This window comes from Ptiloglossa arizonensis, unplaced genomic scaffold (genome assembly GCF_051014685.1).
Source record: "Ptiloglossa arizonensis isolate GNS036 unplaced genomic scaffold, iyPtiAriz1_principal scaffold0738, whole genome shotgun sequence".
Classification (NCBI taxonomy): domain Eukaryota; kingdom Metazoa; phylum Arthropoda; class Insecta; order Hymenoptera; family Colletidae; genus Ptiloglossa; species Ptiloglossa arizonensis.
In genome coordinates, this window is record NW_027479108.1 from 5,940 (window position 1) to 78,028 (window position 72,089).

A 72,089-nucleotide genomic window follows, 5' to 3' on the forward strand; every position below is an offset into this window, starting at 1 on the left:
TAACGTATAGCGTATAACGTATAACGTTACTATAACGATAACGTATAACGATTAACGTAAAAACGTATGACGTATTACATATTACGTATTACGTATAACGTATAACGTATAACGTATAACGTATAACGTATAAACGTATAAACGTATAACGTATAACGTATAACGTATAACGTATACGTATAACGTATAACGTATAACATATAACGTATAACGTATAACGTATAACGTATAACGTATAACGTATAACGTACAATGTTTAACGTATAACGTATAACGTAGAACGTATACGTATAACGTATTTCGTATAACGTATGACGTATAACGTATAACGTATAACGTATAACGCATAACGTATAACGTATAACGGTATAACGTATAACGTATACTAACGTATAACGTGTAACGTGTAACGTATAACGTATAACGTATAACGTATAACGTATAACGTATAACGTATAACGTTACTAACCGTATAAAACGTTACAACGTATAACCCGTAATAACGTTATAACGTATAACTTATATCCTATTACGCATAACGTATAACGTATAACGTATACGTATAACGTGTAACGTATAACGTATAACGTTAACGTATAACGTATAACGTATAACGTATAACGTATAACGTATGACGTATAGACGTTATAACGTATAACGTATAACGTATAACGTATAACGTAATAAAGTATAACGTATAACGCATAACGTATAACGTATAACGTATAACGTATAACGTATAACGTATAACGTATAACGTACAACGTTTACGTATAACGTATAACGTAGAACGTGTAACGTATAACGTATAACGTATAAACGGATGAACGTATAACGTATAACGTACAACGTTTAACGTATAACCGTATAACGTAGAACGTATAACGTACAACGTATAACGTATAACGTACAACGTATAACGTATAACGTATATCCTATAACGCATAACGTATAACGTATAACGTATACGTATACGTATAACGTATAACGTATAACGTATAACGTTATAACGTATAACGTATAACGTATAACGTATGTAGTATATAGTATAACGTATAACGTATAACGTATAACGTATAACGTATAACGTATGTCGTATACCGTATAACGTATAACGTATAACGTATAACGTATAACGTATAACGTATAATGTATAACGTATAACGTATAACGTATAACGTATAACGTATAACGTATAACGTTATACGTACAAACGTATAACGTATAACGTACAACGTATAGACGTATAACGTATAACGTAGAACGATATAACGTTATAGCGTATAACGTATAAGAATAACGTATAACGTCCAAAGTATACGTATAACGTATAACGTATAAAGTATAGCGTACAACGTATAACGTATAAACGTATATCCTATAACGCATAACGTATAACGTATAACGTTATAACGTATAACGTATAAAGTATAACGTATAAAGTATGACGTAAACGCCAGTAACGTATAACGTATAACGTTATAAGTATAACGTATAACGTAACGTAACGTATAACGTATAACGTATGTCGTATAACCGTATAACGTATAACGTATAACGTATAACGTATAACGTATAACGTATAACGTATAGCGTATAACGTATAACGTATAACGATTAACGTAAACGTATTGACGTATTACATATTACGTATTACGTATAACGTATAACGTATAACGTATAACGTATAACGTATAACGTATAACGTATAACGTATAACGTAATAACGTATAACGTATAACGTATAACGTATAACATTATAACGTATAACGTATAACGTATAACGTATAACGTATAACGTATAACGTACAAAGTTTAACGTATAACGTATACGTAAGAACGTATAACGTATAACGTATTTCGTTATAACGTATGACCGTATAACGTATAACGTATAACGTATAACGTATAACGTATAACGTATAACGTATAACGTATAACGTATAACGTATAACGTACAACGTATACGTATAACGTATAACGTATAACTTATATCCTATAACGCATAACGTATAACGTATAACGTATAACGTATAACGTATAACGTATACGTACTACGTATAACGTATAACGTATAACGTATAACGTATAACGTATATCCTATAACGCATAACGTATACGTATAACGTATAACGTATAACGTATAACGTATAACGTACGTATACGTATAACGTATAACATATAAAGTATAACGTATAACGTATAACGTATAAACGTACTATAACGTACAATGTTTAACGTATAACGTAAAACGTAGAACGTAGAACGTATAACGTATATCGTATAACGTATTACGTATAACGTATACGTATAACGTAAACGTATAACGTATAACGTAAACGATAACGTATACGTATAACGTATACGTATAACGTAAAACGTATAACGTTATAACGTATAACGTATAACTTATATCCTATAACGCATAACGTATAACGTATAACGTATAACGAATAACGTGTAACGTATAACGTATAACGTATAACGTATAACGTATAACGTATATAACGTATACGTATAACGTACAACGTATAACGTATAACGTATAACGTATAACGTATATCCTATAACGCATAACCTATAACGTATCACGTATAACGTATACCGTAAACGTATAACGTATAACGTAGAACGTATAACGTATAACGTATATCGTATAACGTATGGACGTTTACTAACCGCTAAACGTCTAACAGTTATAACGCTATCAACGTATCACAGTATACGTATCTAACGTCATCAACGTATCAACGTATAACGTATAACGTTTAACGCTAAACGTATAAGCTATAACGTCATAACGTATACTTATATCCTATAACGCATAACGAATCAACGTATAAAGTATAACGTATAACCGTCTGTAAACGTCTAACGTTCTAACGTATAACGTATAACGTATAAAGTATAACGTATCACCGTATACGTATAACGTATAGCCGCTATAGGCTGATAACGTATACACGATTAACGCAAAACGTATGACGTAATTAACATATTACGTATAACGTACTAACGTATAACCGTATAACGCTACTAAACAGTATAACGCATAACGTATATCGTACTACGTATAAAGCATAAACCGTCTAACGTATAACGTACTAACGTATAACGATATAACGTATAACGTATAACGTGTAAGGTATAACGTATAAAGTATAACGTTATAACGTATAACCGTACTAACGTATAACGTCTAACGTATAACGCTATTAACGTATAACGCATAACGTATACGCATAACGTATAACGCATAACGTATACGTAAGTCTAAACGTATACGTATCAACCGTATAACGTAAAGTATACGTTTAACGTATAAGTTTACGTACTAACGTACTAACCGTATAACGTATAAGTAACGTATAAACCGTTACTAACGTTATAACGTATAACGTATAGCGTATAACGGTATAACGCTTACAACGTATAACGATATCACGTACTAACCGTAAACGTATCTTCCTATAACGCACTAACGATATAACGTATAACGTTTAACGTATAACTGTATAACGTTATAACGTATGAGCTATCAACGTATCACGTACAACGTTTAACGTTTAATGTACTAACGTTAGATCGTACTAACGGTAACCAACGTCTAAAGTAATAACGTACAACGTATAACGTATAACGTATATCCATATAACGCATACACGTATAAGTATAACGTATAAGTATAACCGTGACACACGTATAACGTATATGTATAACGTATGTCGTATAACGTATAACGTATAACGTATAACGTATAACCGTATAACGTATAAGTATAAGTATAACGTATAAGTCATAACGCTATAAGTATAAACGTATAACGGCTAAACGTTATAACGTATACGTATAACGTATAACGTATAACGTATAACGTACAACGTCATCACTTATAAACGTTTAACGTATAACGTATATCCTATAACGCATAACGTATAACGTCTAACGTATAACGTATACGTATAAAGTATAAAACGTTATAACGTATAACGTATAACGTATAACGTATAACGTACTGACGATTTAAGTATAACGTATAACGTTATAACAGTATTAACGTATAACGTATAACGTATATACGTATCTAGCGTATAGGTATAACGATAAACGTATAACGATTACGTAAAACGTAGAGTATTAATGATTACCGTATAACGTATAAGTATCAACCGTATAACCTATAACGTATAACGTATAACGATATACGTATAACGTATAAACGTATAACGTATAACTGTATAAAAAATCGTATAAAGTATAACGTATAAGTCTAACCATATAACGTACAGTATACGTATACGTATACCACGTTATAACGCTTAAGTACAATGTTTACGTATACGTATAACGTAGAACGTATAACGTATAACGGTATATCGGTATAACGTATGACGTATAACGTCTAACTATAACGTTATAACGTATTACGTTATAACGTACTAACGTATATACGTATAAGTATAAGGTATACGTTATAACGTACAACGTATAACGATGATAACGGTATTACGTATAAGTATTATTCCTATAACGCATAACGTATATCGTATAACGTATAACGTATAACGTGTAACGTATAACGTATAACGTATAACGTTCTAACGTATACGTAAACGTATAACGTATAACGTCATAAAGTATAACGTCATTAACGTATAAGTATAACGTACAACAGTATAACGTATAACGTACAACGTATAACGTATACGTATATCCCTATACGCATAACGTATACGTATTAACGTATAACGTATAACGTATAACGTTTATACGTTTTAAGTATGACGTATAAGAATAGATACGTATAACGTATAACGTATAACGTATAACGTTATAAGTATAACGTATACGGTATCACGTATAAGTATATGTATAACGTATAACGTATACGTATAACGTATAAACGATAACAACGTATAAACGTATAACGTATAACGTATAAAGCGTATAGCGTAATAACGTACAAACGAACAACGTATACGTTATACCGTATAACGTATTAAGTAATCCTATAAGCATAACGTATAACGTTATAACGTATAACGTATAAACGTTAAGCTATGACGTATAACGTATAACGTACAACGTTAACGTCTAATGCTATAAACGTAGAACGTATAACGTACAACGTATAAAGTATAAAGTACAACGTAATCCTAACGTATAACGTATAACGTATAACGTATAAGTATAACGTATAACGTATAACGTATAACGTATAACGTATAAGTTAACGTATGACGTATAACGTATAACGTATGTCGTATAACGTTATAGTATAACGTAGAACGTTTATAAACGTATACGAACGTATAAGTATAAGTATAACGTAAAGTATTCAACGTATAACGTAAAACGTATAGTGTACGTATAACGTATGAATACGTATACGTTATAACGTTCAACGTTACGTATGACGTATAACGTATAAGTACTAAACGTTAATATCCTATAAGCATAACGTATAAAGTATAACGTATAACGTAAAAGTATAACGTATTTATCGTATAAACGTATTAACGTATAACGTATTAACGTATACACGTATGTCGTTATAACGTATAACGTATAACAGTACAAACGTATCACGTATAACGTATAACGTATATACGTATGCGTTATAACGTATATACGTATAACGATTAAGTAAAAGCTATGACGTATTACATTATTACGTATAACGTGATAACGTATAACGTATAACCTATAACGTATAACGTAGACGTATAACGTATACGTATAGTATAAAGTATAACGTATAACGTATAACGTATAACGTATAACGTATAACGTATAACATATACGTACACGTATAACGTATAAACGTATACACGTATATAACGTGTAACGTCACACTTGTTTAAAGTATAAGTATAACGTAGAACGTATAAGTATAACGTATATCGTAAGCACGTATGACGTATACGTATAACGTATAAGTATAACGTATAACGTAACGTATAACGTATAACGTATAAAGTCTAAACGTATAAACGTACAACGACTAACGTATAACGGATAACGTATAATTAATCCTATAACGCATAACGTATAACGTTTAACGTATAACGTATAACGTGTAACGTATAACGTATAACGTATAACGTATAACGTATAACGTATAACGTATAACGTATAACGTATAACGTCATAACGTATAACGTATAACGTATAACGTAAAACGTATAACGTATAACGTACAACGTATAACGTATAACGTATATCCTATACGCATAACGTATACGTATAACGTATAACGTATAACGTATAACTATAACGTATAAAGTATGACGTATAACGCATAAAGTATAACGTATACGTCTATACGTATAACGTAATAACGTATAACGTATAACGTATAACGCTATATCCTAAACGCATAACGTATACGTGTAACGTACAATGTTTTAACGTATAACGCTATCAACGTAGAAACGTATAACCGTATACGTATATCGTATACGTATGACGTATAACGTATAACGTATAACGTATAACGTATAACGTATAACGTATAACGTATAAACGTATAACGTATAACGTATAACCGTACAACGTATAACGTATAACGTATAACGTATAACGTACAATGTTTAAACGTATAACGTATAACGTAGAACGTATAACGTATAACGTATTTCGTATAACGTATGACGTATAACGTATAACGTATAACGTATAACGATATAACGTATAACGATTCTAACGTATAAACGTATAACGTATAACGTACATACGTATAACGTATAACGTATAAACGTATAACTTATATCCTATAACGCATAACGTATTAACGTATAACGCTATAACCGTATAACGTATAACGTATAACGTATAAACGTATAACGTATAACGGTATAACGTATAACGTATAACGTATAACGTATAACGTATATCGTACAACGTATAACGTATAACGTATAACGTATAACGTATATCCTATAACGCATAACGTATAACGTATAAGTATAACGTATAACGTATAACGTATAACGTATAACGTATAACAATAACGTATAACGTATAAACGTATAACGTATAACGTATAACGTATAACGTACAATGTTTAACGTATAACGTATAACGTAACTTATAACGTATAAAAGTATAACGTATATCGTATAACGTATGACCGTCATAACGTACTAACGTATAACGTATAACGTATAACGTATAACGTTAACTCTAACGTATAACGTATAACGTAAACGTATAAGTATAACGATAACGTATAACTTATACTCCTATAACGCATAACGTATAACCGTATAACGTATAACGAATCAACGCTGTAACGTATAACGTATAAGTATAACGTGTAACGTATAACGTATAACGTATAACGTATAACGTATAACGTATAACGTAAACGTATACGTATAACGTATAACGCTAAAACGTATACGTATAACGTATAACGTATATCTCGTATACTATAACGACATAACGTTTAACGTAAAACGTATAACGTATAACGTATAACGCTATAACGTATAACGTATACACGTAGAACGTATAACGTATAACGTATCATCGTATAACGTATGACCGTATAACGTATAACGTATAACGTATAACGTATAACGTATCACGTATAACGTATAACGTATAACGTATAACGTATAACGTATAACGTATAACGTAAAACGTATAACCGCTATAAACGTACAACGTATAACGTATAACGTATATCCTATAACGCAAAACGTATAACGTATAACGTATAACGTATAACGTATAACGTATAACGTATATAAGTAAGACGTATAACGCATAACGTATAACGTATAACGTATAACGTATAACGATATAACGTATAACGTATAACGTATAACGTATACGTTATACGTATGTCGTATAACGTATAACGTATAACGTATAACGTATAACGTATAAACGTATAAACGTATAACCGTATGTCGTATAACGTATAACGTATAACGTATAACGTATAACGTATAACGTATAAGACGTATAACGTATAACGTATGTCGTACTAACGTATAACCGTATACGTATAAAATAACGTATAACGTATAACGTATAACGTATAGCGTACTAACGATAACGTATAACGATTAACGTAAAACACGTACTGACGTATTACATATAACGTATAACGTATAACGTATAAAGTATACACGTATAACGCTATACGTATTACGTATAACGTATAACGTACAACGTATAACGTATAACGTATAACGTATAACGCTTATAACATATAACAGTATAACGTATAACGTATAACGTATAACGTATAAACGTATAACGTACATTGTTTAACGTATAACGTATAACGTAGAACGTATAACGTATAAACGTATTTCGTTTAACGTATGACGTATACGTATAACGTATAACGTATAACGTATAACGTATAACGTATAACGTATAACGTATAACGTATAACGTACAACGTATACGTATAACGTATAACGTATAACTTATATCCTATAACGCATAATGTATAACGTATAACTTATAACGTATAACGTATAACGTATAACGTATAACGTATAACGTATAACGTATAACCGTATAACGTATAACGTATAACGTATAACGTATAACGTACAACGTATAACGTATAACGTATAACGTATAACGTATATCCTATAACGCATAACGTATAAACCGTATAACCGTATAACGTATAACGTATAACGTATAACGTATAACGTATAACATATAACGTATAACCGTATAAACGTATAACGTATAACGCTATAACGTATAACGTACAATGTTTAACGTATACCGTATAACGTAGAACGTATAACCGTATTACGTATATCGTATAACGTATGACGTATAACGTATAACGTCTAACGTATAACCGTATACACGTATAACGTATAACGTATAACGTATAACGTATAACGTATAACGTACAACGTATAACGTATAACGTATAACGTATAACTTATATCCTATAACGCATACGTATAACGTATAACGTATAACGAAATAACGTGTAACGTATACCTTAACGTATAACGTGTAACGTATACACGTATAACGTATAACGTATAACGTATAACGTATAACGTATACGTATACGTATAACGTTATAACGTATAACGAACACGTATAACGTATAACGTATAACGTATAACGTATATCCTATAACGCATAACGTACCTAGAATAACGTATAACGTATACGTATAACGTATAACGTATAACGTATAACGTATAACGTAGAACGTATAACGTATAACGTATATCGTATAACGTATGACGTATAACCGCTATAACGTATAACGTATAACGTATAACAGTATAACGTATAACGGATAACGTATAACGTATAACGTACAACGTATAACGTATAACGTATAACGTATAACGTATATCATATAACGCATAACGTATGACGTATAACGTATAAACGTACAATGTTTAACGTATAACGTATAACGTAGAACGTATAACGTATAACGTATATTCGTATAACGTATGACGTATAACGTATAACGTATAACGTATAAACGTATAACGTATAACATATAACGTATACGTATAACGGTATAACGTACAACGTATAACGTATAACGTATAACGTATACACTTATATCCTATAACGCATAACGTATAACGTTATAACGTACAAAAAATCGTATAAACGTGTAAACGTATAACGTATAACGTATAACGTATAACGTCAAAACGTATAACGTATAACGTATAACGTATAACGCATAACGTATAACGCATAACGTATAACGTATAACGTATAACGTATAACCGTATAACGTATACGTATAAACGTAATAACGTATAACGTATAACGTATAACGTATAACGTATAACGTATAACGTATAACGTATAACGTAATAACGTATAACGTATGTCGTATAACGTATAACGTATAACGTATAACGTACTTCGTATAAACGTATAACGTATAACGTATACGTATAACGTATAGCGTATAACGTATAACGTATAACGTCTAACGTCCAACGTATAACGTTATAACTTACAACGTATAACGTATAACGTACAACGTTTAACGTATACCGTATAACGAATAACGTATAACGTATATCGCATGACGTATAACATATAACCCGTATAAACGCTATAGCGTATAACGTATAACGTATAACGTATACGTATAACGTACAAGTCTAACGTATACGTATAACGTATAACGTATAACGTACAACGTGTAACGTATAACGTTACAAACGTATAACGTTATAACGTATAACGTATAACGTACTAACGTATACCGTATGACGTATAACGTATAACGAATAACGCAAACGTATAACAGTATAACGTACAACGTTTAACGTATAACGTATAACGTATACGTATACGTATAACTTATAACGTATAACGTACAAACGTATAACGTATAAACGTATATCCTATAACGCATAACGTATAACGTATAACGTATAACCGTATAACGTATAACCGTATAACGTATAACGTATAACGATACGTATAAACGTATAACGTATACGTATAACGTATAACGTATAACGCTATAACGATAAACGTATAACGTATAACGTATAACGTATTGCGTATAAACGTATAACGTATAACGTATAACGTATAACGTATAACGTATAACGTATGACGTATCAACGTATACACGTGTAGCGTTATAACGTATAACGTTATAACGATTAACGTAAACCGTATGACGTATTACATATTACGTATAACGTATAACGTATAACGTATAACGTACTAACGTATAACGTATAACGCATAACGTATAACGTATAACGTATAACGTATAACGTATAACGTATAACGTTATAACGTAAAACGTATAACGTATACACGTACAACGTTTAACGTATAACGTATAAACGGTAGAACGTATACGTCATCAACGTATAACGTATAACGTATGACGTATAACGTATAACGTACAACGTTTAACGTTATAACGTATAACGTACAACGTATAACGTACAACGTATAAAGTATTAACGTACAACGTATACGTATAACGTATATCCTATACGCATAACGTATAACGTATAAACGTATAACGTATAACGTATAACGTATAACGTATAACGTATAACGTATAACGTATAACGCATAACGTATAACGCATAACGTATAACCGTATAACGTATATAACGTATAGTAAACGTATAACGGTCTTACGCTATAACGTATACGTTATACGTTATACGTATACGTTATACGTTATACGTTTATGCGTTATACGTTATGCGTTATACGTTATACGTTATACGTTATACGTTCTATACGTTATACGTTATTACGTTATACGTTATACGTTATACGTTATGCGTTATAGGATATACGTTATACGTTATACGTTGTACGTTAGTACGTTATAACGTTGTACGTTATACCGTTATACGTTATACGTTATCGTTCTACGGTTATACGTTATACGTTTAAGTACGTTTACGTTCTACGTTATACGTTTTACGTTAAAGTTGTACGTTATACGTTATACGTTATTACGTTATACGTTAGTTAGTTATACGTTATACGTTATACGTTATACGTTATGCGTTATACGTTATACGTTATACGTTATACGTTATACGTTATACGTTATACGTAATATGTAATACGTCATACGTTTTACGTTAATCGTTATACGTTATACGTTATACGCTACACGTTATACGTTATACGTCATACGTTATACGTTATACGTTATACGTTATACGTTATACGTTATACGTTATACGCAATACGTTATACGTTATACGTTATACGTTATACGTTATACGTTATACGTTATACGTTATACGTTATACGTTATACGTTATACGTATACGTTATACGTTATACGTTATACGTTATACGTTATACGTTATACGTTATACGTTATACGTTATGCGTTATAGGATATACGTTATACGTTATACGTTGTACGTTATACGTTATACGTTATACGTTATACGTTATACGTTATACGTTATACGTTAAACGTTGTACGTTATACGTTATACGTTTGCGTTATACGTTATACGTTATACGTCATACGTTATACGTTATACGTTATACGTTATACGTTATACGTTATACGTTGTACGTTATACGTTACACGTTGTACGTTATACGTTATACGTTATACGTTATACGTTAGACGTTGTACGTTATACGTTATACGTTATACGTTATACGTTATACGCTATACGTTATACGTTATATGTTATACGTCATGCGATATACGTTATACGTTATTCGTTATACGGTATACGTTAAACGTTGTACGTTATACGTTATACGTTGTAAGTTATACGTTATACGTTGGACGTTAGACGTTATACGTTATACGTTATACGCTATACGTTATACGTTATACGTTATACGTTATACGTTATACGTAGTACGTTATACGTTATACGTTATACGTTATACGACATACGTTATACGTTATACGTTATACGTTATACGTTATACGTTATACGTTATACGTTATACGTTATACGTTATACGTTATACGTTATACGTATACGTTATACGTTATACGTTATACGTTATACGTTATACGTTATGCGTTATACGTTATGCGTTATACGTTATACGTTATACGTTATACGTTATACGTTATACGTTATACGTTATACGTTATACGTTACACGTTATACGTTATACGTTATACGTTATACGTTATGCGTTATAGGATATAAGTTATACGTTATACGTTATACGTTATACGTTGTACGTTATACGTTATACGTTATACGTTATATGTTATACGTTATACGTTATACGTTATACGTTATACGTTATACGTCATACGTTATACGATATACGTTATACGTTATACGTTCTACGTTATACGTTATACGTTAAACATTGTACGTTATACGTTATACGTCATACGTTATGCGTTATATGATATACGTTATACGTTATACGTTATACGTTATACGTTGTACGTTATACGTTATACGTTATCCGTTATACGTTATACGTTATACGTTATACGTTATACGTTATACGTTATACGTCATACGTTATACGATATACGTTATACGTTATACGTTCTACGTTATACGTTATACGTTATACGTTATACGTTATACGTTATACGTTATACGTTATACGTTATACGTTATGCGTTATAGGATATACGTTATACGTTATACGTTATACGTTATACGTTGTACGTTATACGTTATACGTTATACGTTATACGTTATACGTTATACGTTATACGTTATACGTTATACGTTATACGTTATACGTTACACGTTATACGTTATACGTTATACGTTACACGTTATTCGTTATACGTTATACGTTATACGTTATGCGTTATAGGATATAAGTTATACGTTATACGTTATACGTTATACGTTGTACGTTATACGTTATACGTTATACGTTATACGTTATACGTTATACGTTATACGTTATACGTTATACGTTATACGTTATACGTCATACGTTATACGATATACGTTATACGTTATACGTTCTACGTTATACGTTATACGTTAAACATTGTACGTTATACGTTATACGTTATACGTTATACGTTATACGTTATACGTTATATGTTATACGTTATACGTTATACGTTATACGTTATACGTTATACGTTATACGTTATACGTTATGCGTTATAGGATATACGTTATACGTTATACGTTATACGTTATACGTTGTACGTTATACGTTATACGTTATACGTTATACGTTATACGTTATACGTTATACGTTATACGTTATACGTTATACGTTATACGTTATACGTTATAAGTTATACGTTATACGTTATGCGTTATAGGATATAAGTTATACGTTATACGTTATACGTTATACGTTGTACGTTATACGTTATACGTTATACGTTATACGTTATACGTTATACGTTATACGTTATACGTTATACGTTATACGTCATACGTTATACGAAATACGTTATACGTTATACGTTCTACGTTATACGTTATACGTTAAACATTGTACGTTATACGTTATACGTTATACGTTATACGTTATACGTTATACGTTATATGTTATACGTTATACGTTATACGTTATACGTTATACGTTGTACGTTATACGTTATACGTTATACGTTATACGTTATACGTTATACGTTATACGTTATACGTTATACGTAATATGTAATACGTCATACGTTTTACGTTAATCGTTATACGTTATACGTTATACGCTATACGTTATACGTTATACGTTATACGTTATACGTTATACGTTATACGTTATACGTTATACGACATACGTTATACGTTATACGTTATACGTTATACGTTATACGTTATACGTTATACGTTATACGTTATACGACATACGTTATACGTTATACGTTATACGTTATACGTTATACGTTATACGTTATACGTTATACGACATACGTTATACGTTATACGTTATACGTTATACGTTATACGTTATACGTTATACGTTATACGTTATACGTTATACGTTATGCGTTATACGTCATACTTTATACGTTATACGTTATACGTTATACGTTATACGTTATACGTTATACGTTATGCGTTATAGGATATACGTTATACGTTATACGTTGTACGTTATACGTTATACGTTTTACGTTATACGTTATACGTTATACGTTATACGTTATACGTTATACGTTATACGTTATACGTTATACGTTATACGTTATACGTTATACGTTATACGTCATACGTTATACGATATACGTTATACGTTATACGTTCTACGTTATACGTTATACGTTATACGTTATACGTTATACGTTATACGTTATACGTTATACGTTATGCGTTATAGGATATACGTTATACGTTATACGTTATACGTTATACGTTGTACGTTATACGTTATACGTTATACGTTATACGTTATACGTTATACGTTATACGTTATACGTTATACGTTATACGTTACACGTTATACGTTATACGTTATACGTTACACGTTATTCGTTATACGTTATACGTTATACGTTATGCGTTATAGGATATAAGTTATACGTTATACGTTATACGTTATACGTTGTACGTTATACGTTATACGTTATACGTTATACGTTATACGTTATACGTTATACGTTATACGTTATACGTTATACGTCATACGTTATACGATATACGTTATACGTTATACGTTCTACGTTATACGTTATACGTTAAACATTGTACGTTATACGTTATACGTTATACGTTATACGTTATACGTTATACGTTATATGTTATACGTTATACGTTATACGTTATACGTTATACGTTATACGTTATACGTTATACGTTATGCGTTATAGGATATACGTTATACGTTATACGTTATACGTTATACGTTGTACGATATACGTTATACGTTATACGTTATACGTTATACGTTATACGTTATACGTTATACGTTATACGTTATACGTTATACGTTATACGTTATACGTTATACGTTATACGTTATGCGTTATAGGATATAAGTTATACGTTATACGTTATACGTTATACGTTGTACGTTATACGTTATACGTTATACGTTATACGTTATACGTTATACGTTATACGTTATACGTTATACGTTATACGTCATACGTTATACGAAATACGTTATACGTTATACGTTCTACGTTATACGTTATACGTTAAACATTGTACGTTATACGTTATACGTTATACGTTATACGTTGTACGTTATACGTTATACGTTATACGTTATACGTTATACGTTATACGTTATACGTTATACGTTATACGTTATACGTTATACGTCATACGTTATACGATATACGTTATACGTTATACGTTCTACGTTATACGTTATACGTTAAACATTGTACGTTACACGTTATACGTTATGCGTTATAGGATATACGTTATACGTTATACGTTATACGTTATACGTTATACGTTATACGTTATACGTTATACGTTATGCGTTATACGTCATACTTTATACGTTATACGTTATACGTTATACGTTATACGTTATACGTTATACGTTATGCGTTATAGGATATACGTTATACGTTATACGTTGTACGTTATACGTTATACGTTTTACGTTATACGTTATACGTTATACGTTATACGTTATACGTTATACGTTATACGTTATACGTTATACGTTATACGTTATACGTTATACGTTATACGTTACACGTTATACGTTATACGTTATACGTTATACGTTATGCGTTATAGGATATAAGTTATACGTTATACGTTATACGTTATACGTTGTACGTTATACGTTATACGTTATACGTTATACGTTATACGTTATACGTTATACGTTATACGTTATACGTTATACGTTATACGTCATACGTTATACGATATACGTTATACGTTATACGTTCTACGTTATACGTTATACGTTAAACATTGTACGTTACACGTTATACGTTATACGTTATACGTTATACGTTGTACGTTATATGTTATACGTTATACGTTATACGTTATACGTTATACGTTATACGTTATACGTTATACGTTATACGTTATACGTTATACGTTATACGTTATACGTTATAGGTTATACGTTATACGTTATACGTTATACGTAATATGTAATACGTCATACGTTTTACGTTAATCGTTATACGTTATACGTTATACGCTATACGTTATACGTTATACGTTATACGTTATACGTTATACGTTATACGTTATACGTTATACGACATACGTTATACGTTATACGTTATACGTTATACGTTATACGTTATACGTTATACGTTATACGTTATACGTTATACGTTATACGTTATGCGTTATAGGATATACGTTATACGTTATACGTTATACGTTATACGTTGTACGTTATACGTTATACGTTATACGTTATACGTCATACGTTATACGTTATACGTTATACGTTTACGTTATACGTTATACGTTATACGTTATACGTTATACGTTATACGTTATACGTTATACGTTATACGTTATACGTTATACGTTATACGACATACGTTATACGTTATACGTTATACGTTATACGTTATACGTTATACGTTATACGTTATACGTTATACGTTATACGTTATGCGTTATAGGATATACGTTATACGTTATACGTTGTACGTTATACGTTATACGTTGTACGTTATATGTTCTACGTTATACATTATACGTTAAACGTTGTACGTTATACGTTATACGTCATACGTTATACGTTATACGTTATACGTTATACGTTATACGTTATGCGTTATAGGATATACGTTATACGTTATACGTTATACGTTATACGTTGTACGTTATACGTTATACGCTATACGTTATACGTTATACGTTATACGTTATACGTTATACGTTATACGTTATACGTTATACGTTATACGTTATACGTTATACGTTATACGTATACGTTATACGTTATACGTTATACGTTATACGTTATACGTTATACGTTATACGTTATGCGTTATACGTCATACTTTAAACGTTATACGTTATACGTTATACGTTATACGTTATACGTTATACGTTATGCGTTATAGGATATACGTTATACGTTATACGTTGTACGTTATACGTTATACGTTGTACGTTATACGTTATACGTTATACGTTATACGTTATACGTTATACGTTATACGTTATACGTTATACGTTATACGTTATACGTTATACGTTATACGTTACACGTTATACGTTATACGTTATACGTTATACGTTATGCGTTATAGGATATAAGTTATACGTTATACGTTATACGTTATACGTTGTACGTTATACGTTATACCTTATACGTTATACGTTATACGTTATACGTTATACGTTATACGTTATACGTTATACGTTATACGTTATACGTCATACGTTATACGATATACGTTATACGTTATACGTTCTACGTTATACGTTATACGTTAAACATTGTACGTTACACGTTATACGTTATACGTTATACGTTATACGTTGTACGTTATATGTTATACGTTATACGTTATACGTTATACGTTATACGTTATACGTTATACGTTATACGTTATACGTTATACGTTATACGTTATACGTTATAGGTTATACGTTATACGTTATACGTTATACGTAATATGTAATACGTCATACGTTTTACGTTAATCGTTATACGTTATACGTTATACGCTATACGTTATACGTTATACGTTATACGTTATACGTTATACGTTATACGTTATACGTTATACGACATACGTTATACGTTATACGTTATACGTTATACGTTATACGTTATACGTTATACGTTATACGTTATACGTTATACGTTATACGTTATGCGTTATAGGATATACGTTATACGTTATACGTTATACGTTATACGTTGTACGTTATACGTTATACGTTATACGTTATACGTTATACGTTATACGTTATACGTTATACGTTATACGTTATACGTTATACGTTATACGTTATACGTTATACGTTATACGTTATACGTTATACGTTATACGTTATACGTTATACGTTATACGACATACGTTATACGTTATACGTTATACGTTATACGTTATACGTTATACGTTATACGTTATACGTTATGCGTTATAGGATATACGTTATACGTTATACGTTGTACGTTATACGTTATACGTTGTACGTTATACGTTCTACGTTATACATTATACGTTAAACGTTGTACGTTATACGTTATACGTCATACGTTATACGTTATACGTTATACGTTATACGTTATACGTTATACGTTATGCGTTATAGGATATACGTTATACGTTATACGTTATACGTTATACGTTGTACGTTATACGTTATACGCTATACGTTATACGTTATACGTTATACGTTATACGTTATACGTTATACGTTATACGTTATACGTTATACGTTATACGTTATACGTTATACGTATACGTTATACGTTATACGTTATACGTTATACGTTATACGTTATACGTTATGCGTTATACGTTATGCGTTATACGTTATGCGTTATACGTTATACGTTATACGTTATACGTTATACGTTATACGTTATACGTTATACGTTATACGTTATACGTTATACCTTACACGTTATACGTTATACGTTATACGTTATACGTTATACGTTATACGTTATACGTTATGCGTTATACGTTATACGTTATACGTTATGCGTTATACGTTATACGTTATACGTTATACGTTATACGTTATACGTAATATGTAATACGTCATACGTTTTACGTTAATCGTTATACGTTATACGTTATACGCTATACGTTATACGTTATACGTTATACGTTATACGTTATACGTTATACGTTATACGTTATACGTTATACGTTACACGTTATACGTTATACGTTATACGTTATACGTTATGCGTTATAGGATATAAGTTATACGTTATACGTTATACGTTATACGTTGTACGTTATACGTTATACGTTATACGTTATACGTTATACGTTATACGTTATACGTTATACGTTATACGTTATACGTTATACGTTATACGTTATACGTCATACGTTATACGATATACGTTATACGTTATACGTTCTACGTTATACGTTATACGTTATACGGTATACGTTATACGTGATACGTTATAGGTTATGCGTTATAGGATATACGTTATACGTTATACGTTATACGTTATACGTTGTACGTTATACGTTATACGTTATACGTTATACGTTATACGTTATACGTTATACGTTATACGTTACACGTTATTCGTTATACGTTATACGTTATACGTTATGCGTTATAGGATATAAGTTATACGTTATACGTTATACGTTATACGTTGTACGTTATACGTTATACGTTATACGTTATACGTTATACGTTATACGTTATACGTTATACGTTATACGTTATACGTTATACGTTATACGTCATACGTTATACGATATACGTTATACGTTCTACGTTCTACGTTATACGTTATACGTTAAACATTGTACGTTATACGTTATACGTTATACGTTATACGTTATACGTTATACGTTATATGTTATACGTTATACGTTATACGTTATACGTTATACGTTATACGTTATACGTTATACGTTATACGTTATGCGTTATAGGATATACGTTATACGTTATACGTTATACGTTATACGTTATACGTTATACGTTATACGTTATACGTTATACGTTATACGTTATACGTTATACGTTATGCGTTATAGGATATAAGTTATACGTTATACGTTATACGTTATACGTTGTACGTTATACGTTATACGTTATACGTTATACGTTATACGTTATACGTTATACGTTATACGTTATACGTTATACGTTATACGTCATACGTTATACGAAATACGTTATACGTTATACGTTCTACGTTATACGTTATACGTTAAACATTGTACGTTATACGTTATACGTTATACGTTATACGTTATACGTTATACGTTATATGTTATACGTTATACGTTATACGTTATACGTTATACGTTATACGTTATACGTTATACGTTATACGTTATACGTTATACGTTATACGTTATACGTTATACGTAATACGTAATATGTAATACGTCATACGTTTTACGTTAATCGTTATACGTTATACGTTATACGCTATACGTTATACGTTATACGTTATACGTTATACGTTATACGTTATACGTTATACGTTATACGACATACGTTATACGTTATACGTTATACGTTATACGTTATACGTTATACGTTATACGTTATACGTTATACGTTATGCGTTATACGTCATACTTTATACGTTATACGTTATACGTTATACGTTATACGTTATACGTTATACGTTATGCGTTATAGGATATACGTTATACGTTATACGTTGTACGCTATACTTTATACGTTATACGTTATACGTTATACTTTGGACGTTATACGTTATACGTTATACGTTATACGCTATACGTTATACGTTATACGTTATACGTTATACGTTATACGTTGTACGTTATACGTTATACGTTGTACGTTATACGTTATACGTTATACGTTATACGTTATACGTTATACGTTATACGTTATACATTATACGTTATACGTTATACGTTATACGTTATACGTTATACGTTATACGTTATACGACATACGTTATACGTTATACGTTATACGTTATACGTTATACGTTATACTATATACGACATACGTTATACGTTATACGTTATACGTTATACGTTATACGTTATACGTTATACGTTATACGTTATACGTTATACGTTATACGTTATACGTTATGCGTTATAGGATATACGTTATACGTTATACGTTGTACGTTATACGTTATACGTTGTACGTTATACGTTCTACGTTATACGTTATACGTTAAACGTTGTACGTTATACGTTATACGTCATCCGTTATACGTTATACGTTATACGTTACACGTTCTACGTTATACGTTATACGTTAAACGTTGTACGTTATACGTTATACGTTATACGTTATACGTTATACGTTATACGTTATACGTTATGCGTTATACGTTATACGTTATACGTTATACGTTATACGTTATACGTTATACGTTATACGTTATACGTCATACGTTATACGTTATACGTTATACGTTATACGTTATACGTTATACGTTATACGTTATACGTTACACGTTATACGTTATACGTTATACGTTATACGTTATGCGTAATAGGATATAAGTTATACGTTATACGTTATACGTTATACGTTGTACGTTATACGTTATACGTTATACGTTATACGTTATACGTTATACGTTATACGTTATACGTTATACGTTACACGTTATACGTTATACGTTATACGTTATACGTTATACGTTATACGTTATACGTTATGCGTTATACGTTATACGTTATACGTTATACGTCATACGTTATACGAAATACGTTATACGTTATACGTTCTACGTTATACGTTATACGTTAAACATTGTACGTTATACGTTATACGTTATACGTTATACGTTATACGTTATACGTTATATGTTATACGTTATACGTTATACGTTATACGTTATACGTTATACGTTATACGTTATACGTTATACGTTATACGTTATACGTTATACGTTATACGTTATACGTTATACGTAATACGTAATATGTAATACGTCATACGTTTTACGTTAATCGTTATACGTTATACGTTATACGCTATACGTTATACGTTATACGCTATACGTTATACGTTATACGTTATACGTTATACGTTATACGACATACGTTATACGTTATACGTTATACGTTATACGTTATACGTTATACGTTATACGTTATACGTTATACGTTATGCGTTATACGTCATACTTCATACGTTATACGTTATACGTTATACGTTATACGTTATACGTTATACGTTATGCGTTATAGGATATACGTTATACGTTATACGTTGTACGCTATACTTTATACGTTATACGTTATACGTTATACTTTGGACGTTATACGTTATACGTTATACGTTATACGCTATACGTTATACGTTATACGTTATACGTTATACGTTATACGTTGTACGTTATACGTTATACGTTATACGTTATACGTTATACGTTATACGTTATACGTTATACGTTATACGTTATACGTTATACATTATACGTTATACGTTATACGTTATACGTTATACGTTATACGTTATACGTTATACGACATACGTTATACGTTATACGTTATACGTTATACGTTATACGTTATACTATATACGACATACGTTATACGTTATACGTTATACGTTATACGTTATACGTTATACGTTATACGTTATACGTTATACGTTATACGTTATACGTTATACGTTATGCGTTATAGGATATACGTTATACGTTATACGTTGTACGTTATACGTTATACGTTGTACGTTATACGTTCTACGTTATACGTTATACGTTAAACGTTGTACGTTATACGTTATACGTCATCCGTTATACGTTATACGTTATACGTTACACGTTCTACGTTATACGTTATACGTTAAACGTTGTACGTTATACGTTATACGTTATACGTTATACGTTATACGTTATACGTTATACGTTATGCGTTATACGTTATACGTTATACGTTATACGTTATACGTTATACGTTATACGTTATACGTTATACGTCATACGTTATACGTTATACGTTATACGTTATACGTTATACGTTATACGTTATACGTTATACGTTACACGTTATACGTTATACGTTATACGTTATACGTTATGCGTAATAGGATATAAGTTATACGTTATACGTTATACGTTATACGTTGTACGTTATACGTTATACGTTATACGTTATACGTTATACGTTATACGTTATACGTTATACGTTATACGTTATACGTTACACGTTATACGTTATACGTTATACGTTATACGTTATACGTTATACGTTATACGTTATGCGTTATACGTTATACGTTACACGTTATACGTTATACGTTATACGTTATACGTTATGCGTTATAGGATATAAGTTATACGTTATACGTTATACGTTATACGTTGTACGTTATACGTTATACGTTATACGTTATACGTTATACGTTATACGTTATACGTTATACGTTATACGTTATATGTTATACGTTATACGTTATACGTTATACGTTATACGTTATACGTTATACGTTATACGTTATACGTTATACGTTATACGTTATACGTTATACGTTATACGTTATACGTTATACGTTATACGTAATATGTAATACGTCATACGTTTTACGTTAATCGTTATACGTTATACGTTATACGCTATACGTTATACGTTATACGTTATACGTTATACGTTATACGTTATACGTTATACGTTATACGACATACGTTATACGTTATACGTTATACGTTATACGTTATACGTTATACGTTATACGTTATACGTTATACGTTATACGTTATGCGTTATACGTTATACGTTATACGTTATACGTTATACGTTATACGTTATACGTTATACGTTATACGTCATACGTTATACGTTATACGTTATACGTTATACGTTATACGTTATACGTTATACGTTATACGTTACACGTTATACGTTATACGTTATACGTTATACGTTATGCGTTATAGGATATAAGTTATACGTTATACGTTATACGTTATACGTTGTACGTTATACGTTATACGTTATACGTTATACGTTATACGTTATACGTTATACGTTATACGTTATATGTTATACGTTATACGTTATACGTTATACGTTATACGTTATACGTTATACGTTATACGTTATACGTTATACGTTATACGTTATACGTTATACGTTATACGTTATACGTTATACGTTATACGTAATATGTAATACGTCATACGTTTTACGTTAATCGTTATACGTTATACGTTATACGCTATACGTTATACGTTATACGTTATACGTTATACGTTATACGTTATACGTTATACGTTATACGACATACGTTATACGTTATACGTTATACGTTATACGTTATACGTTATACGTTATACGTTATACGTTATACGTTATGCGTTATACGTCATACTTTATACGTTATACGTTATACGTTATACGTTATACGTTATACGTTATACGTTATGCGTTATAGGATATACGTTATACGTTATACGTTGTACGTTATACGTTATACGTTTTACGTTATACGTTATACGTTATACGTTATACGTTATACGTTATACGTTATACGTTATACGTTATACGTTATACGTTATACGTTATACGTTATACGTTATACGTTACACGTTATACGTTATACGTTATACGTTATACGTTATGCGTTATAGGATATAAGTTATACGTTATACGTTATACGTTATACGTTGTACGTTATACGTTATACGTTATACGTTATACGTTATACGTTATACGTTATACGTTATACGTTATACGTCATACGTTATACGATATACGTTATACGTTATACGTTCTACGTTATACGTTATACGTTAAACATTGTACGTTACACGTTATACGTTATACGTTATACGTTATACGTTGTACGTTATATGTTATACGTTATACGTTATACGTTATACGTTATACGTTATACGTTATACGTTATACGTTATACGTTATACGTTATACGTTATACGTTATAGGTTATACGTTATACGTTATACGTTATACGTTACACGTTATTCGTTATACGTTATACGTTATACGTTATGCGTTATAGGATATAAGTTATACGTTATACGTTATACGTTATACGTTGTACGTTATACGTTATACGTTATACGTTATACGTCATACGTTATACGATATACGTTATACGTTCTACGTTCTACGTTATACGTTATACGTTAAACATTGTACGTTATACGTTATACGTTATACGTTATACGTTATACGTTATACGTTATACGTTATACGTTATACGTTATGCGTTATAGGATATACGTTATACGTTATACGTTATACGTTATACGTTATACGTTATACGTTATATGTTATACGTTATGCGTTATACGTTATACGTTATACGTTATACGTTATACGTTATACGTTATACGTTATACGTTATACGTCATACGTTATACGTTATACGTTATACGTTATACGTTATACGTTATACGTTATACGTTATACGTTATACGTTATACGTTATACGTCATACGTTATACGATATACGTTATACGTTCTACGTTCTACGTTATACGTTATACGTTAAACATTGTACGTTATACGTTATACGTTATACGTCATACGTTATACGATATACGTTATACGTTATACGTTCTACGTTATACGTTATACGTTATACGTTATACGTTATACGTGATACGTTATAGGTTATGCGTTATAGGATATACGTTATACGTTATACGTTATACGTTATACGTTGTACGTTATACGTTATACGTTATACGTTATACGTTATACGTTATACGTTATACGTTATACGTTATACGTCATACGTTATACGATATACGTTATACGTTCTACGTTCTACGTTATACGTTATACGTTAAACATTGTACGTTATACGTTATACGTTATACGTTATACGTTATACGTTATACGTTATACGTTATACGTTATACGTTATACGTTATACGTTATGCGTTATAGGATATACGTTATACGTTATACGTTATACGTTATACGTTATACGTTATACGTTATATGTTATACGTTATACGTTATACGTTATACGTTATACGTTATACGTTATACGTTATACGTTATACGTTATACGTTATACGTTATACGTTATACGTTATACGTTATACGTAATACGTAATATGTAATACGTCATACGTTTTACGTTAATCGTTATACGTTATACGTTATACGCTATACGTTATACGTTATACGTTATACGTTATACGTTATACGACATACGTTATACGTTATACGTTATACGTTATACGTTATACGTTATACGTTATACGTTATACGTTATACGTTATGCGTTATACGTCATACTTTATACGTTATACGTTATACGTTATACGTTATACGTTATACGTTATACGTTATGCGTTATAGGATATACGTTATACGTTATACGTTGTACGCTATACTTTATACGTTATACGTTATACGTTATACTTTGGACGTTATACGTTATACGTTATACGTTATACGCTATACGTTATACGTTATACGTTATACGTTATACGTTATACGTTGTACGTTATACGTTATACGTTATACGTTATACGTTATACGTTATACGTTATACGTTATACGTTATACGTTATACGTTATACATTATACGTTATACGTTATACGTTATACGTTATACGTTATACGTTATACGTTATACGACATACGTTATACGTTATACGTTATACGTTATACGTTATACGTTATACTATATACGACATACGTTATACGTTATACGTTATACGTTATACGTTATACGTTATACGTTATACGACATACGTTATACGTTATACGTTATACGTTATACGTTATACGTTATACTATATACGACATACGTTATACGTTATACGTTATACGTTATACGTTATACGTTATACGTTATACGTTATACGTTATACGTTATACGTTATACGTTATACGTTATGCGTTATAGGATATACGTTATACGTTATACGTTGTACGTTATACGTTATACGTTGTACGTTATACGTTCTACGTTATACGTTATACGTTAAACGTTGTACGTTATACGTTATACGTCATCCGTTATACGTTATACGTTATACGTTACACGTTCTACGTTATACGTTATACGTTAAACGTTGTACGTTATACGTTATACGTTATACGTTATACGTTATACGTTATACGTTATACGTTATACGTTATACGTTATACGTTATACGTTATACGTTACACGTTATACGTTATACGTTATACGTTATACGTTATGCGTTATAGGATATAAGTTATACGTTATACGTTATACGTTATACGTTGTACGTTATACGTTATACGTTATACGTTATACGTTATACGTTATACGTTATACGTTATACGTTATACGTTATACGTTATACGTTATACGTTACACGTTATACGTTATACGTTATACGTTATACGTTATGCGTTATAGGATATACGTTATACGTTATACGTTATACGTTATACGTTATACGTTATACGTTATATGTTATACGTTATACGTTATACGTTATACGTTATACGTTATACGTTATACGTTATACGTTATACGTTATACGTTATACGTTATACGTTATACGTTATACGTTATACGTAATACGTAATATGTAATACGTTATACGTTATACGTTATACGTTATACGTTATACGTTATACGTTATACGTTATACGTTATGCGTTATACGTCATACTTTATACGTTATACGTTATACGTTATACGTTATACGTTATACGTTATACGTTATGCGTTATAGGATATACGTTATACGTTATACGTTGTACGTTATACGTTATACGTTTTACGTTATACGTTATACGTTATACGTTATACGTTATACGTTATACGTTATACGTTATACGTTATACGTTATACGTTATACGTTATACGTTATACGTTATACGTTACACGTTATACGTTATACGTTATACGTTATACGTTATGCGTTATAGGATATAAGTTATACGTTATACGTTATACGTTATACGTTGTACGTTATACGTTATACGTTATACGTTATACGTTATACGTTATACGTTATACGTTATACGTTATACGTTATACGTTATATGTTATACGTTATACGTTATACGTTATACGTTATACGTTATACGTTATACGTTATACGTTATACGTTATACGTTATACGTTATACGTTATACGTTATACGTTATACGTTATACGTTATACGTAATATGTAATACGTCATACGTTTTACGTTAATCGTTATACGTTATACGTTATACGCTATACGTTATACGTTATACGTTATACGTTATACGTTATACGTTATACGTTATACGTTATACGACATACGTTATACGTTATACGTTATACGTTATACGTTATACGTTATACGTTATACGTTATACGTTATACGTTATACGTTATGCGTTATACGTTATACGTTATACGTTATACGTTATACGTTATACGTTATACGTTATACGTTATACGTCATACGTTATACGTTATACGTTATACGTTATACGTTATACGTTATACGTTATACGTTATACGTTATACGTTACACGTTATACGTTATACGTTATACGTTATACGTTATGCGTTATAGGATATAAGTTATACGTTATACGTTATACGTTATACGTTGTACGTTATACGTTATACGTTATACGTTATACGTTATACGTTATACGTTATACGTTATACGTTATACGTTATACGTTATACGTTATACGTTACACGTTATACGTTATACGTTATACGTTATACGTTATGCGTTATAGGATATACGTTATACGTTATACGTTATACGTTATACGTTATACGTTATACGTTATATGTTATACGTTATACGTTATACGTTATACGTTATACGTTATACGTTATACGTTATACGTTATACGTTATACGTTATACGTTATACGTTATACGTTATACGTTATACGTAATACGTAATATGTAATACGTTATACGTTATACGTTATACGTTATACGTTATACGTTATACGTTATACGTTATACGTTATGCGTTATGCGTCATACTTTATACGTTATACGTTATACGTTATACGTTATACGTTATACGTTATACGTTATGCGTTATAGGATATACGTTATACGTTATACGTTGTACGTTATACGTTATACGTTTTACGTTATACGTTATACGTTATACGTTATACGTTATACGTTATACGTTATACGTTATACGTTATACGTTATACGTTATACGTTATACGTTATACGTTATACGTTATACGTTACACGTTATACGTTATACGTTATACGTTATGCGTTATAGGATATAAGTTATACGTTATACGTTATACGTTATACGTTGTACGTTATACGTTATACGTTATACGTTATACGTTATACGTTATACGTTATACGTTATACGTTATACGTCATACGTTATACGATATACGTTATACGTTATACGTTCTACGTTATACGTTATACGTTAAACATTGTACGTTACACGTTATACGTTATACGTTATACGTTATACGTTGTACGTTATATGTTATACGTTATACGTTATACGTTATACGTTATACGTTATACGTTATACGTTATACGTTATACGTTATACGTTATACGTTATAGGTTATACGTTATACGTTATACGTTATACGTAATATGTAATACGTCATACGTTTTACGTTAATCGTTATACGTTATACGTTATACGCTATACGTTATACGTTATACGTTATACGTTATACGTTATACGTTATACGTTATACGTTATACGTTATACGACATACGTTATACGTTATACGTTATACGTTATACGTTATACGTTATACGTTATACGTTATACGTTATACGTTATACGTTATACGTTATGCGTTATAGGATATACGTTATACGTTATACGTTATACGTTATACGTTGTACGTTATACGTTATACGTTATACGTTATACGTTATACGTTATACGTTATACGTTATACGTTATACGTTATACGTTATACGTTATACGTTATACGTTATACGTTATACGTTATACGTTATACGTTATACGTTATACGTTATACGTTATACGACATACGTTATACGTTATACGTTATACGTTATACGTTATACGTTATACGTTATACGTTATACGTTATACGTTATACGTTATGCGTTATAGGATATACGTTATACGTTATACGTTGTACGTTATACGTTATACGTTGTACGTTATACGTTCTACGTTATACATTATACGTTAAACGTTGTACGTTATACGTTATACGTCATACGTTATACGTTATACGTTATACGTTATACGTTATACGTTATGCGTTATAGGATATACGTTATACGTTATACGTTATACGTTATACGTTATACGTTGTACGTTATACGTTATACGCTATACGTTATACGTTATACGTTATACGTTATACGTTATACGTTATACGTTATACGTTATACGTTATACGTTATACGTTATACGTTATACGTATACGTTATACGTTATACGTTATACGTTATACGTTATACGTTATACGTTATGCGTTATACGTCATACTTTATACGTTATACGTTATACGTTATACGTTATACGTTATACGTTATACGTTATGCGTTATAGGATATACGTTATACGTTATACGTTGTACGTTATACGTTATACGTTGTACGTTATACGTTATACGTTATACGTTATACGTTATACGTTATACGTTATACGTTATACGTTATACGTTATACGTTATACGTTATACGTTATACGTTACACGTTATACGTTATACGTTATACGTTATACGTTATGCGTTATAGGATATAAGTTATACGTTATACGTTATACGTTATACGTTGTACGTTATACGTTATACGTTATACGTTATACGTTATACGTTATACGTTATACGTTATACGTTATACGTTATACGTTATACGTTATACGTTATACGTCATACGTTATACGATATACGTTATACGTTATACGTTCTACGTTATACGTTATACGTTAAACATTGTACGTTACACGTTATACGTTATACGTTATACGTTATACGTTGTACGTTATATGTTATACGTTATACGTTATACGTTATACGTTATACGTTATACGTTATACGTTATACGTTATACGTTATACGTTATACGTTATAGGTTATACGTTATACGTTATACGTTATACGTAATATGTAATACGTCATACGTTTTACGTTAATCGTTATACGTTATACGTTATACGCTATACGTTATACGTTATACGTTATACGTTATACGTTATACGTTATACGTTATACGTTATACGACATACGTTATACGTTATACGTTATACGTTATACGTTATACGTTATACGTTATACGTTATACGTTATACGTTATACGTTATACGTTATGCGTTATAGGATATACGTTATACGTTATACGTTATACGTTATACGTTGTACGTTATACGTTATACGTTATACGTTATACGTTATACGTTATGCGTTATAGGATATACGTTATACGTTATACGTTGTACGTTATACGTTATACGTTGTACGTTATACGTTCTACGTTATACATTATACGTTAAACGTTGTACGTTATACGTTATACGTCATACGTTATACGTTATACGTTATACGTTATACGTTATACGTTATACGTTATGCGTTATAGGATATACGTTATACGTTATACGTTATACGTTATACGTTGTACGTTATACGTTATACGCTATACGTTATACGTTATACGTTATACGTTATACGTTATACGTTATACGTTATACGTTATACGTTATACGTTATACGTTATACGTTATACGTATACGTTATACGTTATACGTTATACGTTATACGTTATACGTTATACGTTATGCGTTATACGTTATGCGTTATACGTTATGCGTTATACGTTATACGTTATACGTTATACGTTATACGTTATACGTTATACGTTATACGTTATACGTTATACCTTACACGTTATACGTTATACGTTATACGTTATACGTTATACGTTATACGTTATACGTTATGCGTTATACGTTATACGTTATACGTTATGCGTTATACGTTATACGTTATACGTTATACGTTATACGTTATACGTAATATGTAATACGTCATACGTTTTACGTTAATCGTTATACGTTATACGTTATACGCTATACGTTATACGTTATACGTTATACGTTATACGTTATACGTTATACGTTATACGTTATACGTTATACGTTATACGTTATACGTTATACGTTATACGTTATACGTTATACGTTATGCGTTATAGGATATAAGTTATACGTTATACGTTATACGTTATACGTTGTACGTTATACGTTATACGTTATACGTTATACGTTATACGTTATACGTTATACGTTATACGTTATACGTTATACGTTATACGTTATACGTCATACGTTATACGATATACGTTATACGTTATACGTTCTACGTTATACGTTATACGTTATACGTTATACGTTATACGTGATACGTTATAGGTTATGCGTTATAGGATATACGTTATACGTTATACGTTATACGTTATACGTTGTACGTTATACGTTATACGTTATACGTTATACGTTATACGTTATACGTTATACGTTATACGTTACACGTTATTCGTTATACGTTATACGTTATACGTTATGCGTTATAGGATATAAGTTATACGTTATACGTTATACGTTATACGTTGTACGTTATACGTTATACGTTATACGTTATACGTTATACGTTATACGTTATACGTTATACGTTATACGTTATACGTTATACGTCATACGTTATACGATATACGTTATACGTTCTACGTTCTACGTTATACGTTATACGTTAAACATTGTACGTTATACGTTATACGTTATACGTTATACGTTATACGTTATACGTTATATGTTATACGTTATACGTTATACGTTATACGTTATACGTTATACGTTATACGTTATACGTTATGCGTTATAGGATATACGTTATACGTTATACGTTATACGTTATACGTTATACGTTATACGTTATACGTTATACGTTATACGTTATACGTTATACGTTATACGTTATGCGTTATAGGATATAAGTTATACGTTATACGTTATACGTTATACGTTGTACGTTATACGTTATACGTTATACGTTATACGTTATACGTTATACGTTATACGTTATACGTTATACGTTATACGTTATACGTCATACGTTATACGAAATACGTTATACGTTATACGTTCTACGTTATACGTTATACGTTAAACATTGTACGTTATACGTTATACGTTATACGTTATACGTTATACGTTATACGTTATATGTTATACGTTATACGTTATACGTTATACGTTATACGTTATACGTTATACGTTATACGTTATACGTTATACGTTATACGTTATACGTTATACGTTATACGTTATGCGTTATAGGATATAAGTTATACGTTATACGTTATACGTTATACGTTGTACGTTATACGTTATACGTTATACGTTATACGTTATACGTATACGTTATACGTTATACGTTATACGTTATACGTTATACGTCATACGTTATACGAAATACGTTATACGTTATACGTTCTACGTTATACGTTATACGTTAAACATTGTACGTTATACGTTATACGTTATACGTTATACGTTATACGTTATACGTTATATGTTATACGTTATACGTTATACGTTATACGTTATACGTTATACGTTATACGTTATACGTTATACGTTATACGTTATACGTTATACGTTATACGTTATACGTTATACGTTATACGTTATACATTATACGTTATACGTTATACGTTATACGTTATACGTTATACGTTATACGTTATACGACATACGTTATACGTTATACGTTATACGTTATACGTTATACGTTATACTATATACGACATACGTTATACGTTATACGTTATACGTTATACGTTATACGTTATACGTTATACGTTATACGTTATACGTTATACGTTATACGTTATACGTTATACGTTATGCGTTATAGGATATACGTTATACGTTATACGTTGTACGTTATACGTTATACGTTGTACGTTATACGTTCTACGTTATACGTTATACGTTAAACGTTGTACGTTATACGTTATACGTCATCCGTTATACGTTATACGTTATACGTTACACGTTCTACGTTATACGTTATACGTTAAACGTTGTACGTTATACGTTATACGTTATACGTTATACGTTATACGTTATACGTTATACGTTATGCGTTATACGTTATACGTTATACGTTATACGTTATACGTTATACGTTATACGTTATACGTTATACGTCATACGTTATACGTTATACGTTATACGTTATACGTTATACGTTATACGTTATACGTTATGCGTTAAACGTTGTACGTTATACGTTCTACGTTATACGTTATACGTTAAACGTTGTACGTTATACGTTATACGTTATACGTTATACGTTATACGTTATACGTTATACGTTATACGTTATGCGTTATAGGATATACGTTATACGTTATACGTTGTACGTTATACGTTATACGTTGTACGTTATACGTTCTACGTTATACGTTATGCGTTATAGGATATACGTTATACGTTATACGTTGTACGTTATACGTTATACGTTGTACGTTATACGTTCTACGTTATACGTTATACGTTAAACGTTGTACGTTATACGTTCTACGTTATATGTTATACGTTAAACGTTGTACGTTATACGTTATACGTTATACGTTATACGTTATACGTTATACGTTATACGTTATACGTTATGCGTTATAGGATATACGTTATACGTTATACGTTGTACGTTCTACGTTATACGTTGTACGTTATACGTTCTACGTTATACGTTATACGTTAAACGTTGTACGTTATACGTTATACGTTATACGTTATACGTTATACGTTATACGTTATACGACATACGTTATACGTTATACGTTATACGTTATACGTTATACGTTATACGTTATACGTTATACGTTATACGTTATACGTTATACGACATACGTTATACGTAATACGTTATACGTTATACTATATACGACATACGTTATACGTTATACGTTATACGTTATACGTTATACGTTATACGTTATACGTTATACGTTATACGTTATATGTTATGCGTTATACGTTATACGTTATGCGTTATAGGATATACGTTATACGTTATACGTTGTACGTTATACGTTATACGTTGTACGTTATACGTTCTACGTTATACGTTATACGTTAAACGATGTACGTTATACGTTATACGTGATCCGTTATACGTTATACGTTATACGTTATACGTTCTACGTTATACGTTATACGTTAAACGTTGTACGTTATACGTTATACGTTATACGTTATACGTTATACGTTATACGTTATGCGTAATACGTTATACGTTATACGTTATACGTTATACGTTATACGTTATACGTTATACGTTATACGTTATACGTTATACGTTATACGTTATACGTTATACGTTATACGTTATACGTTATACGTCACACGTAATATGTAATACGTCATACGTTTTACGTTAATCGTTATACGTTATACGTTACACGCTATACGTTATACGTTAAACGTTATACGATATACGTTATGCGTTATAGGATATACGTTATACGTTATAAGCTATACGTTATACGTTATACGTTATACGCTATACGTTATACGTTATACGTTACACGTTACACGTTATACGTTATACGTTATACGTTATACGTTATACGTTATACGTTATGCGTTATACGTTATACGTTATACGTTATGCGTTATACGTTATACGTTATACGTTATACGTTATACGTTATACGTAATATGTAATACGTCATACGTTTTACGTTAATCGTTATACGTTATACGTTATACGCTATACGTTATACGTTATACGTTATACGTTATACGTTATACGTTATACGTTACACGTTATTCGTTATACGTTATACGTTATACGTTATGCGTTATAGGATATAAGTTATACGTTATACGTTATACGTTATACGTTGTACGTTATACGTTATACGTTATACGTTATACGTTATACGTTATACGTTATACGTTATACGTTATACGTTATACGTTATACGTCATACGTTATACGATATACGTTATACGTTCTACGTTCTACGTTATACGTTATACGTTAAACATTGTACGTTATACGTTATACGTTATACGTTATACGTTATACGTTATACGTTATATGTTATACGTTATACGTTATACGTTATACGTTATACGTTATACGTTATACGTTATACGTTATGCGTTATAGGATATACGTTATACGTTATACGTTATACGTTATACGTTATACGTTATACGTTATACGTTATACGTTATACGTTATACGTTATACGTTATACGTTATGCGTTATAGGATATAAGTTATACGTTATACGTTATACGTTATACGTTGTACGTTATACGTTATACGTTATACGTTATACGTTATACGTTATACGTTATACGTTATACGTTATACGTTATACGTTATACGTCATACGTTATACGAAATACGTTATACGTTATACGTTCTACGTTATACGTTATACGTTAAACATTGTACGTTATACGTTATACGTTATACGTTATACGTTATACGTTATACGTTATATGTTATACGTTATACGTTATACGTTATACGTTATACGTTATACGTTATACGTTATACGTTATACGTTATACGTTATACGTTATACGTTATACGTTATACGTTATGCGTTATAGGATATAAGTTATACGTTATACGTTATACGTTATACGTTGTACGTTATACGTTATACGTTATACGTTATACGTTATACGTTATACGTTATACGTTATACGTTATACGTTATACGTTATACGTCATACGTTATACGAAATACGTTATACGTTATACGTTCTACGTTATACGTTATACGTTAAACATTGTACGTTATACGTTATACGTTATACGTTATACGTTATACGTTATACGTTATATGTTATACGTTATACGTTATACGTTATACGTTATACGTTATACGTTATACGTTATACGTTATACGTTATACGTTATACGTTATACGTTATACGTTATACGTTATACGTTATACGTTATACATTATACGTTATACGTTATACGTTATACGTTATACGTTATACGTTATACGTTATACGACATACGTTATACGTTATACGTTATACGTTATACGTTATACGTTATACTATATACGACATACGTTATACGTTATACGTTATACGTTATACGTTATACGTTATACGTTATACGTTATACGTTATACGTTATACGTTATACGTTATACGTTATACGTTATGCGTTATAGGATATACGTTATACGTTATACGTTGTACGTTATACGTTATACGTTGTACGTTATACGTTCTACGTTATACGTTATACGTTAAACGTTGTACGTTATACGTTATACGTCATCCGTTATACGTTATACGTTATACGTTACACGTTCTACGTTATACGTTATACGTTAAACGTTGTACGTTATACGTTATACGTTATACGTTATACGTTATACGTTATACGTTATACGTTATACGTTATACGTTATGCGTTATACGTTATACGTTATACGTTATACGTTATACGTTATACGTTATACGTTATACGTTATACGTCATACGTTATACGTTATACGTTATACGTTATACGTTATACGTTATACGTTATACGTTATGCGTTAAACGTTGTACGTTATACGTTCTACGTTATACGTTATACGTTAAACGTTGTACGTTATACGTTATACGTTATACGTTATACGTTATACGTTATACGTTATACGTTATACGTTATGCGTTATAGGATATACGTTATACGTTATACGTTGTACGTTATACGTTATACGTTGTACGTTATACGTTCTACGTTATACGTTATGCGTTATAGGATATACGTTATACGTTATACGTTGTACGTTATACGTTATACGTTGTACGTTATACGTTCTACGTTATACGTTATACGTTAAACGTTGTACGTTATACGTTCTACGTTATATGTTATACGTTAAACGTTGTACGTTATACGTTATACGTTATACGTTATACGTTATACGTTATACGTTATACGTTATACGTTATGCGTTATAGGATATACGTTATACGTTATACGTTGTACGTTCTACGTTATACGTTGTACGTTATACGTTCTACGTTATACGTTATACGTTAAACGTTGTACGTTATACGTTATACGTTATACGTTATACGTTATACGTTATACGTTATACGACATACGTTATACGTTATACGTTATACGTTATACGTTATACGTTATACGTTATACGTTATACGTTATACGTTATACGTTATACGACATACGTTATACGTAATACGTTATACGTTATACTATATACGACATACGTTATACGTTATACGTTATACGTTATACGTTATACGTTATACGTTATACGTTATACGTTATACGTTATATGTTATGCGTTATACGTTATACGTTATGCGTTATAGGATATACGTTATACGTTATACGTTGTACGTTATACGTTATACGTTGTACGTTATACGTTCTACGTTATACGTTATACGTTAAACGATGTACGTTATACGTTATACGTGATCCGTTATACGTTATACGTTATACGTTATACGTTCTACGTTATACGTTATACGTTAAACGTTGTACGTTATACGTTATACGTTATACGTTATACGTTATACGTTATACGTTATGCGTAATACGTTATACGTTATACGTTATACGTTATACGTTATACGTTATACGTTATACGTTATACGTTATACGTTATACGTTATACGTTATACGTTATACGTTATACGTTATACGTTATACGTCACACGTAATATGTAATACGTCATACGTTTTACGTTAATCGTTATACGTTATACGTTACACGCTATACGTTATACGTTAAACGTTATACGATATACGTTATGCGTTATAGGATATACGTTATACGTTATAAGCTATACGTTATACGTTATACGTTATACGCTATACGTTATACGTTATACGTTACACGTTACACGTTATACGTTATACGTTATACGTTATACGTTATACGTTATACGTTATACGTTATACGTTATACGTTATACGTTATACGTTATACGTTATACGTTATACGTTATACGTTATACGTTATACGTTATACGTATACGTTGTACGTTATACGTTATACGTTATACGTTATACGTTATACGTTATACGTTATACGTTATGCGTTATAGGATATACGTTATACGTTATACGTTGTACGTTATACGTTATACGTTATACGTTATACGTTATACGTTATACGTTATACGTTAAACGTTGTACGTTATACGTTATACGTTATGCGTTATACGTTATACGTCATACGTCATACGTTATACGTTATACGTTATACGTTATACGTTATACGTTATACGTTATACGTTGTACGTTATACGTTATACGTTGTACGTTATACGTTATACGTTATACGTTATACGTTAGACGTTGTACGTTATACGTTATACGTTATACGTTATACGTTGGACGTTAGACGTTATACGTTATACGTTATACGCTATACGTTATACGTTATACGTTATACGTTATACGTTATACGTAGTACGTTATACGTTATACGTTATACGTTATACATTATACATTATACGTTATACGTTATACGTTATACGTTATGCGTTATAGGATATACGTTATACGTTATACGTTGTACGTTATACGTTATACGTTGTACGTTATACGTTCTACGTTATACATTATACGTTAAACGTTGTACGTTATACGTTATACGTCATACGTTATACGTTATACGTTATACGTTATACGTTCTACGTTATACGTTATACGTTAAACGTTGTACGTTATACGTTATACGTTATACGTTATACGTTATACGTTATACGTTATGCGTTATACGTTATACGTTATACGTTATACGTTATACGTTATACGTTATACGTTATACGTTATACGTTATACGTTATACGTTATACGTTATACGTTATACGTTATACGTTATACGTTATACGTAATATGTAATACGTCATACGTTTTACGTTAATCGTTATACGTTATACGTTATACGCTATACGTTATACGTTATACGTTATACGTTATACGTTATACGTTATACGTTATACGTTATACGTTATACGTTATACGTTATACGTTATACGTTATACGTTATACGTCATACTTTATACGTTATACGTTATACGTTATACGTTATACGTTATACGTTATACGTTATACTTTATACGTTATGCGTTATAGGATATACGTTATACGTTTTACGTTGTACGTTATACTTTATAAGTTATACGTTATACGTTATACGTTGGACGTTATACGTTATACGTTATACGTTATACGCTGTACGTTATACGTTATACGTTATACGTTATACGTTATACGTTGTACGTTATACGTTATACGTTATACGTTATACGTTATACGTTATACGTTATACGTTATACGCTATACGTTATACGTTATACATTATACGTTATACGTTATACGTTATACGTTATACGTTATACGTTATACGTTATACGACATACGTTATACGTTATACGTTATACGTTATACGTTATACGTTATACGTTATACGTTATACGTTATACGTTATACGTTATACGTTATACGTTATACGTTATACGTTATACGTTATACGTTATACGTTATACGTTATGCGTTATAGGATATACGTTATACGTTATACGTTATACGTTATACGTTGTACGTTATACGTTATACGTTATACGTTATACGTTATACGTTATACGTTATACGTTATACGTTATACGTTATACGTTATACGTTATACGACATACGTTATACGTTATACGTTATACGTTATACGTTATACGTTATACGTTATACGTTATACGTTATACGTTATACGTTATACGTTATACGTTATACGTTATACGTTATACGTTATACGTTATACGTTATACGTTATACGTTATACGTTATACGTTATATGTAGCTGCTCGTGGTAGATCTCGAGGATCTTTCGAGCATTGAATGTGTTTGCACGATGGGTGCCGACTATAGATGACTCGAAGGACCACCTTCCCGTTGGAAGGACTAACTGTTGTTGATCGTTGTCCACTAGGCTGGACCGATGGAGGTTGTAATGCCGCCTTCGAGGTCTCCGCCGCTTGCTGCTCTCACGTCCAGAGGGGTGTTGAGCGTTGTCCTCACACACGGCGCCTCACTGGATGCACAAGTCGGCTGCCGAACTTCCTCGAAGGTCCAAGATTCCGTGGAGGCTCGAGGGATTGCTGGTAATTCCCTCGAGGAGTGCAAGTTCTTTGTGGGAACTAACGCCGGAAGCTTCACACGTCAATCCGTGCGTTCAGGCCAAAACTCTAACCGTGATCTCTTAGCTGTACTCTGTGCGCCTTGGTTGTAAGCCCTTGGCGATACTCTGTACACTCTAGTCGTCGACCCTTGGTTCTATTGTCTTGGTGGTATTCTGTGCAACTAATCTAAGATTTCTTGGGTCAGTGCAAACGTCGCCTCGGTTCGCCCTACTCCCTTGAATTAAGGGTGGGTGGCGACGAATGCCTGACCAATTACGACGGGTCCTAGTCCCGCCGAATCTAGGACATGCCCATCGCTATGGGGCTTAGGTGGGGGCGTCGCGACGTAGACAGGGTGTCCAAACCCCTGCAGGCCTGGGCTGGAATTTTCCAGCATCTTGAATGATGCAACAAAGGGCGCTAGGGCCTCGCGTGCCAGGCGATGCGGAGGGTCCCTGTCTAAGTGCCTGCAGTGGTTTATGACGGGAAATAGCTATCACTTGCTCCGTGCCTCGAGTCGAACAACAAATAAACTGACCTTCGGTGACAGGCCCGTGCCGTAGCGATGTGGACAATTTCTCTAACAAACTCGAAGCACGGTCCCGCCATAAACCGCAGCTGCAAGCCTCTACATTATACGTTATACGTTATACGTTATACGTTATACGTTATACGTTATACGTTATACGTTATACGTTATACGTTATACGTTATACGTTATACGTTATACGTTACACGTAATATGTAATACGTCATACGTTTTACGTTAATCGTTATACGTTATACGTTATACGCTATACGTTATACGTTATACGTTATACGATATACGTTATACGTTATACGTTATACGCTATACGTTATACGTTATACGTTATACGTTATACGCTATACGTTATACGTTATACGTTATACGTTACACGTTATACGTTACACGTTATACGTTATACGTTATAATGTATACGTTATGCGTTATACGCTATACGTTATGCGTTATAGGATATACGTTATGCGTTATAGGATGTAGGTTATACTTTATACGTTATACGTTATGCGTTATACGTTATACGTTATACGTTATACGTTATACGTTATACGTTATACGTTATACGTTATACGTTATACGTTATACGTTATACGTTATACGTTATACGTTATACGTTATACGTAATATGTAATACGTCATACGTTTTACGTTAATCGTTATACGTTATACGTTATACGCTATACGTTATACGTTATACGTTATACGTTATACGTTATACGTTATACGTTATACGTTATACGTTATACGTTATACGTTATACGTTATACGTTATACGTTATACGTCATACTTTATACGTTATACGTTATACGTTATACGTTATACGTTATACGTTATACGTTATACGTTATACGTTATGCGTTATAGGATATACGTTATACGTTTTACGTTGTACGTTATACTTTATAAGTTATACGTTATACGTTATACGTTGGACGTTATACGTTATACGTTATACGTTATACGCTGTACGTTATACGTTATACGTTATACGTTATACGTTATACGTTATACGTTATACGTTATACGTTATACGTTATACGTTATACGTTATGCGTTATAGGATATACGTTATACGTTATACGTTATACGTTATACGTTGTACGTTATACGTTATACGTTATACGTTATACGTTATACGTTATACGTTATACGTTATACGTTATACGTTATACGTTATACGTTATACGTTATACGTTATACGACATACGTTACACGTTATACGTTATACGTTATACGTTATACGTTATACGTTATACGTTATACGTTATACGTTATACGTTATACGACATACGTTACACGTTATACGTTATACGTTATACGTTATACGTTATACGTTATACGTTATACGTTATACGTTATACGTTATACGTTATACGTTATACGTTATACGTTATACGTTATACGTTATACGTTATACGTTATACGTTATACGACATACGTTATACGTTATACGTTATACGTTATACGTTATACGTTATACGTTATACGTTATACGTTATACGTTATACGTAATATGTAATACGTCATACGTTTTACGTTAATCGTTATACGTTATACGTTATACGCTATACGTTATACGTTATACGTTATACGTTATACGTTATACGTTATACGTTATACGTTATACGTTATACGTTATACGTTATACGTTATACGACATACGTTATACGTTATACGTTATACGTTATACGTTATACGTTATACGTTATACGTTATACGTTATACGTTATACGTTATACGTTGTACGTTATACGTTATACGTTATACGTTATACGTTATACGTTATACGTTATACGTTATACGCTATACGTTATACGTTATACATTATACGTTATACGTTATACGTTATACGTTATACGTTATACGTTATACGTTATACGACATACGTTATACGTTATACGTTATACGTTATACGTTATACGTTATACGTTATACGTTATACGTTATACGTTATACGTTATACGTTATACGTTATACGTTATACGTTATACGTTATACGTTATGCGTTATAGGATATACGTTATACGTTATACGTTATACGTTATACGTTGTACGTTATACGTTATACGTTATACGTTGTACGTTATACGTTATACGCTATACGTTATACGTTATACGTTATACGTTATACGTTATACGTTATACGTTATACGACATACGTTACACGTTATACGTTATACGTTATACGTTATACGTTATACGTTATACGTTATACGTTATACGTTATACGTTATACGTTATACGTTATACGTTATACGTTATACGTTATACGTTATACGTTATACGTTATACGTTATACGTTATACGTTATACGTTATACGTTATACGTTATACGTTATACGTTATACGTTATACGTTATACGTTATACGTTATACGTTACACGTAATATGTAATACGTCATACGTTTTACGTTAATCGTTATACGTTATACGTTATACGCTATACGTTATACGTTATACGTTATACGATATACGTTATACGTTATACGTTATACGCTATACGTTATACGTTATACGTTATACGTTATACGCTATACGTTATACGTTATACGTTATACGTTACACGTTATACGTTACACGTTATACGTTATACGTTATAATGTATACGTTATGCGTTATACGCTATACGTTATGCGTTATAGGATATACGTTATGCGTTATAGGATGTAGGTTATACTTTATACGTTATACGTTATGCGTTATAGGATATACGTTATAGGATATACGTTGTACGCTATACGTTATACGTTGTACGTTATACGTTATACGTTATACGTTATACGTTATACGTTATACGTTATACGTTATACGTTATACGTTATACGTTATACGTTATACGTTATACGTTATACGTTATACGTTATACGTTATGCGTTATAGGATATACGTTATACGTTATACGTTGTACGTTATACGTTATACGTTGTACGTTATACGTTCTACGTTATACGTTATACGTTAAACGTTGTACGTTATACGTTATACGTCATACGTTATACGTTATACGTTATACGTTATACGTTCTACGTTATACGTTATACGTTAAACGTTGTACGTTATACGTTATACGTTATACGTTATACGTTATACGTTATACGTTATGCGTTATACGTTATACGTTATACGTTATACGTTATACGTTATACGTTATACGTTATACGTTATACGTTATACGTTGTACGTTATACGTTATACGTTGTACGTTATACGTTCTACGTTATACGTCATACGTTACACGTTATACGTTATACGTTATACGTTATACGTTATAAGTTATACGTTATACGTTATACGTTATAGGTTATACGTTATACGTTATACGTTAGACGCTATACGTTATACGTTATACGTTATACATTATACGTTATACGTTATACGTTATATGTTATACGTTATACGTTATACGTTATACATTATACGTTATACGTTATACGTTATGCGTTATAGGATATACGTTATACGTTATACGTTGTACGTTATACGTTATACGTTATGCGTTATACGTCATGCGATATACGCTATACGTTATACGTTATACGTTATACGTTATACATTATACGTTATACGTTATACGTCATACGTCATACGTTATACGTTATACGTTATACGTTATACGTTATACGTTATACGTTGTACGTTATACGTTATCCGTTGTACGTTATACGTTATACGTTATACGTTATACGTTAGACGTTGTACGTTATACGTTATACGTTATACGTTATACGTTGGACGTTAGACGTTATACGTTATACGTTATACGCTATACGTTATACGTTATACGTTATACGTTATACGTTATACGTAGTACGTTATACGTTATACGTTATACGTTATACATTATACATTATACGTTATACGTTATACGTTATACGTTATGCGTTATAGGATATACGTTATACGTTATACGTTGTACGTTATACGTTATACGTTGTACGTTATACGTTCTACGTTATACGTTATGCGTTATACGTTATACGTTATACGTTATACGTTATACGTTATACGTTATACCTTATACGTTATACGTTATACGACATACGTTATACGTTATACGTTATACGTTATACGTTATACGTTATACGTTATACGTTATACGTTATACGTTATACGTTATACGTTATACGTTATACGTTATACGTTATGCGTTATAGGATATACGTTATAGGATATACGTTGTACGCTATACGTTATACGTTGTACGTTATACGTTCTACGTTATACGTTATACGTTATACGTTATACGTTATACGTTATACGTTAGACGCTATACGTTATACGTTATACGTTATACGTTATACGTTATACGTTATACGTTATACGTTATACGTTATACGTTATACGTTATACGTTATACGTTATACGTTATACATTATACGTTATACGTTATACGTTATGCGTTATAGGATATACGTTATACGTTATACGTTGTACGTTATACGTTGTACGTTATGCGTTATACGTCATGCGATATACGTTATACGTTATACGTTATACGTTATACGTTATACGTTATACGTTATACGTTATACGTTATACGTTATACGTTATACGTTACACGTTATACGTTATACGTTATACGTTATACGTTATACGTTATGCGTTATAGGATATACGTTATACGTTATACGTTGTACGTTATACGTTATCCGTTCTACGTTATACGTTATACGTTAAACGCTGTACGTTATACGTCATCCGTTATACGTTATACGTTATACGTTACACGTTCTACGTTATACGTTATACGTTAAACGTTGTACGTTATACGTTATACGTTATACGTTATACGTTATACGTTATACGTTATACGTTATGCGTTATACGTTATACGTTATACGTTATACGTTATACGTTATACGTTATACGTTATACGTTATACGTCATACGTTATACGTTATACGTTATACGTTATACGTTATACGTTATACGTTATACGTTATACGTTATACGTTATACGTTATGCCTTATAGGATATACGTTATACGTTATACGTTGTACGTTATACGTTATACGTTGTACGTTATACGTTCTACGTTATACGTTATGCGTTATAGGATATACGTTATACGTTATACGTTGTACGTTATACGTTATACGTTGTACGTTATACGTTCTACGTTATACGTTAAACGTTAAACGTTGTACGTTATACGTTCTACGTTATATGTTATACGTTAAACGTTGTACGTTATACGTTATACGTTATACGTTATACGTTATACGTTATACGTTATACGTTATACGTTATGCGTTATAGGATATACGTTATACGTTATACGTTGTACGTTATACGTTATACGTTGTACGTTATACGTTCTACGTTATACGTTATACGTTAAACGTTGTACGTTATACGTTATACGTTATACGTTATACGTTATACGTTATACGTTATACGACATACGTTATACGTTATACGTTATACGTTATACGTTATACGTTATACGTTATACGTTATACGTTATACGTTATACGTTATACGACATACGTTATACGTAATACGTTATACGTTATACTATATACGACATACGTTATACGTTATACGTTATACGTTATACGTTATACGTTATACGTTATACGTTATACGTTATACGTTATATGTTATACGTTATACGTTATACGTTATGCGTTATAGGATATACGTTATACGTTATACGTTGTACGTTATACGTTATACGTTGTACGTTATACGTTCTACGTTATACGTTATACGTTAAACGATGTACGTTATACGTTATACGTGATCCGTTATACGTTATACGTTATACGTTATACGTTCTACGTTATACGTTATACGTTAAACGTTGTACGTTATACGTTATACGTTATACGTTATACGTTATACGTTATACGTTATGCGTAATACGTTATACGTTATACGTTATACGTTATACGTTATACGTTATACGTTATACGTTATACGTTATACGTTATACGTTATACGTTATACGTTATACGTTATACGTTATACGTTATACGTCACACGTAATATGTAATACGTCATACGTTTTACGTTAATCGTTATACGTTATACGTTACACGCTATACGTTATACGTTAAACGTTATACGATATACGTTATGCGTTATAGGATATACGTTATACGTTATAAGCTATACGTTATACGTTATACGTTATACGCTATACGTTATACGTTATACGTTATACGTTACACGTTATACGTTATACGTTATACGTTATACGTTATACGCTATACGTTATACGTTATACGTTATACGTTATACGTTATACGTAGTACGTTATACGTTATACGTTATACGTTATACATTATACATTATACGTTATACGTTATACGTTATACGTTATGCGTTATAGGATATACGTTATACGTTATACGTTGTACGTTATACGTTATACGTTGTACGTTATACGTTCTACGTTATACGTTATGCGTTATACGTTATACGTTATACGTTATACGTTATACGTTATACGTTATACCTTATACGTTATACGTTATACGACATACGTTATACGTTATACGTTATACGTTATACGTTATACGTTATACGTTATACGTTATACGTTATACGTTATACGTTATACGTTATACGTTATACGTTATACGTTATGCGTTATAGGATATACGTTATAGGATATACGTTGTACGCTATACGTTATACGTTGTACGTTATACGTTCTACGTTATACGTTATACGTTATACGTTATACGTTATACGTTATACGTTAGACGCTATACGTTATACGTTATACGTTATACGTTATACGTTATACGTTATACGTTATACGTTATACGTTATACGTTATACGTTATACGTTATACGTTATACGTTATACGTTATACATTATACGTTATACGTTATACGTTATGCGTTATAGGATATACGTTATACGTTATACGTTGTACGTTATACGTTGTACGTTATGCGTTATACGTCATGCGATATACGTTATACGTTATACGTTATACGTTATACGTTATACGTTATACGTTATACGTTATACGTTATACGTTATACGTTATACGTTACACGTTATACGTTATACGTTATACGTTATACGTTATACGTTATGCGTTATAGGATATACGTTATACGTTATACGTTGTACGTTATACGTTATCCGTTCTACGTTATACGTTATACGTTAAACGCTGTACGTTATACGTCATCCGTTATACGTTATACGTTATACGTTACACGTTCTACGTTATACGTTATACGTTAAACGTTGTACGTTATACGTTATACGTTATACGTTATACGTTATACGTTATACGTTATACGTTATGCGTTATACGTTATACGTTATACGTTATACGTTATACGTTATACGTTATACGTTATACGTTATACGTCATACGTTATACGTTATACGTTATACGTTATACGTTATACGTTATACGTTATACGTTATACGTTATACGTTATACGTTATGCCTTATAGGATATACGTTATACGTTATACGTTGTACGTTATACGTTATACGTTGTACGTTATACGTTCTACGTTATACGTTATGCGTTATAGGATATACGTTATACGTTATACGTTGTACGTTATACGTTATACGTTGTACGTTATACGTTCTACGTTATACGTTAAACGTTAAACGTTGTACGTTATACGTTCTACGTTATATGTTATACGTTAAACGTTGTACGTTATACGTTATACGTTATACGTTATACGTTATACGTTATACGTTATACGTTATACGTTATGCGTTATAGGATATACGTTATACGTTATACGTTGTACGTTATACGTTATACGTTGTACGTTATACGTTCTACGTTATACGTTATACGTTAAACGTTGTACGTTATACGTTATACGTTATACGTTATACGTTATACGTTATACGTTATACGACATACGTTATACGTTATACGTTATACGTTATACGTTATACGTTATACGTTATACGTTATACGTTATACGTTATACGTTATACGACATACGTTATACGTAATACGTTATACGTTATACTATATACGACATACGTTATACGTTATACGTTATACGTTATACGTTATACGTTATACGTTATACGTTATACGTTATACGTTATATGTTATACGTTATACGTTATACGTTATGCGTTATAGGATATACGTTATACGTTATACGTTGTACGTTATACGTTATACGTTGTACGTTATACGTTCTACGTTATACGTTATACGTTAAACGATGTACGTTATACGTTATACGTGATCCGTTATACGTTATACGTTATACGTTATACGTTCTACGTTATACGTTATACGTTAAACGTTGTACGTTATACGTTATACGTTATACGTTATACGTTATACGTTATACGTTATGCGTAATACGTTATACGTTATACGTTATACGTTATACGTTATACGTTATACGTTATACGTTATACGTTATACGTTATACGTTATACGTTATACGTTATACGTTATACGTTATACGTCACACGTAATATGTAATACGTCATACGTTTTACGTTAATCGTTATACGTTATACGTTACACGCTATACGTTATACGTTAAACGTTATACGATATACGTTATGCGTTATAGGATATACGTTATACGTTATAAGCTATACGTTATACGTTATACGTTATACGCTATACGTTATACGTTATACGTTATACGTTACACGTTATACGTTATACGTTATACGTTATACGTTATACGTTATACGTTATACGTTATACGTTATACGTTATACGTTATACGTTATACGTTATACGTTATACGTTATACGTTATACGTTATACGTTATACGTTATACGTATACGTTGTACGTTATACGTTATACGTTATACGTTATACGTTATACGTTATACGTTATACGTTATACGTTATGCGTTATAGGATATACGTTATACGTTATACGTTGTACGTTATACGTTATACGTTATACGTTATACGTTATACGTTATACGTTATACGTTAAACGTTGTACGTTATACGTTATACGTTATACATTATACGTTATACGTTATACGTCATACGTCATACGTTATACGTTATACGTTATACGTTATACGTTATACGTTATACGTTGTACGTTATACGTTATACGTTGTACGTTATACGTTATACGTTATACGTTATACGTTAGACGTTGTACGTTATACGTTATACGTTATACGTTATACGTTGGACGTTAGACGTTATACGTTATACGTTATACGCTATACGTTATACGTTATACGTTATACGTTATACGTTATACGTAGTACGTTATACGTTATACGTTATACGTTATACATTATACGTTATACGTTATACGTTATACATTATACGTTATACGTTATACGTTATGCGTTATAGGATATACGTTATACGTTATACGTTGTACGTTATACGTTATACGTTGTACGTTATACGTTCTACGTTATACGTTATACGTTATACGTTATACGTTATACGTTATACGTTATACGTTATACGTAATATGTAATACGTCATACGTTTTACGTTAATCGTTATACGTTATACGTTATACGCTATAGGTTATACGTTATACGTTATACGTTATACGTTATACGTTATACGTTATACGTTATACGTTATACGTTACACGTTATACGTTATACGTTATACGTTATACGTTATACGTTATGCGTTATAGGATATACGTTATACGTTATACGTTGTACGTTATACGTTATCCGTTCTACGTTATACGTTATACGTTAAACGCTGTACGTTATACGTCATCCGTTATACGTTATACGTTATACGTTACACGTTCTACGTTATACGTTATACGTTAAACGTTGTACGTTATACGTTATACGTGATCCGTTATACGTTATACGTTATACGTTATACGTTCTACGTTATACGTTATACGTTAAACGTTGTACGTTATACGTTATACGTTATACGTTATACGTTATACGTTATACGTTATGCGTAATACGTTATACGTTATACGTTATACGTTATACGTTATACGTTATACGTTATACGTTATACGTTATACGTTATACGTTATACGTTATACGTTATACGTTATACGTTATACGTCACACGTAATATGTAATACGTCATACGTTTTACGTTAATCGTTATACGTTATACGTTACACGCTATACGTTATACGTTAAACGTTATACGATATACGTTATGCGTTATAGGATATACGTTATACGTTATAAGCTATACGTTATACGTTATACGTTATACGCTATACGTTATACGTTATACGTTATACGTTACACGTTATACGTTATACGTTATACGTTATACGTTATACGCTATACGTTATACGTTATACGTTATACGTTATACGTTATACGTAGTACGTTATACGTTATACGTTATACGTTATACATTATACATTATACGTTATACGTTATACGTTATACGTTATGCGTTATAGGATATACGTTATACGTTATACGTTGTACGTTATACGTTATACGTTGTACGTTATACGTTCTACGTTATACGTTATGCGTTATACGTTATACGTTATACGTTATACGTTATACGTTATACGTTATACCTTATACGTTATACGTTATACGACATACGTTATACGTTATACGTTATACGTTATACGTTATACGTTATACGTTATACGTTATACGTTATACGTTATACGTTATACGTTATACGTTATACGTTATACGTTATGCGTTATAGGATATACGTTATAGGATATACGTTGTACGCTATACGTTATACGTTGTACGTTATACGTTCTACGTTATACGTTATACGTTATACGTTATACGTTATACGTTATACGTTAGACGCTATACGTTATACGTTATACGTTATACGTTATACGTTATACGTTATACGTTATACGTTATACGTTATACGTTATACGTTATACGTTATACGTTATACGTTATACATTATACGTTATACGTTATACGTTATGCGTTATAGGATATACGTTATACGTTATACGTTGTACGTTATACGTTGTACGTTATGCGTTATACGTCATGCGATATACGTTATACGTTATACGTTATACGTTATACGTTATACGTTATACGTTATACGTTATACGTTATACGTTATACGTTATACGTTACACGTTATACGTTATACGTTATACGTTATACGTTATACGTTATGCGTTATAGGATATACGTTATACGTTATACGTTGTACGTTATACGTTATCCGTTCTACGTTATACGTTATACGTTAAACGCTGTACGTTATACGTCATCCGTTATACGTTATACGTTATACGTTACACGTTCTACGTTATACGTTATACGTTAAACGTTGTACGTTATACGTTATACGTTATACGTTATACGTTATACGTTATACGTTATACGTTATGCGTTATACGTTATACGTTATACGTTATACGTTATACGTTATACGTTATACGTTATACGTTATACGTCATACGTTATACGTTATACGTTATACGTTATACGTTATACGTTATACGTTATACGTTATACGTTATACGTTATACGTTATGCCTTATAGGATATACGTTATACGTTATACGTTGTACGTTATACGTTATACGTTGTACGTTATACGTTCTACGTTATACGTTATGCGTTATAGGATATACGTTATACGTTATACGTTGTACGTTATACGTTATACGTTGTACGTTATACGTTCTACGTTATACGTTAAACGTTAAACGTTGTACGTTATACGTTCTACGTTATATGTTATACGTTAAACGTTGTACGTTATACGTTATACGTTATACGTTATACGTTATACGTTATACGTTATACGTTATACGTTATGCGTTATAGGATATACGTTATACGTTATACGTTGTACGTTATACGTTATACGTTGTACGTTATACGTTCTACGTTATACGTTATACGTTAAACGTTGTACGTTATACGTTATACGTTATACGTTATACGTTATACGTTATACGTTATACGACATACGTTATACGTTATACGTTATACGTTATACGTTATACGTTATACGTTATACGTTATACGTTATACGTTATACGTTATACGACATACGTTATACGTAATACGTTATACGTTATACTATATACGACATACGTTATACGTTATACGTTATACGTTATACGTTATACGTTATACGTTATACGTTATACGTTATACGTTATATGTTATACGTTATACGTTATACGTTATGCGTTATAGGATATACGTTATACGTTATACGTTGTACGTTATACGTTATACGTTGTACGTTATACGTTCTACGTTATACGTTATACGTTAAACGATGTACGTTATACGTTATACGTGATCCGTTATACGTTATACGTTATACGTTATACGTTCTACGTTATACGTTATACGTTAAACGTTGTACGTTATACGTTATACGTTATACGTTATACGTTATACGTTATACGTTATGCGTAATACGTTATACGTTATACGTTATACGTTATACGTTATACGTTATACGTTATACGTTATACGTTATACGTTATACGTTATACGTTATACGTTATACGTTATACGTTATACGTCACACGTAATATGTAATACGTCATACGTTTTACGTTAATCGTTATACGTTATACGTTACACGCTATACGTTATACGTTAAACGTTATACGATATACGTTATGCGTTATAGGATATACGTTATACGTTATAAGCTATACGTTATACGTTATACGTTATACGCTATACGTTATACGTTATACGTTATACGTTACACGTTATACGTTATACGTTATACGTTATACGTTATACGTTATACGTTATACGTTATACGTTATACGTTATACGTTATACGTTATACGTTATACGTTATACGTTATACGTTATACGTTATACGTTATACGTTATACGTATACGTTGTACGTTATACGTTATACGTTATACGTTATACGTTATACGTTATACGTTATACGTTATACGTTATGCGTTATAGGATATACGTTATACGTTATACGTTGTACGTTATACGTTATACGTTATACGTTATACGTTATACGTTATACGTTATACGTTAAACGTTGTACGTTATACGTTATACGTTATACATTATACGTTATACGTTATACGTCATACGTCATACGTTATACGTTATACGTTATACGTTATACGTTATACGTTATACGTTGTACGTTATACGTTATACGTTGTACGTTATACGTTATACGTTATACGTTATACGTTAGACGTTGTACGTTATACGTTATACGTTATACGTTATACGTTGGACGTTAGACGTTATACGTTATACGTTATACGCTATACGTTATACGTTATACGTTATACGTTATACGTTATACGTAGTACGTTATACGTTATACGTTATACGTTATACATTATACGTTATACGTTATACGTTATACATTATACGTTATACGTTATACGTTATGCGTTATAGGATATACGTTATACGTTATACGTTGTACGTTATACGTTATACGTTGTACGTTATACGTTCTACGTTATACGTTATACGTTATACGTTATACGTTATACGTTATACGTTATACGTTATACGTAATATGTAATACGTCATACGTTTTACGTTAATCGTTATACGTTATACGTTATACGCTATAGGTTATACGTTATACGTTATACGTTATACGTTATACGTTATACGTTATACGTTATACGTTATACGTTATACGTTATACGTTATACGTTATACGTTATACGTTATACGACATACGTTATACGTTATACGTTATACGTTATACGTTATACGTTATACGTTATACGTTATACGTTATACGTTATACGTAATATGTAATACGTCATACGTTTTACGTTAATCGTTATACGTTATACGTTATACGCTATACGTTATACGTTATACGTTATACGTTATACGTTATACGTTATACGTTATACGTTATACGTTATACGTTATACGTTATACGTTATACGACATACGTTATACGTTATACGTTATACGTTATACGTTATACGTTATACGTTATACGTTATACGTTATACGTTATACGTTATACGTTATACGTTATACGTTATACGTTGTACGTTATACGTTATACGTTATACGTTATACGTTATACGTTATACGTTATACGTTATACGCTATACGTTATACGTTATACATTATACGTTATACGTTATACGTTATACGTTATACGTTATACGTTATACGTTATACGACATACGTTATACGTTATACGTTATACGTTATACGTTATACGTTATACGTTATACGTTATACGTTATACGTTATACGTTATACGTTATACGTTATACGTTATACGTTATACGTTATACGTTATGCGTTATAGGATATACGTTATACGTTATACGTTATACGTTATACGTTGTACGTTATACGTTATACGTTATACGTTGTACGTTATACGTTATACGCTATACGTTATACGTTATACGTTATACGTTATACGTTATACGTTATACGTTATACGACATACGTTACACGTTATACGTTATACGTTATACGTTATACGTTATACGTTATACGTTATACGTTATACGTTATACGTTATACGTTATACGTTATACGTTATACGTTATACGTTATACGTTATACGTTATACGTTATACGTTATACGTTATACGTTATACGTTATACGTTATACGTTATACGTTATACGTTACACGTAATATGTAATACGTCATACGTTTTACGTTAATCGTTATACGTTATACGTTATACGCTATACGTTATACGTTATACGTTATACGATATACGTTATACGTTATACGTTATACGCTATACGTTATACGTTATACGTTATACGTTATACGCTATACGTTATACGTTATACGTTATACGTTACACGTTATACGTTACACGTTATACGTTATACGTTATAATGTATACGTTATGCCTTATACGCTATACGTTATGCGTTATAGGATATACGTTATGCGTTATAGGATGTAGGTTATACTTTATACGTTATACGTTATGCGTTATAGGATATACGTTATAGGATATACGTTGTACGCTATACGTTATAGGTTGTACGTTATACGTTATACGTTATACGTTATACGTTATACGTTATACGTTATACGTTATACGTTATACGTTATACGTTATACGTTATACGTTATACGTTATACGTTATACGTTATACGTTATGCGTTATAGGATATACGTTATACGTTATACGTTGTACGTTATACGTTATACGTTGTACGTTATACGTTCTACGTTATACGTTATACGTTAAACGTTGTACGTTATACGTTATACGTCATACGTTATACGTTATACGTTATACGTTATACGTTCTACGTTATACGTTATACGTTAAACGTTGTACGTTATACGTTATACGTTATACGTTATACGTTATACGTTATACGTTATGCGTTATACGTTATACGTTATACGTTATACGTTATACGTTATACGTTATACGTTATACGTTATACGTTATACGTTATACGTTATACGTTATACGTTATACGTCATACGTTACACGTTATACGTTATACGTTATACGTTATAAGTTATACGTTATACGTTATACGTTATAGGTTATACGTTATACGTTATACGTTAGACGCTATACGTTATACGTTATACGTTATACATTATACGTTATACGTTATACGTTATATGTTATACGTTATACGTTATACGTTATACATTATACGTTATACGTTATACGTTATGCGTTATAGGATATACGTTATACGTTATACGTTGTACGTTATACGTTATACGTTATGCGTTATACGTCATGCGATATACGCTATACGTTATACGTTATACGTTATACGTTATACATTATACGTTATACGTTATACGTCATACGTCATACGTTATACGTTATACGTTATACGTTATACGTTATACGTTATACGTTGTACGTTATACGTTATCCGTTGTACGTTATACGTTATACGTTATACGTTATACGTTAGACGTTGTACGTTATACGTTATACGTTATACGTTATACGTTGGACGTTAGACGTTATACGTTATACGTTATACGCTATACGTTATACGTTATACGTTATACGTTATACGTTATACGTAGTACGTTATACGTTATACGTTATACGTTATACATTATACATTATACGTTATACGTTATACGTTATACGTTATGCGTTATAGGATATACGTTATACGTTATACGTTGTACGTTATACGTTATACGTTGTACGTTATACGTTCTACGTTATACGTTATGCGTTATACGTTATACGTTATACGTTATACGTTATACGTTATACGTTATACCTTATACGTTATACGTTATACGACATACGTTATACGTTATACGTTATACGTTATACGTTATACGTTATACGTTATACGTTATACGTTATACGTTATACGTTATACGTTATACGTTATACGTTATGCGTTATAGGATATACGTTATAGGATATACGTTGTACGCTATACGTTATACGTTGTACGTTATACGTTCTACGTTATACGTTATACGTTATACGTTATACGTTATACGTTATACATTATACGTTATACGTTATACGTCATACGTCATACGTTATACGTTATACGTTATACGTTATACGTTATACGTTATACGTTGTACGTTATACGTTATACGTTGTACGTTATACGTTATACGTTATACGTTATACGTTAGACGTTGTACGTTATACGTTATACGTTATACGTTATACGTTGGACGTTAGACGTTATACGTTATACGTTATACGCTATACGTTATACGTTATACGTTATACGTTATACGTTATACGTAGTACGTTATACGTTATACGTTATACGTTATACATTATACGTTATACGTTATACGTTATACGTTATACGTTATACGTTATACGTTATGCGTTATAGGATATACGTTATACGTTATACGTTATACGTTATACGTTATACGTTATACGTTATACGTTATGCGTTAAACGTTGTACGTTATACGTTCTACGTTATACGTTATACGTTAAACGTTGTACGTTATACGTTATACGTTATACGTTATACGTTATACGTTATACGTTATACGTTATACGTTATACGTTATACGTTATGCGTTATAGGATATACGTTATACGTTATACGTTGTACGTTATACGTTATACGTTGTACGTTATACGTTCTACGTTATACGTTATACGTTATACGTTATACGTTATACGTTATACGTTATACGTCATACGTTATACGTTATACGTTATACGTTATACGTTATACGTTATACGTTATACGTTATGCGTTAAACGTTGTACGTTATACGTTCTACGTTATACGTTATACGTTAAACGTTGTACGTTATACGTTATACGTTATACGTTATACGTTATACGTTATACGTTATACGTTATACGTTATACGTTATACGTTATGCGTTATAGGATATACGTTATACGTTATACGTTGTACGTTATACGTTATACGTTGTACGTTATACGTTCTACGTTATACGTTATGCGTTATAGGATATACGTTATACGTTATACGTTGTACGTTATACGTTATACGTTGTACGTTATACGTTCTACGTTATACGTTATACGTTAAACGTTGTACGTTATACGTTCTACGTTATATGTTATACGTTAAACGTTGTACGTTATACGTTATACGTTATACGTTATACGTTATACGTTATACGTTATACGTTATACGTTATGCGTTATAGGATATACGTTATACGTTATACGTTGTACGTTATACGTTATACGTTGTACGTTATACGTTCTACGTTATACGTTATACGTTAAACGTTGTACGTTATACGTTATACGTTATACGTTATACGTTATACGTTATACGTTATACGACATACGTTATACGTTATACGTTATACGTTATACGTTATACGTTATACGTTATACGTTATACGTTATACGTTATACGTTATACGACATACGTTATACGTAATACGTTATACGTTATACTATATACGACATACGTTATACGTTATACGTTATACGTTATACGTTATACGTTATACGTTATACGTTATACGTTATACGTTATATGTTATACGTTATACGTTATACGTTATGCGTTATAGGATATACGTTATACGTTATACGTTGTACGTTATACGTTATACGTTGTACGTTATACGTTCTACGTTATACGTTATACGTTAAACGATGTACGTTATACGTTATACGTGATCCGTTATACGTTATACGTTATACGTTATACGTTCTACGTTATACGTTATACGTTAAACGTTGTACGTTATACGTTATACGTTATACGTTATACGTTATACGTTATACGTTATGCGTAATACGTTATACGTTATACGTTATACGTTATACGTTATACGTTATACGTTATACGTTATACGTTATACGTTATACGTTATACGTTATACGTTATACGTTATACGTCACACGTAATATGTAATACGTCATACGTTTTACGTTAATCGTTATACGTTATACGTTACACGCTATACGTTATACGTTAAACGTTATACGATATACGTTATGCGTTATAGGATATACGTTATACGTTATAAGCTATACGTTATACGTTATACGTTATACGCTATACGTTATACGTTATACGTTATACGTTACACGTTATACGTTATACGTTATACGTTATACGTTATACGTTATACGTTATACGTTATACGTTATACGTTATACGTTATACGTTATACGTTATACGTTATACGTTATACGTTATACGTTATACGTTATACGTTATACGTTATACGTATACGTTGTACGTTATACGTTATACGTTATACGTTATACGTTATACGTTATACGTTATACGTTATACGTTATGCGTTATAGGATATACGTTATACGTTATACGTTGTACGTTATACGTTATACGTTATACGTTATACGTTATACGTTATACGTTATACGTTAAACGTTGTACGTTATACGTTATACGTTATACATTATACGTTATACGTTATACGTCATACGTCATACGTTATACGTTATACGTTATACGTTATACGTTATACGTTATACGTTGTACGTTATACGTTATACGTTGTACGTTATACGTTATACGTTATACGTTATACGTTAGACGTTGTACGTTATACGTTATACGTTATACGTTATACGTTGGACGTTAGACGTTATACGTTATACGTTATACGCTATACGTTATACGTTATACGTTATACGTTATACGTTATACGTAGTACGTTATACGTTATACGTTATGCGTTATAGGATATACGTTATACGTTTTACGTTGTACGTTATACTTTATAAGTTATACGTTATACGTTATACGTTATACGTTATACGTTATACGTTATACGTTATACGTTATACGTTATACGTTATACGTTATACGTTATACGTTATACGTTATGCGTTATAGGATATACGTTATACGTTATACGTTGTACGTTATACGTTATACGTTGTACGTTATACGTTCTACGTTATACGTTATACGTTAAACGTTGTACGTTATACGTTATACGTCATACGTTATACGTTATACGTTATACGTTATACGTTATACGTTATACGTTATACGTTAAACGTTGTACGTTATACGTTATACGTTATACGTTATACGTTATACGTTATACGTTATGCGTTATACGTTATACGTTATACGTTATACGTTATACGTTATACGTTATACGTTATACGTTATACGTTATACGTTATACGTTATACGTTATACGTTATACGTTATACGTTATACGTTACACGTAATATGTAATACGTCATACGTTTTACGTTAATCGTTATACGTTATACGTTATACGTTATACGTTATACGTTATACGTTATACGTTATACGTTATACGTTATACGTTATACGTTACACGTAATATGTAATACGTCATACGTTTTACGTTAATCGTTATACGTTATACGTTATACGCTATACGTTATACGTTATACGTTATACGATATACGTTATACGTTATACGTTATACGCTATACGTTATACGTTATACGTTATACGTTATACGCTATACGTTATACGTTATACGTTATACGTTACACGTTATACGTTACACGTTATACGTTATACGTTATAATGTATACGTTATGCGTTATACGCTATACGTTATGCGTTATAGGATATACGTTATGCGTTATAGGATGTAGGTTATACTTTATACGTTATACGTTATGCGTTATAGGATATACGTTATAGGATATACGTTGTACGCTATACGTTATACGTTGTACGTTATACGTTATACGTTATACGTTATACGTTATACGTTATACGTTATACGTTATACGTTATACGTTATACGTTATACGTTATACGTTATACGTTATACGTTATACGTTATACGTTATACGTTATACGTTATACGTTATACGTTATGCGTTATAGGATATACGTTATACGTTATACGTTGTACGTTATACGTTATACGTTGTACGTTATACGTTCTACGTTATACGTTATACGTTAAACGTTGTACGTTATACGTTATACGTCATACGTTATACGTTATACGTTATACGTTATACGTTATACGTTATACGTTATACGTTATACGTTAAACGTTGTACGTTATACGTTATACGTTATACGTTATACGTTATACGTTATACGTTATGCGTTATACGTTATACGTTATACGTTATACGTTATACGTTATACGTTATACGTTATACGTTATACGTTATACGTTATACGTTATACGTTATACGTTATACGTTATACGTTACACGTTATACGTTATACGTTATACGTTATAAGTTATACGTTATACGTTATACGTTATAGGTTATACGTTATACGTTATACGTTAGACGCTATACGTTATACGTTATACGTTATACATTATACGTTATACGTTATACGTTATATGTTATACGTTATACGTTATACGTTATACATTATACGTTATACGTTATACGTTATGCGTTGTAGGATATACGTTATACGTTATACGTTGTACGTTATACGTTATACGTTATGCGTTATACGTCATGCGATATACGCTATACGTTATACGTTATACGTTATACGTTATACATTATACGTTATACGTTATACGTCATACGTCATACGTTATACGTTATACGTTATACGTTATACGTTATACGTTATACGTTGTACGTTATACGTTATACGTTGTACGTTATACGTTATACGTTATACGTTATACGTTAGACGTTGTACGTTATACGTTATACGTTATACGTTATACGTTGGACGTTAGACGTTATACGTTATACGTTATACGCTATACGTTATACGTTATACGTTATACGTTATACGTTATACGTAGTACGTTATACGTTATACGTTATACGTTATACATTATACATTATACGTTATACGTTATACGTTATACGTTATGCGTTATAGGATATACGTTATACGTTATACGTTGTACGTTATACGTTATACGTTGTACGTTATACGTTCTACGTTATACGTTATACGTTATACGTTATACGTTATACGTTATACGTTATACGTTATACGTTATACCTTATACGTTATACGTTATACGACATACGTTATACGTTATACGTTATACGTTATACGTTATACGTTATACGTTATACGTTATACGTTATACGTTATACGTTATACGTTATACGTTATGCGTTATAGGATATACGTTATAGGATATACGTTGTACGCTATACGTTATACGTTGTACGTTATACGTTCTACGTTATACGTTATACGTTATACGTTATACGTTATACGTTATACGTTAGACGCTATACGTTATACGTTATACGTTATACGTTATACGTTATACGTTATACGTTATACGTTATACGTTATACGTTATACGTTATACGTTATACGTTATACGTTATACGTTATACGTTATACATTATACGTTATACGTTATACGTTATGCGTTATAGGATATACGTTATACGTTATACGTTGTACGTTATACGTTGTACGTTATGCGTTATACGTCATGCGATATACGTTATACGTTATACGTTATACGTTATACGTTATACATTATACGTTATACGTTATACGTTATACGTTATACGTTATACGTTATACGTTATACGTTATACGTTATACGTTATACGTTATACGTTATACGTTATACGTTATACGTTATACGTTATACGTTATACGTTATACGTTATACGTTATACGTTATACGTTATACGTTATACGTTATACGTTATACGTTATACGTTATACGTTATACGTTATACGTTATGCGTTATAGGATATACGTTATACGTTATACGTTGTACGTTATACGTTATCCGTTCTACGTTATACGTTATACGTTAAACGCTGTACGTTATACGTCATCCGTTATACGTTATACGTTATACGTTACACGTTATACGTTATACGTTATACGTTAAACGTTGTACGTTATACGTTATACGTTATACGTTATACGTTATACGTTATACGTTATACGTTATGCGTTATACGTTATACGTTATACGTTATACGTTATACGTTATACGTTATACGTTATACGTTATACGTCATACGTTATACGTTATACGTTATACGTTATACGTTATACGTTATACGTTATACGTTATGCGTTAAACGTTGTACGTTATACGTTCTACGTTATACGTTATACGTTAAACGTTGTACGTTATACGTTATACGTTATACGTTATACGTTATACGTTATACGTTATACGTTATACGTTATGCGTTATAGGATATACGTTATACGTTATACGTTGTACGTTATACGTTATACGTTGTACGTTATACGTTCTACGTTATACGTTATGCGTTATAGGATATACGTTATACGTTATACGTTGTACGTTATACGTTATACGTTGTACGTTATACGTTCTACGTTATACGTTATACGTTATACGTTAAACGTTGTACGTTATACGTTCTACGTTATATGTTATACGTTAAACGTTGTACGTTATACGTTATACGTTATACGTTATACGTTATACGTTATACGTTATACGTTATACGTTATACGTTATACGTTATACGTTATGCGTTATAGGATATACGTTATACGTTATACGTTGTACGTTATACGTTATACGTTGTACGTTATACGTTCTACGTTATACGTTATACGTTAAACGTTGTACGTTATACGTTATACGTTATACGTTATACGTTATACGTTATACGTTATACGACATACGTTATACGTTATACGTTATACGTTATACGTTATACGTTATACGTTATACGTTATACGTTATACGTTATACGTTATACGACATACGTTATACGTAATACGTTATACGTTATACTATATACGACATACGTTATACGTTATACGTTATACGTTATACGTTATACGTTATACGTTATACGTTATACGTTATACGTTATACGTTATATGTTATACGTTATACGTTATACGTTATGCGTTATAGGATATACGTTATACGTTATACGTTGTACGTTATACGTTATACGTTGTACGTTATACGTTCTACGTTATACGTTATACGTTAAACGATGTACGTTATACGTTATACGTGATCCGTTATACGTTATACGTTATACGTTATACGTTCTACGTTATACGTTATACGTTAAACGTTGTACGTTATACGTTATACGTTATACGTTATACGTTATACGTTATACGTTATACGTTATGCGTAATACGTTATACGTTATACGTTATACGTTATACGTTATACGTTATACGTTATACGTTATACGTTATACGTTATACGTTATACGTTATACGTTATACGTTATACGTTGTACGTTATACGTTATACGTTATACGTTATACGTTAAACGTTGTACGTTATACGTTATACGTTATACGTTAAACGTTGTACGTTATACGTTATACGTCATACGTTATACGTTATACGTTATACGTTATACGTTCTACGTTATACGTTATACGTTATACGTTATACGTTATACGTTATACGTTATACGTTATACGTTATACGTTATACGTTATACGTTATATCTTATACGTTATACCTTATGCGTTATAGGATATACGTTATACGTTATACGTTGTACGTTATACGTTATACGTTGTACGTTAAACGTTCTACGTTATACGTTATACGTTAAACGTTGTACGTTATACGTTATACGTTATACGTTATACGTTATACGTTATACGTTATACGTTATACGTTATACGTTATACGTTATACGTTATACGTTATAGGATATACGTAATACGTTATACGTTGTACGTTATACGTTATACGTTATACGTTATACGTTAAACGTTAAACGTTGTACGTTATACGTTATACGTTATACGTTATACGTTATACGTTATACGTTATACGTTATACGTTATACGTTATGCGTTATAGGATATACGTTATACGTTATACGTTGTACGTTATACGTTATACGTTGTACGTTATACGTTCTACGTTATACGTTATAAGTTAAACGTTGTACGTTATACGTTATACGTTATACGTTATACGTTATACGTTATACGTTATACGTTATGCGATATAGGATATACGTTATACGTTATACGTTGTACGTTATACGTTATACGTCATACGTTATACGTTATACGTTATACGTTATACGTTATACGTTATACGTTATACGTTATACGTTATACGTTATACGTTATACGTTATACGTTATACGTTATGCGTTATAGGATATACGTTATACGTTATACGTTGTACGTTATACGTTATACGTTATACGTTATACGTTATACGTTATACGTTCTACGTTATACGTTATACGTTAAACGTTGTACGTTATACGTTATACGTTATACGTTATACGTTATAAGTAATACGTTATACGTTATACGTTATGCGTTATACGTTATACGTTATACGTTATACGTTATACGTTATACGTTATACGTTATACGTTATACGTTATACGTTATACGTTATACGTTATACGTTATAGGATATACGTTATACGTTATACGTTGTACGTTATACGTTATACGTTGTACGTTAAACGTTCTACGTTATACGTTATACGTTATACGTTATACGTTATAAGTAATACGTTATACGTTATACGTTATGCGTTATACGTTATACGTTATACGTTATACGTTATACGTTATGCGTTATAGGATATACGTTATACGTTATACGTTGTACGTTATACGTTATACGTCATACGTTATACGTTATACGTTATACGTTATACGTTATACGTTATACGTTATACGTTATACGTTATACGTTATACGTTATACGTTATACGTTATACGTTATACGTTATACGTTATACGTTACACGTTATACGTTATACGTTATACGTTATACGTTATACGTTATACGTTATACGTTATACGTTATACGTTATAACTTATACGTTATACGTTATGCGTTATAGGATATACGTTATACGTTATACGTTGTACGTTATACGTTATACGTCATACGTTATACGTTATACGTTATACGTTATACGTTATACGTTATACGTTATACGTTATACGTTATACGTTATACGTTATACGTTATGCGTTATAGGATATACGTTATACGTTATACGTTGTACGTTATACGTTATACGTTATACGTTATACGTTATACGTTATACGTTCTACGTTATACGTTATACGTTAAACGTTGTACGTTATACGTTATACGTTATACGTTATACGTTATACGTTATACGTTATACGTTATACGTTATACGTTATACGTTATACGTTATACGTTATACGTTATACGTTATACGTTATACGTTATACGTTATACGTTATACGTTATACGTTAGACGTTGTACGTTATACGTTATACGTTATACGTTATACGCTATACGTTATACGTTATACGTTATACGTTATACGTTATACGTTATACGTTATACGTTATACGTTATACGTTATACGTTATACGTTATACGTTATACGTTATACGTTATACGTTATACGTTATACGTTATACGTTATACGTTATACGTTATACGTTATACGTTATACGTTATACGTTATACGTTATACGTTATACGTTATACGTTATACGTTATACGTTATACGTTATACGTTATACGTTATACGTTATACGTTATACGTTATACCTTATACGTTATACGTTATGCGTTATAGGATATACGTTATACGTTATACGTTGTACGTTATACGTTATACGTTGTACGTTATACGTTCTACGTTCTACGTTATACGTTAAACGTTGTACGTTATACGTTATACGTCATACGTTATACGTTATACGTTATACGTTATACGTTCTACGTTATACGTTATACGTTAAACGTTGTACGTTATACGTTATACGTTATACGTTATACGTTTTACGTTATACGTTATGCGTTATACGTTATACGTTATACGTTATACGTTATACGTTATACGTTATACGTTATACGTTATACGTTATACGATATACGTAATATGTAATACGTCATACGTTTTACGTTAATCGTTATACGTTATACGTTATACGCTATACGTTATACGTTATACGTTATACGTTATACGTTATACGTTATACGTTATACGTTATGCGTTATACGCTATACGTTATACGTTATACGTTATACGTTATACGTTGTACGTTATACGTTATACGTTATACGTTATACGTTAGACGTTGTACGTTATACGTTATACGTTATACGTTATACGCTATACGTTATACGTTATACGTTATACGTTATACGTTATACGTTATACGTTATACGTTATACGTTATACGTTATACGTTATACGTTATACGTTATACGTTATACGTTACACGTTATACGTTATACGTTATACGTTATACGTTATACGTTATACGTTATACGTTATACGTTATACGTTATACGTTATACGTTATGCGTTATAGGATATACGTTATACATTATACGTTGTACGTTATACGTTATACGTTATATGTTATACGTCATGCGATATATGTTATACGTTATTCGTTATACGGTATACGTTAAACGTTGTACGTTATACGTTATACGTTATACGTTATACGTTATACGTTGTACGGTATACGTTATACGTTATACGTTATACGCTATACGTTATACGTTAAACGTTGTACGTTATACGTTATACGTCATACGTTATACGTTATACGTTATGCGTTATACGTTCTACGTTATACGTTATACGTTAAACGTTGTACGTTATACGTTATACGTTATACGTTATACGTTATACGTTATACGTTATACGTTATACGTTATACGTTATACGTTATACCTTATACGTTATACGTTATACGTTATACGTTATACATTATACGTTGTACGTTGAACGTTGTACGTTATACGTTATACGTTATACGTTATACGTTATACGTTATACGTTATACGTTATACGTTATACGTTATACGTTATACGTTATACGTTATACGTTATACGTTATACGTTATACGACATACGTTATACGTTATACGTTATACGTTATACGTTATACGTTATACGTTATACGTTATACGTTATACGTTATACGTTATGCGTTATAGGATATACGTTATACGTTATACGTTGTACGTTATACGTTATACGTTGTACGTTATACGTTCTAAGTTATACGTTATACGTTAAACGTTGTACGTTATACGTTATACGTCATACGTTATACGTTATACGTTATACGTTATACGTTCTACGTTATACGTTATACGTTATACGTTATACGTTATACGTTATACGTTATACGTTATACGTTATACGTTATACGTTATACGTTATACGTTATATCTTATACGTTATACGTTATGCGTTATGGGATATACGTTATACGTTATACGTTGTACGTTATACGTTATACGTTGTACGTTGTACGTTAAACGTTCTACGTTATACGTTATACGTTAAACGTTGTACGTTATACGTTATACGTTATACGTTATACGTTATACGTTATACGTTATACGTTATACGTTATACGTTATACGTTATACGTTATACGTTATACGTTATAGGATATACGTAATACGTTATACGTTGTACGTTATACGTTATACGTTATACGTTAAACGTTGTACGTTATACGTTATACGTTATACGTTATACGTTATACGTTATACGTTATACGTTATACGTTATACGTTATACGTTATGCGTTATAGGATATACGTTATACGTTATACGTTGTACGTTATACGTTATACGTTGTGCGTTATACGTTCTACGTTATACGTTATAAGTTAAACGTTGTACGTTATACGTTATACGTTATACGTTATACGTTATACGTTATACGTTATACGTTATACGTTATACGTTATACGTTATACGTTATACGTTATACGTTATACGTTACACGTTATACGGTATACGTTATACGATATACGTTATACGTTATACGTTATACGTTATACGTTATACGTTATACGTTATATGTTATGCGTTATAGGATATACGTTATACGTTATACGTTGTACGTTATACGTTATACGTTGTACGTTATACGTTCTACGTTATACGTTATAAGTTAAACGTTGTACGTTATACGTTATACGTTATACGTTATACGTTATACGTTATACGTTATACGTTATACGTTATACGTTATACGTTATACGTTATACGTTATACGTTATATCTTATACGTTATACGTTATGCGATATAGGATATACGTTATACGTTATACGTTGTACGTTATACGTTATACGTCATACGTTATACGTTATACGTTATACGTTATACGTTATACGTTATACGTTATACGTTATACGTTATACGTTATGCGTTATAGGATATACGTTATACGTTATACGTTGTACGTTATACGTTATACGTTATACGTTATACGTTATACGTTATACGTTCTACGTTATACGTTATACGTTAAACGTTGTACGTTATACGTTATACGTTATACGTTATACGTTATACGTTATACGTTATACGTTATACGTTATACGTTATACGTTATACGTTATACGTTATACGTTATACGTTATACGTTATACGTTATACGTTATACGTTATACGTTATACGTTATACGTTAGACGTTGTACGTTATACGTTATACGTTATACGTTATACGCTATACGTTATACGTTATACGTTATACGTTATACGTTATACGTTATACGTTATACGTTATACGTTATACGTTATACGTTATACGTTATACGTTATACGTTATACGTTATACGTTATACGTTATACGTTATACGTTATACGTTATACGTTATACGTTATACGTTATACGTTATACGTTATACGTTATACGTTATACGTTATACGTTATACGTTATACGTTATACGTTATACGTTATACGTTATACGTTATACGTTATACGTTATACCTTATACGTTATACGTTATGCGTTATAGGATATACGTTATACGTTATACGTTGTACGTTATACGTTATACGTTGTACGTTATACGTTCTACGTTCTACGTTATACGTTAAACGTTGTACGTTATACGTTATACGTCATACGTTATACGTTATACGTTATACGTTATACGTTCTACGTTATACGTTATACGTTAAACGTTGTACGTTATACGTTATACGTTATACGTTATACGTTTTACGTTATACGTTATGCGTTATACGTTATACGTTATACGTTATACGTTATACGTTATACGTTATACGTTATACGTTATACGTTATACGATATACGTAATATGTAATACGTCATACGTTTTACGTTAATCGTTATACGTTATACGTTATACGCTATACGTTATACGTTATACGTTATACGTTATACGTTATACGTTATACGTTATACGTTATGCGTTATACGTTATACGTTATACGTTATACGTTATACGTTATACGTTGTACGTTATACGTTATACGTTATACGTTATACGTTAGACGTTGTACGTTATACGTTATACGTTATACGTTATACGCTATACGTTATACGTTATACGTTATACGTTATACGTTATACGTTATACGTTATACGTTATACGTTATACGTTATACGTTATACGTTATACGTTATACGTTATACGTTACACGTTATACGTTATACGTTATACGTTATACGTTATACGTTATACGTTATACGTTATACGTTATACGTTATACGTTATACGTTATGCGTTATAGGATATACGTTATACATTATACGTTGTACGTTATACGTTATACGTTATATGTTATACGTCATGCGATATATGTTATACGTTATTCGTTATACGGTATACGTTAAACGTTGTACGTTATACGTTATACGTTATACGTTATACGTTATACGTTGTACGGTATACGTTATACGTTATACGTTATACGCTATACGTTATACGTTAAACGTTGTACGTTATACGTTATACGTCATACGTTATACGTTATACGTTATGCGTTATACGTTCTACGTTATACGTTATACGTTCTACGTTGTACGTTATACGTTATACGTTATACGTTATACGTTATACGTTATACGTTATACGTTATACGTTATACGTTATACCTTATACGTTATACGTTATACGTTATACGTTATACATTATACGTTGTACGTTGAACGTTGTACGTTATACGTTATACGTTATACGTTATACGTTATACGTTATACGTTATACGTTATACGTTATACGTTATACGTTATACGTTATACGTTATACGTTATACGTTATACGTTATACGACATACGTTATACGTTATACGTTATACGTTATACGTTATACGTTATACGTT